Source organism: Zootoca vivipara, chromosome Z1 (assembly GCF_965207765.1).
Source record: "Zootoca vivipara chromosome Z1, rZooViv2.hap1.1, whole genome shotgun sequence".
NCBI lineage: Eukaryota > Metazoa > Chordata > Lepidosauria > Squamata > Lacertidae > Zootoca > Zootoca vivipara.
In genome coordinates, this window is record NC_142583.1 from 43684538 (window position 1) to 43756626 (window position 72089).

Genomic DNA, 72089 nt, shown 5'->3' on the forward strand with positions numbered 1-72089 from the left:
AAACACTAAGTTGTTACATAAAGTTGTTGCCTCTTTGGTCTTCCTTTATATCTCTCTGTGCATTTTATTTTATTTTCAAACACTTCTGCTAGATTATCAACCTTGGCTTCTTACCCATAAATAGGTAAGCTCTTGCATGGTCAATACCAATATCCTTTCTTTACTTCATGTTCTTCTCTGGGCCACACACACCTGCCTTTTCACATCTCTATCTACTGAAGACATTTTGATTTGAAACCATCACCTCAAGGCTTTCCTAAGCGGCAATGGGGATGGCTTGCCTCCGTGATCACAGGTGCCTGGGGTGCAGGCGCATGCCGTGGGGTGCATGCACTATGTCATCACACACACCGGTGTGCTGAGGTCATTTGTGCACATAGCAGGGCACATTGACATAGCATGCACACACTGGGGCTGTGGATGCCCATACCCCTCATTTAAATTGTTGTGGGAGCCAGGGCACCCAGGGCTCCTGAGACCTGGTGCCTGTGCTAAGCAGCCTGGTCCCTTCAGATTCATTGTCGCTTTTCCTTTGATGAACTCTTCTTATTATATTATAATCTTTCAAGTCTCAGTATTGTCTTTGCTTTGCTATAAAGCTTCTCTTCCGATCTTTACTGCTTAAAGTAAAGCAGTCATTATTGCTTTTTCACACCAAGGGCCACCTCACACCACCTCACTACTGCATTCCAGTAGTGATGGGGTACCAGATCACACAATCACAAACCTTTAACACAGACTCCCTCCTTCTCTTTTTCCCTTTTATGAAGGTGTGTGTGTGTGTGCACGCACGCACACACACACACACACACACACAACTAGTACTCATGGGAACAGAGAAATATATTTAACCCTTAGTAATTTTACTTCATCAGATCTCTCCTCTAGTAAGGATGCTTAGAAAACATCCCTATTTGAAAAGTTTGCCTTTGTGTGTCTCACCCTGAAAGTCTCAGTACCTGGAATATAACTTTTTACCCATTTGGAATGTATGTGTATATAGAGAGATAGAGAGAGATGTCCTTGAGCTAACTTGGTGTTAAGCTAATGTCACCAAATGTCATGCTGTGAGCTCTGATCACGGCAAAGAGAGCAGAATGCTGGACAGAGCTGCAGAAATAACTTCTGTCTTTTGTTGCCACATGTACCAGCATGCAGCATGCTTTGCAGAGATCATTTGTACCACAATGCTATTTCACAAGTTGAGATGGGTCACAGTAGGGAAGCGCTTCCTTATATTATTTTCCATCAAAGGGAGCTTATACTTTTTGCCCATCTGAATAGTGTCATTAGACTACTAATTTACACTTTGGTAAAAGGGTCAGGAGTACTCCATTTTTTGATGATCTGATATTAGATTGAAAAGGGAAATTTTAATAAGTGCTGTAATTTGCCACTGCCCTTCCATCATTCAGTCCTTTTTGAATTAGATAGCTTATAAGACAAAAAAAAAAGTCCAGTGCACGGAATATTTCAAGGTGTTAAGTCTTTCCAGTACTAAAGAATTCATTTTCTTTCATCCTAATGGAGTCCCTTTCCTGTCCAAAACATTTTTTTAAAGAAAGATTTATTCTTAATATTATCTATCAGTTTAGGAGAAAATGATTCATACAGAAGAGTCTATGTGACAACTAAATTGTTATTATTATTTTGAAATCCACTCTTTGTAAACCACAAAAAGTGTATTCATGGATTATATTAGTACGGTATCTTCAGAAGTTCTGTAGACTGAAGTAGGAACTTAGTATCTAACAAAAGCTATAGGAAACACATGAAGAAAGAAAAGTTAACACCTCCCACTGCATTTTGAAGCACATAGCTTCTCATAAATGTATATGAATGTGCTATTTTCTTTTTATAATTATATCCCACATTTATACCATCATGGAATCAAAGGCAGTGTACATGGGGTTCCCATCCAGGCACTGATCATACTCAGGCCCGCTTAGGTTCAGCACATTGGTGGTGTCACATGCTTTGGGCCTCACCACCATGATAGTTAATCTGTTCCATTGGAGCTTGATGGTCACAGGGAAGGTGGGCATAGTTAGGCCAGGTCCAGATAATTCAGAACCATGGACAGTGGACAGTGATCCATGCAGGACTCCAAGCCAATGCTGCGGGCTTTGGTCTCAGAAGTAAGCTGAAGATAGCTGAAGCCTTATGTAAGTTTTATAAGGTCTGTCCTGCACTTGGCCCTGCCTCCCTGGAAGAGCTGACTAGGTAATTTAAAGGAGTTTTGTCTGGTTTTTATCCATTGGCTTCTGAAGAGTTGCAAATGCAGAGTTGATATCATGGATAGTCTTCTGAGTGCAAGGGAAATGTTCAGACCATGTTCTTCATGGGGTAGGTGTGGAATAATGTATAGAATGCTTCTCCCTGGGTGGAAGAGTTGTACTTCATCCTCCTCTCAGTCTTGCTTGGGGTATTATGGGACTCTTGGGTTGGAGGGATCCTAACATTAGCAGTCCTTTTATTTTGACAGGTACCCCGGCTCCTCTCTCCCACCCCTCTGAACTATTAGAATTTTCTTTCTGCAAATGGGTGGAACCACCCCAAAAACAGGATGGAGGGAGAAGATGAGATGGCAACATGGACAAAAGATGAAGTAGGAACAGCAAGGGGGGAGGAGGGTCAATGTCAATCCATTAGCAACTGCTGTGACAACATGGCACACAACTACAAGTGGGTTTGGGCTATAATGAAGACCAAGGAACTAATGCCTAAACCATTTTTTTAAAATCTTAATTTTAGACATCAAGTTCGGAGGCACCCTCTTAGAATACTTTGGCTTATATAAAAAATAGCACTAAGTCACTCATTCCATTAGTGCAAGGATTTATGCTTGTGCAACAGAACATCAAATCCTTTCCTCCCCTTAAGTGCTCCCTGAACATGTTGTGGGGAATTTTTCAGAACAGATTTGGAGAACATGCTGGGTAAACAGGATGGATGAATGATGGGGAAGTTCCACTGTCCAAGCATAAATCCTCATGTTGCACCGGGCACCATCCAGTGTTTGCTTAGGTAAAACAATTAGGATATAGGAAGAAATGTGTTTGAAACTACAATTCAGTGATCTTTAAGTCACATTAAGTTGCTATTCTTTGCTTTGGTTGGCCTTCCTTGGTGTGAATTTCTTTGTGGATAATTCTGGCATTTTGTAAACAACCCTATTTACTGGCTATGCTCTATACAGTTCAGCTTTATCAATACATATTATTACGGGTCACCTCACACTCACCTTTGGTTCATTCTATTAAGTGGATCATATAAAATCACTATCTACAGTTTCCCTTTCCAGAGAGTGATTATACCAATCCAGCTGAACTACCCTTTTAAATGATTATCAAACTCTTGGAAGCTTTCCCAAGTGCAACTATAGTTATAAATACTGATTAAGTATTAAGTATGACCTTTTAAAGGGGGCAAAGTGGTGATGGTTTGTTATCAACACAGAGAATCTTGTACAGAAAAATATTTTCCTAGCCTTTTAAGTAACCTCTCTTGTTGATATTTGACCCATGCTTGCATCAATGTACTGCTGTGAGGATATGACTTATTTCTTAAGTTGTTGTATTATCCCAGAGAAAATGTCTTATTGATCTTCTTCTATTGGCTCACACGGGAAAGAAAACATGCTTTTAAATTATGAGCATGCTACTATGCTTCTCTGTCTTGTGGTGGTCTAATAGATTAATCTATATGGCTTGTATAATTTTCACCCCAAAGCTTCAGGCGACAATAAGAAAAACTTAAGGTAGGGGATAAGATTTTGTAATTTATTTTATTTTATTTATTTATTTTTTAAAAAAACATAAGTATGTAAATGTTGAATCAGATTGAAAGACAAAGAAGTACTGTTGATGTTGATGTTAGCTGGAGTTTAGGCATGAGCTATATGTGCACTAGATCATTAAAGCACATTCAAATCACATTTAACCCCTCAAAGAATTCTGGGCAACCCCTCACAGAGTTACAATTCCCACTAACCCTTAATAAATGATGGTGCCCAGAATTCTTTGAGGGGGGAAATGCTCTTTAAAGGTAAAGGGTGTACACAGCCTCGATGTTGCTAAGTATAATGTTGTAAAGTGTTGTAGTATAATGGATATATGAGTCTATTCTATTCTATTCTCTTCTATTCTATTCTATTCTATATTTGTTTCTATTCTATGATTGGGATGTAAGCCGCCCTGTGCTCTGAAATGGAGAACAAGCGGGGAGTGTTTAAAACGTACACTCCCTAAAATAACTAAATAATTCCAACCTCTAAAACTCAGTAAACAAATGTCACCCCATATTAAAAGGGTCATATGACACACAAGAACACCACCTCAGTACAGTATTGTCAACACTGAATGGCAATGGCTCTCAGCACTTTCAGGCAGTAGTCTTTTCTAGCTCTGCCTGGAAATTTCAGAGACTGAACCACTATCCCACTAACTGAATTTTCTCATTTTTCCTACTACAGATTTTTCTGCCTTGCCCAAACACTTCTACTGCAAACATGTTTGGGACTCTTATTTGCAAGAGCACATACGTAGTCCTCATGATCAAAATGGTTTCCTCATATCCCTGATTCCCATTCCTTTATTGTTCCATGGGCTGGCACTGCCCCATGTTCCCTTCTGAGCTGTGCTTGAGTTAACGTGAAAATCTCTTGTTATTTTTAAATGGGCAAGTACAGTTTTCCGCAATTTTAACTTCATGACTTTTGTGATCTCATGAGCACATTAGTATTCCTTTTTGAGCTGTGATTTAATCAATGTGCATATACACTAATGCACATTGGAAACCTGTAAATTGAAAACTGCAGCAAACTATACTTGCACTGTAGTTTGAATAATGTTTTGATGTAAATGGAAGCATGACAGGTCAATAATTCCATTGTGGTGCTTCACATGTAAGATCACACAATTCAGACCTCCAAATCTGGAGGGAAAGGAATATTATTTTACATGTTCCAGTTCCTGCCTGAATTGTTCCACACTTAAAGAGACAGCATAATTAAGTATTTCTCTCTGTGTGTCCTCAGTAAAGCAATCCTATGCACATTTACTTGAGAATAAATCACACTGAACTTATTGGGACTTATTTCTGAACTCACTTGTGCGGGATTTGGATGTAAAAATCATAGACTGTGCTTAACTATGCATCGTTCACACAACCACAGTCGGGCTGGCATGTATGAAATATTTATTAATATTCTCTATTATATATCTCTCTCATTGACAGTGTGGTTAACACTTTACACAGTACAAGAGGAGAGGCCCAAACTGAGAGGGTTTATGATACATAATTCATTAAACATGAAAAACAATATAGGAAGAGGAAGGAACTGGAGCAGGGATAAGGAGGGAATATGTATTATTTCAAGTACGCGTTCTTAAGCCTAGCAACAATAGAGCATGGAGATGGAGTGTGTGGCAAAGGTGTAATGAAAGGATCTGAAGGGAAAGAGAGAGCAGCATCACAGAAGTGTCCTGGGATGTAGTTCCAAATATAAATGGGCAAGGAGTGTGGTAGAGTCTCCTTCTTTGGAGGTCTTTAAGCAGAGGCTTGACAGGCATATGTCAAGAATGCTTTGATGGTGTTTCCTGCTTGACAGGGGGTTGGACTGGATGGCCCTTGTGGTCTCTTCCAACTCTATGATTCTATGATTTCAGAAAGCTGAATGGCTGAAGGCTGTTTGTGGAGCTGGGGGAGCATGGTCACAAGTAGGGGTACATGAAGATAGCAGAGCACCAATTTTTAAAAAGTGATCTAGCAGAAAGAGGGGTGTGTGGTGTTGTGTATTGATTCAAATGATTTTATATCTGTATTACTATTCTCTGTATTTGCCACGTGGATTCAGAAAATTGCAGGTCCATTAGTTTAACTTTCATTCTGAGTAAATTGGTGGGAAGTAATATTAAAGTAAGGTTACCAGATGTCCCCATTTCCCAGGGACAGTCCCCGGATTTACAAATCAGTCCCCTGACAAAATCCTATCATTCCTACTGAAGTTGAAAAGTGTCCCCGGTTTCATTGAAAAAAAATCTGGTAACCTTGTATTAAAGAGATATAATGTTGAAACATATAGAAGAACTAGTGTCACTGTAGAAGAAGCCATCAAGTTCAAGCAAAGCAAGTCCAGTTTCAAAATTGGGAATATTTTGAAATTGAAATGTTCTTTGAAGTGAATAGTCAAAATCTTATTTTATGATAAAAAGCTATCGTGGTGGAAAATACCTCTTTCTTTGTTCCAGTCATATATGGAAATTCAGCCTAAATCTGAAAGGACTATTCAGAATAGAAAGGGGAAACTGACAAATGCTTTCATTCCAGGAGAAAATGTGTAATAAATAAGAATATGAATTGGGGTGTTCAGGAAGGGTGAAGGATTTGTTTGCTTGTTGTTGTTGTTTTAAAAAAATAGTCACTAGCAGAGGTGAGAATATGGTTAATTTTAATGCAATGTCTATATCTTTGTCAGTTCTATAGACCTGCAGGTACAATAAGTAAATATGACTGCTTGTAAGTTACATTTATTTGTGAACCTTTGTTAAAATGAAAGGTTCATTTATTACAGGCTATTATCCACATATATAGAGACATCAACGAAAGCTAATTATGGCCTTAGTGTTTAAGAGGGGATGGATTTTCAAATTGCATTTGCCACAAATTGCATTTTGCTCTCAGATATTTGAGGAAAGGTTATAAACTTTATGAATTGCATTTCTTTGGGGGAACCCAAGCAGAAGACAAAAGAAATTGGCTGTAGATTAATATTTGCATTAAAACAACCAAAGTCTGCTTTCCGTGGAACAAATGAATGACTCACATTGCAGTCAATGGGCCAAATCTTGCATTTTTATATCAAGCACATTTTCTACTGTGGGCAATTTGACTCTACATCCCTACTTTGTGCCTCTCTGTTTGTTTTCATTATGTGAAATAAACTGGCATAAGTTAATTAAATTTCCCAATCTATTTGCTTGGTAGAAATATCTATATTGCTTAAGACAGAGGCATTCAGATAACTGGATTGGTGTTTGCTTGTGGCAAACTATATGTGTTTTACTGTGTGGAAATCGGTTATCCAAAAGTTTCTGTTGAAACTAGGAAGAATCTAGAGCAGAACTAATCCCGTAGAGAGAGAAAGTTGCCACATTACCCGAATATCTGGGATGTGAATCCAACTCACTTGTGGGCTAATGTGATTACGAAGTGCTCAAATAAGATTCAGTTCAGCTGTGGTACACTCCAACCTATCAGTACCTAATGAGGAGATGTGAAACCAGTGGCTCTCCCAATCTTGTTGAACTCCAGGATAGCAGGAGTTGTGATCCGCTGATGTCAGGAGGGCCACAGCTTCTCCATCCCTGGCATATCAAACAGAACTAATCAGGTGAAGATTTGGTTCAAAGTTTGCAGGTGGGTAGTGTATGAGGTCGATTGATGTATATGATGGTATATAAAATGGGCCCACTGAATATTGTTTTGAGTAAACTTCATAGACATTGTAGTTGCTGGAGACATGGTGTAAATGCATTGCTGTTGACTCAGTGGCGTAGTAATGGGGGGGTGGGGGTGCCACCTCAGGTGGCAGACTGGTTGGGGGGCAGCAGGCTGGATGGGGTTACCACCTCCGATGGCCGCTGCAAGCGCCCCTCACTGACCACACGGAGGTGAGGCTGGGGGTGTGCTGCAGAAAGAGCTCCGGTGGCTTCCAAACCCAGCTCCTCCACAGCATCTCCTCCCTGCCGGAGGAGCCACCCTCTGCTGGCAGCGCAGCCCTCGCCCGCTTCCATGATGGCCCTGAAGAAAGCCAAGCGGCGGGTGAGCAGGACCAGCCCCTGTGGAGCCAGCGCAAACTGGCTGTGAGGAGAACCACCTCGAGTGTGGTAAGGATGGGCGGCATAGCTGCCAAGTTATCCCTTTTTTAAAGGGATTTTCCCTTATGCTGAATAGGCTTCCTCGCGAGAAAAGGGAAAACTTGGCAGCTATGATGGGCGGAGAGAGGGCCAGAGGGAGAAGGGGAGGCCTGCCGGATGCCACCCGCCACTGCCTGCTGTGTTGCCGCGGCACCACGGCTTATCCCTCCTGTGCACGCATGCGCCGTGCATCGTGATGTATGACGCATGCGCATGACGAACACCCCGCCCCCCGTGGGGTGCCTTCGGGTTTGCTGCCTCGGGTGGCCAGGCGGCTAGCTACGCCGCTGTGTTGACTCACCTGTGGGAAATCAGCAGTTAAATGCAACAATGCATATTCTTGCTAGTCAGTAAGATTAGGAGCTAATGACCACAGAGCTGCATTACTGATAGGCAGAGACTCAGACCATAGAAATGTAATTGTTTGAGAAATGGCTCTGTGTGATGTCATTTCTATTCCCCTCTTGAGTGGGAAGGATCAAAGAAGTATTTCCTGTTCCTTCCCTTTCTTTTTCTTCCTTTGACCAGCAATGGGGGCAGATGTGCCCTCTGCTTATTCTAACCCAGGCATGTGCCTGAGTTTGCTTGTACTCGACACAAAATAAAAAAATCCTTCCAGTAGCACCTTAGAGACCAACTAAGTTTGTCAACATGAAAGCTCATACCAATGACAAACTTAGTTGGTCTCTAAGGTGCTACTGGAAGGAATTTTTTTTATTTTGTTTCGACTTACAGCAGACCAACAAGGCTACCTACCTGTTTGCTTGTACTGCAAGTGTAAGTATTTCACCTGCATGGTTTTTACTGCTGCTGTAGCTGAGAACCAATGCATGTGTATGAGTAAGTAAATAATATTTTAAACTTCCTTCCCTATCTGTTGTCTGAATCTTTGTTAAGTGAGATAAGAAAAGAGAGAGGCAGCTTACTTTGCAGCTGGACTTGTTCAAAAGAAGGCTTTACAGCCTAATTCCTACGCTCCAGTTTGCTGCCAAGGATGGGACTTTAAACTCCCTTCAACCCACCGCTGGGCTTCTGAAGGGATAAATTGCAGTTAATATACTCTCATAAAACCCATCCCACACCACCTACAGCAGATGCTAAGCCACCATATTCCTACAGCAGATGAAACTTTCCGGTTTCATAGAGGTGAATCATACACAGTATTAGTATGACCAAGTCTGAAAGGAAGGTCACAGCATTCACTGTGATGGAAATAATAGAGATGTTTCCAGCTGCTGTCTCACCCTGAGTTTCAAGCACAAGAATGCAGAGAGGTGCAGCTCAAGTTCTAAATCTGTGTAGCTGAACAATAAACTGCTTTCAAACCTTTCCTCCATGCTTATACGGAACGCACAGAAGGGGGAGGAATTGCATCGTGCTTATTGTCCATGTTCTCTGATATCCATGTAGCTGCTGGCCTTATCTGTGCATTCAGCAGAAAGCTTGCGGAGAAACTCTCTGTCCTTTCAGCTAAGCAAGTTAAGGGTCTTTCAAGCTATTGGGAAATGTGCCCCTTTCACACTGTCTCTCTCACCCACACCTCTCATATACAAATGCAAGGAACCACTCCCTTGTTAGGAACTTTACTCTATCACAAGGCCTGCTATGTATCTGGTTTCTTGTTCACTTGGCTTGTTTGCATCCAGCCGCTAGATATTACCAGACATAATGATCCCATCTTTTCCATTTGATCATATACGCAGGTATACAATCATAGCAAGAAATTTTAGTATAAAGCAAGGGTATGCACAGAGATAGGGACCCAGGTGGTGCTGTGGTTAAACCACTGAGCCTAGGGCTTGCTGATCAGAAGGTCGGCGGTTCAAATCCCTGTGACGGGGTGAGCTCCCGTTGCTTGGTCCCAGCTCCTGCCAACCTAGCAGTTCGAAAGCATGTCAAAATGCAAGTAGATAAATAGGAACCGCTACAGTGGGAAGGTAAACGGCGTTTCCATGTGCTGCTCTGGTTTGCCAGAAGCGGCTTTGTCATGCTGGCCACATGACCTGGAAGCTATACGCCGGCTCCCTCGGCCAATAATGCGAGATGAGCGCGCAACCCCAGAGTCGGTCACGACTGGACCTAATGGTCAGGGGTCCCTTTACCTTTTTATGCACAGAGATATAAGCATGGAAATAACAGGCGAGTATCACTTTCTTTACATCTAATGTCTTTTTCAGAAGTTACACTCACACATTCAATCAATGGAGAGTGAGGCTCTCCCCTCAGAATGCTTGGGCATAAAAGCTGAAGAGGGCTTCTATTTGGAGGCAATGTATGGCGTACTCTGACACCTATTCTATATTTTGGGGACTTAACTGCATCAATTTTTGAACTGAGATAGCCATATGCTATAATAAATAATAACCTATAAAGAGATGGTGATGATTTTTCTTAAGTAAGGACGGTTTCTTGAAGAGCCTCTGAACTGCTCTGATTCGGCACATTTTGAACTAATTTGACACAAACCTCTGCAGGATTCAGTATGTGAAAATGTGATTAATTTACAGGCACTGTGTAGGAAAGCAGTTATGATTATCGGTCGGGAAAGAAGGAGAGGCATATATAACACATCTCAAAATTTGGCATGTAGGGAAAGCAACCTAACCCTGGGAATAAGGAGCAGGATTGAGGCAAGTAACTGCTGTAGATCTTAGTGTCACTTCTGAGAGTGAAAGTAATTACTGGTTTGTGTTGACAGATGAAAATAAAAGGCTAATGTAAGTGGGCAAAGTACATTCCATCACTGTTATGCTACCAAATTGACTCATATGCCTGGGATTCATGTCACTCTGTTTATTTGTTTTGACTCAAAATTCACAAGGAGCACCACTGACCCTTTCTTTCTTAAAAAGAAAAAAGAGGGATCTGTACAGATTCTATATGTTCCATATTAAACCTATGTAATCTATAGGTTAATCTAGGACAATGCCTTGTTTTATTATAAGGAACATGTTTAGTATCTGAAGACAGTTCCCAATACAATATCTTTCCTTGTTTCTACTATTCTTGAACTGTGATTCATGCACTGAACACATGATAAGGAAGCAAGAATGCCCCAGCAGGACCACCAATACAAACATATTTGTTGGCCATACATTCATGTAAAAAAGGAAAAGAAAAAAGTTCTCTCTCTTTCAGAGAAATGCTGAATGTGACTTGTGGAGATATGGCCAGAAAATGTGTGTTCAGCAGGCATAAGTCCTGTCTCATCTCATGCTTTCAGAGTAGACCTTCATTGGTTTCCCCAACAGTGTGAGATTCTGAGCAGTCTTTTTTTTTAAAAAAAAAATACTAAGTCCAGCGCCGTCTTAAGCGCCCCTGTCGCCATGGTGCGCCGGATCTCTCCGTCGCCCTCCCGCCCCGTTTCCCAGCGCGGTGGGCAGGTGGACGCCGCACGCAGCTGCGCAGCGGACCGGTGGACCGGCCGGCCAGCGGGCGGGCGCAGCTCGCGGCGCCCTCCTGGCGGGCCGGCACCATGGTGCCCTGCGCCACCGGGGGTCTATGACGAGCCGGCCCTGACTAAGTCTCTTTCCTGGAAAGAAAGTTATGGGGGAAAATGTGTAGGTAGTCATTTAAGTGAAATGAGCAAGACCATCTGCTTCCTGTCAGTGTTTTTAACCAGTGATGAAGTCAGAAGCTGTTATAGATGAATGTGTTGCTTGGGTACCAGGCAAAAGGAATCTGCTGAGTCCCAAATAATTGCTGTTTCCCCCCTTCCCTTTAACACACTTTTCCTGCTTCTCTCTCATTTCCTTGGATTCTGCAATTTGCTCTTCCTTTCTGCCTAGCAACCAGAATGTATATTTCCTTTGGCAGGTTCACCTGAGGTTCACCTGAGATCAGGTAGTCTCCAGAAGTTATGTTCTGCAAATGCTACTACACATTAAGTATGAACATGTCCTAAAGAATCCCACATCCCTGAAAAAGGCAAATGAGAAAACTTTGCAAAGAGGCTTAGGCATGCATTAAGAATTATCTGTATAGTTAGTTAACCTGCAGTATCATTGTAAAACATGTCTACTTCCAGATAGGTGGGTACAGGATCACAGTTATACTTTGCTTTGGCTTGGCATTTGAGTGGGGGGGGGCGGTTTCCGTACCTTTTAGAGATGCATATCAGACAGAAATTCAATGTTGAGCCTTTTGTAGGATGGAAAAAGCTTCACTGTGACTTCATGATATGATAGCCATGTTCAAATATATTAAAGGATGTCATATAGAGGAGGGAGAAAGGTTGTTTTCTGCTGCTCCAGAGAAGCAGACATGGAACAATGGATTCCAACTACAAGAAAGTAGATTCCACCTAAACATTAGGAAGAACTTCCTGTCAGTAAGAGCTGTTCGACAGTGGAATTTTCTGCCAAGGAGTGTGGTGGAGTCTCCTACTTTGGAGGTCTTTAAGCAGAGGCTTGACAGCCATCTGTCAGGAATGCTTTGATGGTGTTTCCTGCTTGGCAGGGGGTTGGACTGAATGGCCCTTGTGGTCTCTTCCAACTCTATGATTCTATGACTTTTTGTTATGTCATGCTTCTTGTGGCTACCATTTTCTGACCAGCACCCAGCAGAGCAGCAGAATCTCTTGAAATTCAAAATGTGCCCACTGGTCCAAAAAGATTGGTGACCCATAGAATAGAACCACTGAAATTAATGGTCATGAATTAGTCTATTAATTTCATTGGGTCTACTTTGAGTTGTATTAACATTGGCAACAATCTATTAAGAGACACTATGCCACCGAATGCTAGTCCCTGCAGACTAACAGCAGGAAAGGGTTATGTATTTAGGCTTGCCATACGTCAGGAAAATTCCTGACATGCCTTGGTTCTTGGGTGTAAAAATGGCATCAGGGGGGAATTTTGTTGAATGGGCAAAATGGGGGCGGCACCCAGATTATGGCAACGCAATGGAAAAAGCAGCGGAAACAGCTCTAAAATCTTAAAATTGCTATTTTTGAAGGAGGTTCCCCCCCCCCAAAAAAAGCTCAACAATTTGGGTTTGTTCCTAAATTGTTCTTAAAAAAAAAAAGCTCAAGCCACAGGGGAAAACAAGATGAGCCATTGGTCTGATCCAGCTGTTTTCTGCTTATGCATATTTATGTAAAGGAGTTTCAGCAGCCATGTACACTAGCATTTCCATGTTTTACTAATCTCAGTCACTTGCTGCCATAAACGTTGTGATAACTTGCAGTGCCAGTGTTCTTTCAGCTTGAGTGCATTTTGATAACCCTGTCAAGAACTCTGATTTAACAAGCCTATCAAATCTCATTAAAATCCTTGTTGTGCCCAGTTTATATGCCAATAATGTGTCTATGGATCATATTTGCAATGGCCCATTAACTATGCTTCTGATTCAGTATGTCATATGTACTGTAGTTAATCTGTGCTTCTTTCTTTCTTCTTCTGCTGTTCTAATTAGGGGATAAAATACATTTGTAGCCATCTAAATTTGGTAACTTCAGGTTTTTAGAGTGGTGCCCCAAATTTCATGGGCTTCACCACTAAAGGCAAAGTAATACCACAACAAATATACGCTAATCACATATGCAAATTGATAGGATGTACATACAGTTCAAAATTGGTTAGACCTTGTGTGACCTTGACTGTTGCTAAATCTTAGCTAATGTTATAGCTAGTAGTCTGGTTTTAGGGTCCAAATACTCCTGGAAAATTTGTTGCTTTCCCAACCTTTTCAATATAAGGCATGCATGCAGTTATATTTTATTGAGAAAAACCTGGAGGGAGGAATCACAATCATGGAATAAGACCCAATACAGGAAAGAAATCAGAGACAGGATTATTGGGAGGGATTGCTACCCTTCAAACAGGTCCTGATCCTGTGCCTTTAAACAGAAACAGAAAAATGAGCAGGTTACAGATTTCCAGACCTGGAGATGTGGGTTAGTTTTTGCTCCTAAATTCATGAAAGCAAGGACAGTCAAAAGTAGAGCAGGCTCCATTTGAAAGACTGGAGGAAGGCTGGTTTAAATGTAAAGAATCATAAGAAGGGAGAGGAAAACACTTAAAATTGCTCATGACAGTGAACACTTGGTTATCAGGCTGGTTATCATGGTCTTCACCAGTAAAGTGAGTTGTATTTCTATTAAGTATGTTTGATAACAGTGATTTTTGTAAATGTGCAACTATGATAGGAACTGACACATGCCTTTTTCATGCAAATCTGTATTGCTTGTGTCCTTGTTTTTTTGATGATGTGTTAACTGGTGGTGCCAGTGTGGTGTAGTGGTTAAGAGTGGTAGACTCGTAATCTGGGGAACCGGGTTCACGTCTCCACTCCTCCACATGCAGCTGCTGGGTGACCTTGGGCTAGTCACACTTCTTTGAAGTCTCTCAGCCCCACCCATCTCACAGGGTGTCTGTTGTGGGGGAGGAAGGGAAAGGAGAATGTTAGCCGCTTTGAGACTCCTTCGGGTAGCGATAAAGCGGGATATCAAATCCAAACTCTTCTTCTTCTTCTTCTTCTTCTTCTTCTTCTTCTTCTTCTTCTTCTTCTTCTTCTTCTTCTTCTTCTTCTTCTTCTTCTTCTTCTTCCCTGGCCACCCTAATCAAAACAGTGGCAAAACATTAGGTTCTGCTGATAGCAGCAGTGAGATGCAAGCATTATGTTGAAGGATTTTCTCAACTCAAGACCTCTCTCATTTATAAAGTGAAAACAGGGTTCTGAGGACATAAAATTTCCTTTGGGTCAAGGTTTCAGACCAAGCTAGACTCATATTTGCTAGGATCCTACCTGTCGCTGTAAGAGAACGTCTTTGCTGTGTATGCCCACAGCCTGGAGGACAACAAAACGTGATTGCCAGCTCACTTAATTTAATTTTTGTCAGTTATGCTTAGCTACATTATTCATATTACTGCATTTCACATCATAGGAGACTATGGGTCAAACAAGCATGACATAAAATATTATCTGTTCTAGGATCTTTTCTGATATCGACATCCTGCTGGCTGGTTTGGTAATTTCCTGGGTCTTCTTTTTTACCCTTTCTGAAAAAGAGAGCATTATTATTATTATTATTATTATTATTATTAAAATTTGTATACCACCCTTCATCCATAGAATTTAGAGCAGTTCACAGCATAAAAATACAAGATAAAGACACAAAATACATAATTAAAAGGAAGAACAAAAGCAAAATAAAACAATAATCCCCATTGCCTCGCACAAACACATTTAAAATAGTCTAAGATGTTAATCACCCCAAGGCCTGGATGAAAAGGAACATTTCTGCCTAGTGTCTAAAGGTTTGTAATGAAGGTGCCAGCCGAACTTCCCTGAGCAGAGTATTCCACAAATGGGGAAGCAGCAGCTTGTGCCACTTCTTTACAATCAGGCCTGATCCCTGGGCATGTGCGTAGGTGGGCTGGCTGCCATCATGCTAAGGTTTCTGAATGTCAGAAAGACTGGAATCTTTTTTTCAGAAGACAAGGGGGAATCTCTCAGTTTTACATGCCAAGAATCTCTAAATCTCTGGCAAAAAAAAATCTAGGCAGAATACAGATGACTACCATCTCTGCTTGTTATGACAAGTGTTTTTCTGCTGCAGCTGTGAGGAGATTAATCATCCAAATGCTATAGAAAATGCACACTTAAAAGTATCTGTCCTGGCCCCAGAAATTAATAAATAACATTATTATTTTAAACTTCCACCAGATGGAGCTCTCTATATTAAGTACTGTATATACACTTATACGTACATATCTGTTTATGAAACAAAAACTAGCATCCTCCTCCAGGAAGGTTTGGTGAGGGAGAGAGATGGTTCAGAATACAATATCTAAATGCTAGATACTCTGTTTCATACAGACTCCCCACTGCTGCATTGCAAAGCACTGATTTGTGACATTGATGGGTTATAGCATGCTCATTTATTACTTATATTTTGCCTCTCTCTCTTTTTGTCCTACCTGTCTTTGAATGTATCTATTTTATTTCATTCTTCCCTCAGCATTGGAGTTACTGGCTGGAATTCATTATACCTGTGGAAAAATAATGATGGGGTTGTGAAATTATGGGTCAGAAGATTGTGGTGATGGGACCAAACTACTCATTCCTCTGGGATCAAACATCTACATGAGATCATTTTAATAGTCTGTAATACTTGATTTGACTTACCTCAGGCCAACGGTTATATCTATCTCCATCATCCCTGATGTGTATTGATCTAGTATGACTAAAGTCCAGGCTCAAAAGAGCCCATTCAGGACCAAGCCCTATGCAACAGGAGCAGTCTACTTCATGTAGAAGCAATAGTTATTTCTTGTTTCCCAAAGAAATTACACACACACACACACACAGTGATGTAATGAATAGCTCTAATTCTTCTTTTCCCGAGTGAAACCTGCATATATCAATTTGCAGATAATTGTCTCAAATATAACAACAAGTACATCATAGTTAGCTAGCGATTGCCCAGAAAACAGTTGTGAAATATAGCCAGGCTCTGTGTGCAATAACAAGCTACTCAATGACTTTAATAGGGGACTTGGAAGTGGAAGGACAGCTGACACATGTAGCTTGCAAATTTCAGATTGATGAACCCTAAAATTACTAGCACCCTGGCCAAGGAGTGCCTTTGGCACCCCGCATGATAATTTCTGCAGCATTATCAAGTTCTGTGCATGGTGCCAGACAGGGCCGTCTTAAGCATATCCAGCGCTGTGGTGCAAAGCTCCCTCCAGCGCCCCCGTTTCCTATATAAATCTCCATTTGTGTTGGGGCAACCCAGTCAGATGCAGCGGTGTAAACGCGTGGCTGCCTTGGGGGAAGGGTCCTTCTGCAACATTGGAGAGCGGCATGGCGTGGCGGGGGCTTCTGTGTCGTCTGTCTGTGTTTCTGGTTACCCCCATATCTTGTGTTGTCCACCAAAGATTTATTTCATTTTTTGAAAGGGGAAAGCGAGGGCTTTAAGCCCAGCATGGCTGTAAAGGGATCAGGAGACTGACAAGTCGGTTTCTTTGCGGTTTTATTAATGGGCTTGCAAAAAATGCCAGAGGAGCCTTGCCTGTGTGCCTTCGAAACCCGGGGAATCTCGCCTCGCCTTTTTTCCTCCTGGTGGTTTGTCTGCTCTTGAGCAACCGATGAGTCGCCGCTCCCCTCTCCAGCCCACCCCTTGAACTTCAAGGCAGCCACCCCACTGGCCCATCCACCAGAGTCCTTCTTGTCGGTTACACAGGGCAAGCTCTTGGGGGCGGGGAAGGTAATGTTCGGACTCCTGGGTTCTCTCCCGGGGTCTGGGGTTGGTGACTGTGTGCATGCAGAGCGCCGGCTAGGGAAGGCGGAGGGGAGTGGTTGTGGATTGTTAGTGTGACGCTCGGGAGTGGAGAGATTAAGCAGCTTTTTGGTCCATGGACGATTGGGGGGGGGGCGAGAGAAAGGGTGGGAAGGATTTTGGGTTCGGCAAACGTGCATTGCTCACAGTATGTGCGTGGGTGCATGTGCACATGCCCCACATCCCCAAAACCACACTAGAGAAGCGGTGGACACTCAAGGATGGAAAGAGGGACAATCACGGGCTGGGACATAATGAGAAACATGGACAAAAAAGCAACCCCTCTTTTTTGTGCTCAAAGGCAGTACTTCAAAAGCAACTCTTCCAAGCGCGACTGTTCTCCAGTCGGTGATGCTGGACTCGCGCTCTGTCGGGCAGGGCCAGGCGCGGCGGGCAGCCGGAGGGGGCGGTCTGACAGGCGGGGACGCTGCCAGCAATGGCGTCCACAGCCCGAGAAGAGCCGGGTGAGGGCGGGGCTGCCAGCGGGGCTGGGAGAACTTGCCGATGTGGCGCCTTGCACCAGTAGCCCCTATGGCTAAGACGTCCCTGGTGCCAGGCTGCCATAGCGAGCAATGGACTAGGCTTTATTATTCCCAGGCATTCCAGCAATGTCCATGAATAGGGCCCAGATCTACCTCTCAGTTTTGCCTTAGCTTACTGAGGACAATGCACGCAAGAAAGACTGAGCTCAGATTGATGCGTCTTCAAATCAGCACCCAGTTCACCCACTCCTAAGGTCACCACCACTGCAATAGTGCCAGCAGGATGACAGTTATATATGACACACATAATGCATATTAAACAGGCCTGGGTTTTACGCAAAGGTGAACCAGATCTATGCAACATTAAGTGAAAGGTAAAACATCGCTGGTCTGTGTAGACACATCCCCATCTCCAGCTGTTTCCTCTATGTAGCCTATAATAAACCAGTTCTGAAGTTCATGTGATGCTAAGCATCAGTAAACCTTTGCTCCACAGTTGCAATGAGGTCCCACATATCCCTTAGGGTACATTAGGAGCAGTGATTTCTCCCAGAAACACATCCTACCATATTTTGGCTTAGTTCTTATTAAATTGTGCTAAATGATTGAAGCAGCACTTAATTTTTCAATCACTTTTGTAATCAAGTTGCACAACATTCCTATTTTGTTCCACAGATTGTGCATAAGTCAATGGAAGAATCAGCTAATATTTTGCTGATCATGCTTCTAAAATATTTGAATATTTTAATAATCAGGGGGCCTAATCAACTTTTGTTTTACATGTTTTATTAATAATCTCTTTTCACCTTCTTAAAAATTCACTTCCTTTTCCTGATGAAAGCTACCAGGCACATGTTAGTGATAAAAAATTTCCAGGATTTAGTTTTTAAAAAGCTGTCAATGATAGAATTCACATTCAGGAGGAAAAGGTGATCCACTTACAGAGGGGATATATCTGGTGGTGGGATGGAAGAGTACCTCCATTTCTGTTTCCTGTTTTTCTACTCTTAAAATTCAGTTATCCACATTTCCACATGTCATGTAGGATAAGGGGGATGAGGCTATTGGAAGACAAAGCTATCAATAGCAATTCGTCATTATGTCTATGCTGTGCATCCACAGTCAGAGGCAGTAATGCTTCTGAATACCAGTTGCTTGAATCCTGCTTGTGGGTTTCCTACAGGCATCTGGGTGGACACTATGACAACAAGATGTTGGAACAAATGGGCCATTGGCCTGATCGAGATTACATTCTTAATGTCAGATTGAGAGTGCATTGGATGTTTTGCATCCCCATATACATCAAACCTGTACAGACGATTCCAAGTCTAGAAAAGGAATCTGCGGATGAAAACCCAGCATCCTTCTGCTATCCTTTTTTAACTGAAATAAACATTCAATAACTCCACAATTGTTTTTTTTAAAATAAATATTATAGAAGCTATTTAATTCTGCTAAGGAAAATCTCCGAATAAATTTGTTGTTTCCCAGATGCTCAGAGAATTCATCTATATAGTCAGGTTACACAGCCTGCCAGTTAACTTGGCTAAACAAAATATCAAGTACAGTACAAAATGAAAATGAAAAAAAGAAAAGAAAAGTGCACAGTTTAAGCCCTATTCAATTAGTAAGGCACATGGTAGACTAGCTGTGTATGGATAAAACAGCTAATATATTTATATTGCAAATTAGTGGGGGAATGATGTGAACTGATGTGTAAAATATTGCACAATTTATACTCTCTTCCATTAATATTATGATCATTAGAGAAGGTTTGGGAATACCCACCTGCCCATCGTTATTGTTTGACAGATCTTCTATTGCTATATTTTAATGAATACAACCTTTTTACCATTACTCTGTGTCTCATGTCTTTTAGAGTGTGTTAGATATCATTAGTATGATATTATAACTAATCACACATGACTATATACATGTTCTCAGGTAGTATATATAATCACGTTTGAAGTTGGGGTGTGCAGAAAGAGGTCAGGAATGGCAGGGGGGGTGTTCTTACCTCTTTTCTTTTAAACACTTTTTTTGTTCAAGCTGATGTCAGGCTTCCTTCCCAGTGGCATTCCCAGTGGAAACTCCACTCCATCAAATCGCAGTCAGGGCCACCAACCTGGATGTCTTTAAAATTGGTTAGACAGAGATAAAGGCTATCAATAGAATATTTGGGCTGGGTGTTCATCAGTATGTGGATGATACCCAGCTCTACCTCTCTTTCAAATCAGAACCAGTGAAGGCGGTGAAGGTCCTGTGTGAGTGCCTGGAGGTGGTTGGAGGATGGATGACGGTTAACGGATTGAGGTTGAATCCTGACAAGACAGAAGTACGTACTGTTTGTGGGGGATAGGAGGCGGGCAGGTGTGGAGGACTCCCTGGTCCTGAATGGGGTAACTGTCCCCTTAAGGACCAGGTGTGCAGCCTGGGAGTCATTTTGGACTCACAGCTGTCCATGGAGGCGCAGGTTAATTCTGTGTCCAGGGCAGCTCTCTATCAGCTCCATCTGGTATGCAGGCTGAGACCCTACCTGCCCGTGGACTGTCTTGCCAGAGTTGTACATGCTCTGGTTATCTCCTGCTTGGATTACTGCAATGTGCTCTATGTGGGGCTACCTTTGAAGGTGACCCGGAAACTGCAACTAATCCCAAATGCGGCAGCTAGACTGGTGACTGGGAGTGGCCACCGGGACCACATAACACCAGTCCTGAGAGATCTACACTGGCTCCCAGTATGTTTCCGAGCACAATTCAAAGTGTTGGTGTTGACCTTTAAAGCCCTAAACGGCCTTGGTCCTGTATACCTGAAGAAGTGTCTCCACCCCCACCGTTCAGCCCGGACACTGAGATCCAGTGCCGAGGGCCTTCTGGCGGTTCCCTCATTGCAAGAAGTGAGGTTACAGGGAACCAGACAGAGGGCCTTCTCGGCAGCAGCACCCACCCAGTGGAATGCCCTTCCATCAGATGTCAAGGAAATAAGCAGCTATCCTAATTTCAAAAGACATCTGAAGGCAGTCCTGTTCAGGGAAGCTTTTAATATTTAATGCTGTATTGTTTTAATATTCAATTGGGAGCCGACCAGAGTGGCTGGGGAGACTCAGCCAGATGGGCGGGGTATAAATAATAAATTATTATAAATTATTATTATTACTCACCACAATGCTTATGTCAGGGTTTCCCAAACTTGGGGCTCCAGCTGTTTTTGGACTACAACTCCCATCATCGCTAGCTATCAGGACCGATGGTCAGAGGTAATGCTCTACCTCCACTGTTGGAGACAGTGTGTCTCTGAATACCTGTTGCTTGGACTTGCAGGTGGGGAAAGTAGTATTGCACTCACATCCTGGTTGCAGGCTTCCCATAGGCACCTGATTGGCCACTGGGAGAACAGGATGCTGGACTAGATTGGACTCTGGTTTGATCTAGCAGCTCTCTTCTTAAGTTATCCTTTGAGTCACAGTTAACAGATGTAGCACAAATTCTCTCAAGTAAGCTCAGTATACATTCTCTCAAGTAAGCTCAGTATACATAAGTAGCACACATGGGCCATGGCTGTCAAGTTTTCCCTTTTCTCGCGAGGAAGCCTATTCAGCATAAGGGAATTTCCCTTAAAAAAAGGGAGAACTTGACACCTATGACATGGGCTTGTGTACACTTGGAGTTTCTCTCCACTCCCCATTTTCCCCACAGTCATCTCCAGAGTAGCCTAACACTTAGGAAGCTTGCACCTCTGCTTCAAGGGCTACAGCAGAAACAGCCAGCAAGATACCTGGAGTGTGTTGCAATATAATCTCTTTACCCTCCACTCAGCTTCAGCAACAGAAGGAACATTAGTTACACTGTCTTCATTCTATGCCTCTTCCTTTAAAATAGCTTCAGGCAAAGAAGCAGCTGAGGTGCCGAAGGAGTGGATGAACCCATCAGTGGCTCCAGCTGCTGAATTGATAAACAAACATTATTAACTGTTTGCAAGCTTGACAGTACCTCTTCCTACAGCAAGTCATGTTTGGGGAAAAGATGGGACAGGAATGGCCTATGCACATTTTGCCGTCTACAGTTTTGTTCACCTGTGAGATGTCTCTCTGCTTTTGCTAATCCAATTAGTAGGGTAGCAATTTTTTTAAAAATAAAAAAATAAAATCTGCAGTGCTTTTAATCTGGGCTAACTTCCTACTCTGGCAATGTATTTTTAAACTGACCCCAGTTGTTTGTGCTCTTTCTCATGCTGCTTTGTAAATAATTTAATCAACATAATGTGTTTGTTTTTCTTGTTTCAGTCAGGAAGGCTACCCTGGCTGCCCTTTTGGGACACTTTGGGAGTCAAAAGGTGGGTTAGAAGTATACTAAAATAAATATTCAAAATGTGTTGGAGTCAGTAAATATTTCTTTGCTCCTAGAGACTTCCTTCCTTCTTTTCCTTCGCTTTGTGCATTTTCACACAAACAACAACAACAAAATTCCCATTTGGAGTAGGACTATTATTAGTTAGATATATATCCTACCCTTCCTCATAAAAGGAGACCAGGGTGGCAAATACTTCTGCCATTGTTTTTTTTTTTAAAAAAAAATGCAGTTATAAAAACATAAATACATTCGAGACATCTGAAAACAATAAGACATCTAAAAAAAATAAGAACAGAAACAACCAATTCATGTGTCTAGATAGGCGCACTGAAGCATAAAGCTTTCAGCAGGCATCTAAAGTGTATAGTGATGGTGCTTGCCTTAAGTTGATAGGTGGAGATTTCTAAACTATAGGTGTGGCTATGCTAAAAAAATGTCATATTACAAATGCAGGCTGAATTACATGGCATTAGTAAAAGTGCAAGTTTAGCAGACCAAAGTGACAGAATTGGCATGTAAGGGCTAGTTCTAAGTTCTAAGGGCTAGATAAGCACTTTATAATATACTAGTGTATTTCAGCCCGTTCAATAACGGGCGCTAGAGCATCTATTATTATATAGGATTGTTGAAATCTGCAGGCCTGCCTCGTTCCATTGATGCCAGTGGGTCTATTTTGAGCCTGACTTTGTCAGATCTCAGCCCTCAATCTTAAAAGCACCAGAACGACTCGACAGGCTGAGATCTCCGAAATTGCCCCACTGCATCTAAACCACCTCAAGCAATCAGCAGCATGTAGGAGCAGTTAAAACTTCCCCATCAGAAATACTTCTGTCCGCGACTACAGTAGGGGGTGGAGAAGACACTGAATGCGGCTCCTGGGACCATTGGCTCTGCCGCATGCCCTCCTGGAGAGAGAGGGGAACGACGGCGGCTCCCCGCCTCTATGAGAGAGAGAGCGCGCGCGCGTTGAGAGCGGTGTGTGTGTGAGTGAGAGAGAGAGAGAGAGCGCTGAGAGAGAGAGAGCGCTGAGAGTGAGCACGCGCGTTGTGTGCGTGAGTTGAGAGAGAGAGAGCGCGCGCGTTGAGAGAACCCGGCCCCCTGAGGGTGAGGAGCTCAGGACGGGCAGAGGCCAGGGATGGTGAGAGACGCTCGGGCCGGGCTGCTCCCGCTGCTGCTGTTACCGCCTCCTCCTCCTCCTCCTTCCTTCACCAGAACAACGTAGGCTGGTGAGGAAGGTGGCTCCGGGCCACACATGGCTGTCACGGGGTCGAAGCCGGGGTGGCGGCGGGGGTGGGGATCCTCTAGGCGCCCGTGGAGGCCGGCGCTGGGAGCGGCCCGCTAGCACAGCCTCCGGCGCCGCATGAGAGTGTCCTGGGTTCTCAGCCTAACTCAGCAGCCGCAGCTGCCCCCTCCGTGCCGACTCCTCCGCATGGGGCTTGTCCGGGCTGGCGCCTCCTCAGCCACTGCTTCCTGCTCCTCCTCCCTCGCTTGCTCGCGGGTCTCTAAGGAAGGCGGGGGCGGCGCTGCTGCTGGAGGCTGCCGCCACATTGACCCATCTTCCACCTTCACCTCAGGTTGCCGCTACTGCCCAGGCAGGGAAACGGTAGGCAGAGGGGCTGGCGGTTGGCGGAGCGGCGGTTGGCGGTTGTCTCTGCTGTCCAATCCCTGTATCCCTGGGGCACATGCGCAGTGACCCAGGGACACACGGGACAGCTTGGACGCAGGGACAACTTGGACTTTATATATATAGATAAAGTTTATATACCAATAACACCTTGAACTCAGTCTAGTACTGAACTGGTCAAGGAGAGAGATCAGAAGAATCTTTATTTGCATCAGCCACTAGTCAAAGCAATAAAATAAAGTGTACTGAAGATAGAAGTAAAAACATTTTGGAGGTTTACATTAATAATCAAATAATAGATCTTATTCTAATTGCCCCCACTAAAAACCTTACAGATTTTGCTGTCACCTGATCATCTTCATCTGCTAGAAGAAAGGACACAGTAGCAATGGTTGAGCAACCCAGCATGGACAATAAAGGTAAAGGTAAAGGGACCCCTGAGCATTAGGTCCAGTCCCATCTCACTTTACTGGCCGAGGGAGCTGGCATTTGTCTGCAGACAGCTTCCGGGTCATGTGGCTAGCATGACTAAACCACTTCTGGCGAACCAGAGCAGCACACGGAAAGGCTGTTTACCTTCCCGCCGGAGCGGTACCTATTTATCTACTTGCACTTTGATGTGCTTTCCAACTGCTAGGTGGGCAGGAAAAGTCATAACCATTTTTCCAGTGAGATTTTTTGAAATCGACTCTCAAGTACAGCCAAAGGCAGTATATTCAATCTTGCGAAACTGAAAGTATTGGGGAATTGTCAAATTTTGCAAATAGGGTGCCAACGTATCAAAATTGCTAGGTGGAAAATAATCATACCATGGACAACAATTCCTTATTGTGGCCAAGGTCAAGGAGATAGATTCAGCCATTTCCTATGCCACTTTCCTGATCAAATTCTCATTCCTGCCTCTCTTGTTCCACACTACTGTATGCAGCTAACTGAAGGTGGGCAGGGAGGTCACAATTTAAATAGTGCAAATTACACGAGGAAGGTGTGAAATTACCCCTCTCCTAGCCACCTGTCCACCTCACACACGGGATGCTGCTTTTAAACAAAGTAGCTCTCTGTGTGTGAGGTAGAGGGGTAATTTAACCCTTTCCCCATGTAATTATCCATTATCATACCGAAGTCACGCCAAGTTTGGATCTGCTTACCACCAAATATAGGTTTTGTCCCCAAACTCCCAATCAGCTCCCATTAAGAAGCCCCCTTTGCCATCTAAGTATTTAGAGATAAATGACTCATCTGAAATGTTCGTTTAGAATGGCACATAACCTCAAATTGTAAATTATGCTTAATTGTTTGAATAACACTCAGACAGCAGACTGTGGATGAATTATTATCCCATAATTCAAATGCAGTTGGTGGTTATTTTCTTAATCAGATGGACTGTGTACAGTACTGATGATGTGTAACTCTGATGCTTAATGTTCAAGTGTCATCCTCTTGCTAATGCAGTGGCGTTAAGCAGGATCAGAGGAGATCAGTGATACAAACGCTCTGAAACAACATGCAGGGATGGTTTCAAGCGGCAGACTGACAAGAAGATGGTTACAGAGTGATCATGACCCAGAAGACCAGCATATGAATCATGAGTGTCTAGGGAATTTACTTTTGCTACTAACATTAGGGGAAATATAGTTTAATGGATATGGCGCCACACTGGAAATCGGGAAAACAGGATTATAACACTGACTTTCTGGATAACCTTCAGCATATTACTTGTCCTCACTCTCCTTCATTTTCCCCATCTCCAAAATCATGATAATGGTTTTGATTAGGCAGACCTGAATGATTGAAGCGTTTGAAGGGTTACTTTGTCCTGAGTATCGCCTAAAGGGCCATTTTTGAATATCACAAAAAATCAGACCAGGTCAGCCATTTTTTCATGAACCACAGGACACCTCAGTAGCAATTTCGTGGTATTTGAAAGCTTTTGGGCTTTTTTAAATGAAAGAAAGTTGCTACTCAACTAGCCCAGGAAAGTACAGCCAAACTTTTCATAAAATAAAATAAAATAAAATAAAAATCTGTCCAGGGCAAATTGTCAAGCTGCAGTATATTTAGCACACACAGAAAGGCTTTCAGCCATAATGGCTCTGTGCATTAGACTAACATGGTCTTATTTTGTAATTTTTAAAAGGATTGCTACTGTATGTTACAAAATTATGATGCTGGGGGCAAACAACAGGAGGAGCCCATTATGTCCATGGCCTGTTGGCCAAAGACATCTAACTATCTATTATTGAAAACAGGATGGTGGATTACAAGCCAAGCAATGGGATTCAGCCAAACAGCTACTGCTCTTTTAAAATTGGTCCTAGACTAACTTTCTATAGAGATTCAAGAGCAAGGGACCTTTCTATAAAATCAGTGATTATAGCTCAAGGAGGACACTGGACCAGTGCACACTTGGATGTACACTATTTAGACTTCATTAAATTCAATAGGACATACCTCTGTTAATACGAGTGTATGATTGCTTTGTAAACTGCTCTATCCTTGATTAACAACTGAATTTCACTGAATTTCATTTATTTATTCATTCATTCATTTAATTCGTATTGCATTGCATCGCATTGCATTGTATTGATTTGTTAAATAATGTTTATTACGCAAGTTTTTCTTACCTTTTTTTGTTTGCTAAGATTTTGTTGTGGTTAACTCACGGACATGTCCACAAACATATTAATGGGCAAACCAGGCAATTGCCCAGGGTAGTGAATTTGAGGGGGCAGTAAGTAACTTCACACATCCTAGGGGAAATGGCAAATGTTCCAAGAAGGTGAATACACCTGCCAGGTATCTGAACTATGACCCAAATTACAACCAGTGAGACATATACATTTAAGTGGTGGCATAAAGGTAAAGGTAAAGGGACCCCTGACCATTAGGTCCAGTCGTGACCGACTCTGGGGTTGCGCACTCATCTCGCATTATTGGCCGAGGGAGCCGGCATATAGCTTCCAGGTCATGTGGCCAGCATGACAAAGCCGCTTCTGGCAAACCAGAGCAGCACATGGAAATGCCGTTTACCTTCCCGCTGTAGCAGTTCCTATTTATCTACTTGCATTTTGACGTGCTTTCGAACTGCTAGGTTGGCAGGAGCTGGGACCAAGCAACGGGAGCTCACCCCGTCACAGGGATTCGAACCGCCGACCTTCTGATCAGCAAGCCCTAGGCTCAGTGGTTTAACCACAGCGCCACCTGGTGGCATATGTTATAGCAATTACATATGCTAATTCTACACAGCAACAAACATGGAAGGCACACCCAGAGATAAAGAGGACCTCTACTTCATCCACCTCACCACATTGTCCACTTCACAGATAGTGTCCATTTGAAGCAGCTAGCATGTGTAGCTCTTGCCACGCATGTTGCAAAAATGGCAGCAATTCCTCTTGGGAGCAGCAGAAATCGATGAAAAGCTGTCAGTCTCAGGGAGAATTGGAGATATGAGGGGGAGACATGCCCCCATCACTCCCAGGAGGAATTGAAGCTTGGCTTTCCTTACCAAACTCCACATATTAATTGCCTCAGGTGGCCGACCTTCTGATCAGCAAGCCCTAGGCTCAGTGGTTTAACCACAGCGCCACCTGGTGGCATATGTTATAGCAATTACATATGCTAATTCTACACAGCAACAAACATGGAAGGCACACCCAGAGATAAAGAGGACCTCTGCTTCATCCACCTCACCACATTGTCCACTTCACAGATAGTGTCCATTTGAAGCAGCTAGCATGTGTAGCTCTTGCCACGCATGTTGCAAAAATGGCAGCAATTCCTCTTGGGAGCAGCAGAAATCGATGAAAAGCTGTCAGTCTCAGGGAGAATTGGAGATATGAGGGGGAGACATGCCCCCCATCACTCCCAGGAGGAATTGAAGCTTGGCTTTCCTTACCAAACTCCACATATTAATTGCCTCAGGTGGCTATTAATCTGTAAAAGAGAGATGGGAGCCCTCAGACCATTTCATAAGTACTTTAAAGCATTTTAGGGTTAATTACAAAATTCATGCAAATTTTAAAGGATTTATTCCCTTAGAAATGGAATGAAGAAATGGACTTGGTTTAAAGACACATTCAGAAACAGAATGGACCCATCCATCTCTAATATAAAGTTTTTACGTACTTCAAAAAACAGATCAAGAGATAGAAAAATTAAGCAGTAATTAGAATTCATTTTAAGTGAAAGGTCTCATTAGAGTAGCAGAATCTTTTTGATATTTTTTCTGTCTTTCTGCCTGGAAAAAAACACACAACCCTATACTTGCCTTCAGGAGACTTTACTCACCTTTAAAAGTCAGGAGTTGAATTACATATTTAACAAAGTCTTTTTAATGAAGAATATCAAAGATCTGAGTGTTTAACTGAGGGGTTAATTACTTGACAATTTAATGATGGCTATAGTTTGAGGTATCATTTATTATGGTTGTGTCTGCAGCTGTGTTTTGGTGTGCATGTATGTCTGGCATGTCGATGTGTATTATGTATCTGTGCACAAAAGAACGACATTAACAGTTTTCTGGCAGTTACCTTCAGTCATTCAGTTTGAAAATGTGAAAGGGCAAACATGAGTGCATGGTGCAAGCCCCTCATAACCTCAATCACTTTTTGTGCCCTGGGCCAACTCCCCACCCAGTGGGGGACATATTAGTCAGACTGACCAGGGTTTGTGACTTACCAGTGTTCCTTTCCCCATGTTGGAAACACTATTTGCAGATAAGCTTGGGGGCACCAGAAAGGGGCGGGGGCAAGAACCCCACAAGGAGCTCACACCCCTTCCCCATTGTTTGAGTCCTGTCATTAACATAGAATCATAGAGTTGGAAGGGACCTCAAGAGTTATCTGCAATGCAGGAATCCCAGCTAAAGCATTCACAGAAAATGACCATTCAATTTTGCTTACATACACTGTTATTTTTGTTTTCAATATCTTAACACATGGCAGTGGCAGACTTTGGGTTCTCGATTTTTAAAATTTTTATTTACCGGGTATTTATTTATTTGGTTTTTCGGATTAAAATTTTACAGTCACATATCCAACATACAACATAAAAACAAGATTCCAAGGAATCTCTTGGACTTTCCCCCTCCCCTTTGTAGGTCCTATTGTTAATAATTTAACCCTGCATCTTTTATGATAATCCAAATCGTTTACCTCTCTATTGTATTCAAAATTCACCATTAAACTACAAGTGATGTTCCAATCCTAGTAACAATTTTAACTGTTTACAATGGTCTTTAAGATAAGTTATAAATTTCCCCCATTCCTTATTTTAAAAATTGGTCTTGCTGATTTCCAATTCTTCCGGTCATTTTAGCCATTTTGGCATAATCCACCAACTTGATCTGCCATTCTTCTCTAGTTGGGACTTCTTTCCATCTCTGACCCAATAACATCCAGACAGCTGTGGCCACATACATAAATAGTCTTTTCTGCTCCCTTGGGATTTAGGCACCTGGAATTCCTAAAAGGAAGGCTTCAGTTTTTAAAGAAAATTTCAGTGGTGCCCTGTGCAATGCTAAAATCTGGTGGACCCCCCCCCCTCCAACATGTATCACTCTGTTCTACAGTATTGTTGCAGTGCTCCCTGCAGCCCAGTGAGGCTGAGCCGGTTGCACTACAGTAAAACAGCTTCTGCATATGGCTACAACTTGCCCACCTAGAAATGTACTTCACCCCTTCTGGGGCCCCCACCTCAATTTTTCTGGTGCCACAAGTGCAAGTAAGACCAACTATGATTGTACAATGGCTGAGAAGTGTGTCTGTCATCAGTGACATCATTGATGAGGTGGGTCTCAATCTGCATGTTCCCACTTCCACATTCCAACTTCCCCTGAAGAAGAGTTAAGATGAGTGAAAACAGGCTGTTGAGGGATGAAGACAGCCTGGAATGAACAGTACCGTGCCCTGTTCCGGGGTATAACACACCACTTTTCAGGTTCACATAGAAGTGGAAATAAAACTTGGCTCCACTTTGGGTCACCCAGCTAATCAGATTTGGCTTTGCGATGGTGTAATTAAGCAAAATCAAGGCAATAAACATTGACTTCCCCTCATTACATCTCTCAAACAAATTTTGTTTTGCTAAACACACCTCTGGAATTAGTCCCACAACTCAGCATAACCACCAGATACCAAACAATAATTTAGAATAATTCATGGAAGAGTGTTTGTATATAATAATAAATTATGGAGCTACTATTTAAGGTAGTAGTAGTAGGTTAAAGGACAACCAGTATAGTATGCACTTTCTTAGTGCACATATTTGTTCCTGCTTGCTTATTTATTCGTGTTTTTTCCATTGCCATCTGCTCTAGTTTCAGAGTTAATATCATTTATTTTTCACTGTTCTTTTCAGGAGCAAGCATGAACATTTGACTTTTTTCGTTTATTTGTTTAATGAATACTAGTAGCTACTGAAGACACTCTATCAACTTGGCATTTAGAATCAGGTGTGAATTATTAGGAGCAAAAATATAGACATTTCCCCCCTAGTTTTGCATACCAAGTTTCAATCTCAGTCTCCTATTCTTCATTATAGGTTCTATAGCTGTTACCCTTTCCAAGCAATCTGATTCCTAGAATGAGGTTTACCCAATGTTTAGTTGAAGTTAATATTATAAAATTAAATCTAAGCTCTGTGATGTAGGTATGCATCCAACCCAACATGTAATTTATAAAAATCCATAAAATACTAAATTAATGTAAAGGTCACCAAGTTCTCAGAAGAATGGGTGACCTTTGATGCCAGAAACCATAGGAGGTTTCTTCCGTTTCTGGATAATGTATTATACAGGCTTTTCACCAGCCATTTCCATGCTAAAATTAGATTTATTTATTGTAAAGACCATCAAAGAAAGAAGCAGAGTATGTAAAATTCCTTTCTAACTTTACAAAAGTATTCATATTAACAATGGCTGATTGAAATAATACTAAGGGATGGGGAGGGACACTTGGTTTGGGGAATAAAGAGGCTCCAAAATTGGGTTGAATCAAAATGTGTATTGAATCTAAGCATCATGGGACAACTGCATATCCCTGCATTGCAGGGGGTTGGACTAGATGATCCTCAGGGTCCCTTCTAACTCTATGATACTATTCTATTCTATTCTATTCTATTCTATTCATGTACTCCTTTTTGCAGCCAGCATTGCTATTTCTCTGTAGAATCCTGAGTTCTTCAACTAGGTGACATGCTAACAGATAAGCAGGGAAAGGCACATATATTGTCTCCACTTTCAATTCATAGTCTTTGTAACAAGAAAAACCTTGATAAAAACTAATATAAAAAGGTGACATGCTGAGAGTTGAATTTAGGATATGAATGAAATCAAATTTCTCTGACATCCCTACTTGTATCCAATAGCTAGCCTAAATGTCTAAATAAAATCCATAGATGAATCAATTCTTTCACTTGTCCAAACCATACAGATGCAAGCCAAGATATGTCAAGGATTAGGTCACCCAAAAGTCATATTCTCTGATCAAAAAACACTGTTCCTTTGCCTTAGATGTGTTAGGTCTGTTTGTGCTGTGGTTTTACGGAGAGAAGGAGACAATGAGCATATATCAAAACTCACCGTCACATTATTCCAGTTCAGTGGATAGACTCTGGCACAGAAAATAGATGTAGGAGCTATGGCTGGTGATCCCCAGTTCATAGTAACTCCTGTGTTCACTGTTGCAGTAATAAATTGCTATAGGATCAGGAGATGAATCATTAATGCATTCTCAAAAACAGCAAAAGGGATCACTCTGCCATGTACTGCTGGTTGACTTACTCATACAATAATCAAGTTTATTAAAAACTGGGAATGCCATTTTATTTTTTGTTTAACAAATAAATAAAAAAACCCACACATAACAAGTCAGCCAATCACTAGCAGAAGAACTGCGGTACGGAACAATCACATGAGTGTCTTTTTAACCATCATTCCTTGTCTGAACTGATGCTTCAGGTTGAAAATCAAACTCATTCAACCACAACTGTGACAGCCGTGGCAAGCAGCCTCAGGGTCAGTGAAGCTATCTGGAGTTTACTAGATGACTCCACTAAGCACTTCTGCTGCCCTGTGTTGCCCCGTCTAATTTAGGACTGTACACATCAAACGTGCTGTTTTTGTTTTGCTTGGCTACCCTTACCATCTTCAGCTCTCTTCAGAACTCTATCATTTGCTTAGGGAGACATTTATCCTTTTCATGTCAGCACTCTGGGTATAGTTTCAGACTGGCTCCCTCATACAACATTGATTGTATTCAGTTCATCATTGGGGTACACGCCATGGGAAGCATGTTAGCTTGTTCAGCATTGATTGCATACATTATTTGTGTTTGGCTCTTGTTGGTTGGTTTTTGTTTTCTTCTGGGCTTTTTTTTAGCTTTTTACTTTTTTGTAAAATCAATGTTCTTTCTCTGACTTGCATCAACTCAGCTTTGGCATCTATCTGACACCTGGCAGTTTCGTTTGATTTGTCTAATCATGACAACATTCTCCAAAATGCGGAGTCTGGGTCACTCAACACATGTTCCACAGAGGCCTGTAGAATGCTGCTTTTTGCCAAGTACAGTGGTACCTCAGGTTACAAACACTTCAGGTTACAAACGCTTCAGGCTACAAACTCCGCTAACTCAGAAATAGTACCTACCTCAGGTTAAGAACTTTGCTTCAGGATGAGAACAGAAATCGTGCTCCGGCGGCATGGCGGCAGCAGGAGGCCCCATTACCTAAAGTGGTGCTTCAGGTTAAGAACAGTTTCAAGTTAAGAACGGACCTCTGGAATGAATTAAGTTCTTAAGCAGAGGTACCACTGTAATTAATACCTACAGATTTTCCCAACTTGAGCTGGTAGGAAGTTACAGTTTTATGACATTCCCTAGTAGGGACTGCTATCTTTTTTTTCCCCCTCCTCAACAACACATCTGGAATGATGCTATGTAATGATGTAGTACTTACTCATTTGACACATTGTGGGAGAATATGGTGCCTGGCCTAATTGCCAACTGCATTAGCTATGCACCACTTGATGTGGCGAGAATTTTTTGTTATAAGCAAAAAAAAGAGAAGGGGGGGGGAGGTGCTGTCAGTAAGCCTGCTACCCCCCAAACTTCATGACTTTCTGCTGTACCCAAGAAGGGGCTGAAAAAGTGGGAGGGCATAATTCATTCAGACCTATTATAACATCACCATTCTGTGCATGATTGGTTGGAGTCACACATGTTCTCATGGAAGGACACAGCCATTTTGTGGAGCTTAGGTGGACTTCCTATCTTATTGAGCAGTGTGAAGAGTGCTTTTAGACTGGCAAATTCAAAAGTCCTTGTCATGTCTATGAAGGCGATATACATGGAACATCTCTACTCTTGGCATTTCTCCGGCAGATGATGCTGTGAGAAAACTATGTTGACTGTTGACCTCTGACCTCTAAAGCCACATTGTGACACAGCATAGACCCTGCCAGCAAGTGACTGTAATCTGTTGATAACCTCACGGGTTAAGACTTTCCCCACAGTGTTCAACAGGGAGATTCCTTGGTAGTCGTTACAGTGATGGCACAAAGACACACAGAACACACAGCATCCTGGGGCTGACACCTATCGCAATTTAAATAGCTAAGGAACATATGAATTTGCTTGACCCCAAGTCACACCACAGCATTGTCCATACTGGCTGGGTAGCATCGTCTATACTTTTCCATGGTTTCATGCAGGCATTCTTTCCAGCTATACTCAGAGATGCTGGGGATTGGACCCAGGACCTTCTGTCTATAAAGCAGATGCTCTACTCTTGAGCTATGCCCCGTCCTAGAGGCATTTCTTTTCTGGCCAGTCTTACTCCATTCATAGCTCTTTGTCACAGTTTAAACCGCCTGCTCGCTCACCTCTTTTCAAAGCATGCGGGTTGCCTCACAGGCAGGCTGGCAGGCATGTGAACTGCTGAGAAGCTAAGAGTTATTTAGAGTCCACAATTTTCATGCTCCTGGTAATTGAGATTACAGTAGGCAGGCAGGTCTGTCTTAGCCATTCCTGACTATGTGTGCCAATTTGCCTGTCCACCCACCTGGGAAGGAATATAGCAGATGGACTGCTTGAAATACTGGCTATTTAAGCTGTGATGGAGATCAAGCTGACTTTAAACTCTTCAGGCCTTGAATAAACCTCTCTTCCCATGTTAGCGTAGTACACAAGCACCCCAAAAATCTTATTATTTTCAATGGATTCACCCACAGATGAGCCCCTGCTGATGTGTGGGTCTACTTGAATTTTCCTGGCTCCTGATAGTGGGGCTGATACCTAGTTCACTATATATGTCAAGAATGTCAAGAATGCTTTGATGGTGTTTCCTGCTTGGCAGGGGGTTGGACTGGATGGCCCTTGTGGTCTCTTCCAACTCTATGATTCTATATATTTATTTTAGCCAATAATATTTCTGAAGCTTCCTTGCTGGCTTCATGAAGAATATTTATAATTTTCTCCTAGGGAAAGTATTTCAGTCATCTGTCCATGTTTTGTTTTGTTTTATAAATGATTTCATATTAACCTGAATAGGTTCCGGTTTCCGCCTGCAGGAATGGCGGACCTGTTTTCCATCTCTCTGACCTTCGTAAGGAATTTGGCGGTTGCTAGGGGAGTAAATGGCAACCCCCTACCCTCTCCGGGGGTTACGGAGAGGGGCCGCTGGCCCGCGATGCCCCCAGACCCACTCCGACTGTTTTTGGAGTGGGGGGAGCTTGGGCTGAGCACTTACGAGGGCCAGGACTCCCGGACGCTAATCTGCATGGCGGGGATTTCCATGGTTAAAGAAGATAATTAGGCTTAAATCTATGGACATACTTCAGAAGGAGGGGAAGAAGCGCTGTTTACTGCTGAGAAATTTATGCTGCTGAGGGAGAGGAGTCAAAGATTGTACAGCATCTGGAAGAAGGATTGATGGGGACGGAGCGATAAGGGAAGTGAGTTTTTATTTTTTTTCTTCATATTGTTGCCTCGTACCTTCCCGGACGCGATGTCCTGGCTTGTTTGGAGTGAAAGAGAAGCAAAAGACTGTGTGAGTTGAACTTTATAACTGTTGTTACTGAGCATATTTTTTAAAGATGTGGAGTTGCCGATGAGAAAAGCCCCCCCCCCCTAGTCGGACGGAAGGAGTTCTGGACGCGTTCGGAGGATTTATGAGCTGTGACGCACTTTAAATTGGAGCAGCGACCTGAAGCTAAGTTCAGCTATAGGGCAAGGAGATCCATTAATTTACCAAGAGTTTATGGTTTGATGTTTGGGTCTCCTGCCTGGAAAAGCTGTAAATTCTATAATGATCGTAAATCTTCATGGCTATGAGAGGAAACGAAAGTGATTTGAGTTTTTTAAGATGGCGCTGCTTCGTGCTGCTTCGACGCAACAGGGAGCTCCATTAAGAAGATTTATGGGGAGGCTGGACTGATTAACTCACACAGGAGAAAGAACATCTGTGAAACTTTGTTTGATATTTATCTCAGCAGCTGGGAAACAATCGGATGAAAGTGGAAAACATCTATGTGACTGTAAGGGGAAGATCTGGATTATTATGAACTTGGAGGACGATTTGAACTTTAGAAAAAAGACGGCAGTGGACAGTTGCGAGGAATTCCCAATTTCTTGAAGCATGGGAACCCAAATAAAAAATTCTTTAGATGATTTGGCATAACATTCGGTTTGATTGATATATATATGTGTATAATTTGAAATATTGAATGTGATATAATTGGTTTTAATTGGAAAATTAATAAAAATATTTTTTTTCATATTAACCTGAATATATATTTTGTAGACAAATATACTGTTACCAGATGGAAATGAAGGCATTAAATTATTGTTGAAGCTAACTTTCATGTATCGGCAAAAAATAATTTATTTAAAGGCTCAATCTGTATACCATGATGATACACGTTTTGAAATGTATAAATGATAGCCTTTTTCTTATTATAATTGCTACATTAATTACAAATGACAGCTGAAGTTTTAAATAACAGTATACATTGTATATTTAGGGACACCGAGAGCATCCTTACGTGATGGCACTAATTTTCCAAATGCATAAAATGACTTTATTCTTCTCTAAACAGCAATCAAATATATTACATACACATAAAACCACAATACTTCTCCTTTTAGCTGTCAAAACACTGTCTTCCAATGTACAGAAATCTATTTTTTCTCTGTTTCCATACTAGAAGAATAAAAACGTGATCTTCCTTTCAAAAGAAAGAAAAAGAATAGTCATTAAAGTGAGCAATTGACAATGCTGAAGAATTGGCAGTGCCACAAATGGAACCACAGAAGTAAGTGGATGGATTTTATTTGGGAAACTACTACATGGAGCTCAGAAAAATGGAATAGGAATCCTAATTTACTTCTGCAGGTTTCACACACTCGTATTTCTAAATGCAAATCTAAATGCATGGCAAAAAATAAAATAAAAATCAAACCCCCTTCTGCATCTCCTTCATAGGAAGCAGTGTATTTACAGTACTGTGAAAGGGGAATACTAACCACCTTGTACCAAGACGCCAAGGCATGCTGTTCTTTTCTTTCTTCTTTCTTCTCTCATTCCTTTTATGCCCCCATCACACTTAAAAAGCAGTAAGATGCTATACCTGTTGCCATAAAAGTAAAGCAAGTATGATAAATTAAGGTGATAAGGGAACAAGTGATTGTTAGCCCAAGGGTAGTCAACATTGTGCCCATTATCCAATGCTGTGGACTACAAATCACATCAGTCCCAGCCAGCTTAGACAATAGCCAGGGGTGGTGAAGGTACCATGTTGGCTGCCCCTGAGATAGTTTATAGTGCTAGCACTGGATATGCAAACTTCTTCATAGTAACCTTGGGACAACAACTCACTGAATCAAATACAATGCATGTATTTCCTGAAGAGTTGTATATAACCCTTTGAAGACATTTTAAAAGAAATCCTTCTTTCCCTTTAACCATCTCAGTTTTTGCCAACACACCAAAGAAGACTTGAGACAGGAAAGATGGGTAACAGGTTATATTTGTTAAAATATAGCAACTATAGAATCTGAAACCAGAATAATTCAACCAAATTTGCCAAAATCAATGAGGTCTGGGTAGTGACTCTCCCAAACTCTGAGCTAGCTGCTTGCTGTTGTCAAGCAGCAGGGCCCAAGAAAACTCTTCCCCCTTCATGGCATGCTCCTTGGATATATGAACCTAACATGTGCACCATGGCCCCACTGGCCAATGTTCACCCTGATGTGCCTGAAAGCGCCAAACACCACTCTGGCTCCAATATTAGTCAGAGATTTTTCCAAAATCCATTCACCGACCTGGACCAAATGCTAATTAGCCAAATTCAAACAAAACACCACTCTTGTCAAACAGATAACACTGAACAGTTAGTAGATGAAAAAGACTTAACATGGGCCAATTAGTGCCACCCCCAAAACTCCTACCCAGTCCCCTCATTGAAGTCAACTAGCAAAGCCCACACTGGAAAAGAGGTCTCTGTGATAAGAATAGATAGTGGACAATAGGGATATCTTCAGCAGGAGTTGGAAACCTCCAGCCTGGATTCAATTGCAGTACTCCAGGCCATCAGATCATGTGTCCATCCAATTCAGTATTATCTATATTGGCAGGCAGAGGATCTCCTGGGTTACAGACAGGGGACTTTTGCAGCCCTGCTTGGACATGTCAGGCGTTGGACCTAGGACCATCTGCAAGCAAGGTGTTCTACCACTGAGCAAATGTTGCTCAAAACCAGGCAAGCAAACAATAGTGCTGACAAGAAGGAGCACAGGGAAGACTGAAAGCCTTTTGCCTGAGGGCATATCAAGACATGGAGTCAGCAACGGCTGTGAGCAAGGATTTACTGATCCCAATAATGCATTTAAGATTTATTAGGATTCCTGTGCAATTGAACTTATCAAGAACTTTATTCCTCCGTGTGACCTTTTTGGTGTTTTAGTCTGATTAGCATTTGTGATCTTTATTACAGTTTTAGCATCTCATATGAGCAGGTATATAATCAGATAACTGTGATGTAAAATGCTTGGATGATTTCATAGATCATTCATTATAGACTGTATTGGAATTAGATTCCTCCTGTCTTTATTTCATGAAGGCAGTTCTTAAAAGAAAATAAGATGGTAAACCAGAATCTATTAGTGCTGTGGTCTTCGTAAGGGTGATTATGATAATAATGATACATGGAAGGGAATGCAATTTCCACCTTTTCTTATTGCAATCTGAATATTGTACTCTGGGTACCATATCAACGAATCAGGTTGGGTGAGAAGCAGGAACAGTCTAAATATGAGAAGTGATACATAATATGCCAATTTGAAACTTATGTACCTAGGCACTCAAACTTTGATTTCCATTCCAACTAAAAGCTAACACTTTTATTCACAGAATGTGCCACATTAGGTTTTTCCAGTACACACTCATGGCAATCCATCATATTGGAAACTGTTGCACTGGAGCGGAAACGTTTTTTCATGCAATTTTCTGCTTTAATGAAGAAGCTCACATTACAAGCTGGCTCATAGGTTTTCAAGCTTCATGGTAATACCATGAGATTTATTAAAGATGATGTGGAGCTTCCTATGCTTTTTCTTCTCATTTTAAATAGAAACAATTTTTCTGACAAACCTGTAATTGGATATTCTGCACTTTGGCTAAATCTCACTCCAGCTGACTGACTTAATAGCCCTTATTGTAATGAAACAAACAAACAAACAAAACCCAACCATGTGAGGTCAAAAGGATGACTAACACGTGTGGCTACAGTGAAACAGGTCATGTAGCAAGAAGTCTTACTTCTGCTTAATAACCAGTGGATGGACATTTTTCATTGTGGATGCTTGGTTCGCTTGGTACTCTGCCTCTTTTTTATTCTAAGTCAATGAAACTTTATCCATTTCTGCAGTTTCTACCCAAAATGCAGCACTGTATCGTGTTTGGGTGACTTGATGAGCATTTTCCAAGTTCAGGTAATGGTTAACACAGGCATGGGAAAGCTTTGTAGTCGTAATAATGTTGAAGTTGTTCACAATCCATTGGGTAAATTGGAAGGTTTATCAAAGACACAGTGATTCAATTCAGACATATGTATCTGAATTAGTAACGGAAGGTACGCATGAGCCTTGTGCCTATGAGGTCTATCATTATATCACCACTACCTTCCTCCTTTCTTCACATGCCACAGAAGTCACGAAGTCTTCAGTTGACTCATGTATCTGATTTTGCCTCAACTCAAAATCTGTGGCCACCCAGAACAAGATGATACCTGAAACCAGAAACTCCTCATATGAGCTGTGCTAAACTAGTCCTGCAGATAAACTTATGTTATGACTTCACTCTATGGCACACTTCTGTTTGGTTATTAGTACTACTAATGGGCTTATGATGGATACATGCCTCACTGACCCTATAGGGTACTCTAAATAAGCTTGTGAACCTGCAGGCTGAACAAACCAGCAGGTGAGGCATGAGATGCTAGTTCCTGCCACAGATCTTGGGATTTACAGTTATAGTCACCATGTTTTGAAGGGGAAAATGTGGCACTACACATATCTATGTGTGCACCTGCTGCCACTGGTACTGCCACATTTCCCTCAACATATCCCTCATCTTAGCTGTTCTTCTATCGACAACCAAAGGCCTTTTTCTATGAATTAGGCCTGTCTGTGAATTAGGAAAACTCGGCAAGTCACTACCAGAAAATTCATCATCACACCTGCATCCACAAAATGGATGCATCAAAATAACAGGCCACTGCTATCAGAAAATATATTTGTGAGAGATGGTTTGCCTTATTTTTGAAACATGGTAGGATATCAAGTTGGTGGCCATGCCTGGATCACTCAGTCCACACTGAAGTTCTGTCCAGTTGCTTCCCTGTATCAAATCATAGCTCAACATTGTTTAATACAGTTCTAAATTTTGAATTAGCCTGGGAAATATTGTCTTGACCACACAGTGAGCCCATCTCATAACCATTCCATTACTTAACTATGCACTACATAACTCTTATCCCATAGTTTGGAAATAGTTGCATGAATGAGAATAACTTAAATGACAGGATTTTTCAAAGTGGTAGCTGAAAGAAAATACCACACACACACACACACACACCCCATTTCCCCCTTTTGTATAAGATAAATTTGTAGTGTCCAAAGGATCAAAATGGACCACAGATTTTTGCTGGCAGAGACTGGTAGACTTACCAGTTTATAGCTGTCTGTAAGTTATGAGCACCACAATTATACAGATTATCAAGTGGTATATAATAGACATTTGGTTTTCTAGCAAATGGAGATAAATAATTGAAATACTTTGGGGAGGAGCACAGATGTAGCAGTCCTAGTGTAAGTAGTGATTTGGAATGACGAGAAACTGAGACATCTTGTTCACATGAACTGGCAGCGTAATGGAGAGTACAGAATAAGATAATACACATATTATCATGAGAGCTTGTCTTGGGTACAAGAGCCACTAAAATGAAATGCATTATTTATGCTATTTTTGAGAAATATGGGTCATTGCTCTCTTATCACATTGCAAGCATCTGAGGCGTGATTTTGCATTAGCCTTAAACTCTTGGGCCAATTGTCTTTTAATGCTTTATGATCAAATAAAGAAGACAGGTTAGAGAGGACCCACAAATTGCTCTCCCTTTTTATTTGGCTGGATAACAAGGACCTGTGCAAAGCTTTGTTTCTGTGAATCTCAAGAGGATTCAAAAATGGCACACAAGGCATGCAAATCACTTCCCTTTTAGCTATGATTTATCTTTTTTTTAATCCCCTTGTGATAGCCCAGAATGAATTATGTTCCTTAATTCAGTCATTTTCTATTTTTGAAGAGAGAGAAAAATCCATCCAAAATTTAAATGTGTATCACATTTATAAATGCAGTTAACTGAAAGATGCAAAAATTTGTGAAATATTACTTAGACTACCATTAAATGTTATATACAGATGAGAGCCGTCATTTACTGTTCTTCAAAGATAAATAATCAGAGTCATCTTCAATGTTTTGGCTAATTTAGAGTGAATTACTCTCCATTTAGGTCAGGTTTCTCAAATCTAATGCAAAAATGAGACCTGGACATAAATCACCTCTAAATAATTCCCACTTTATCTGTGAGAAGAGAAATTGGGAGGAACATGTCCAGGGGGAAGAGAAATTGAACAGCCATTTCTTGGAGATGGAACAGACCAAACACTGTTTTATTAGGAGGAAAAATGTCTTCTGAGAATAGTTGGAAGAACATCTAGACATAGCATCTGCATAGACATAACACAGCATCTGCAGGCAACAAAACATTCAGATAAATATTCCCCATTTGCCCATGTGGCCCTGTGCTCCCATCCTCACTCTGTGCCCCCTTTACCAAGTTGTTCATTCATCCGACTGCTGCCACAGCCCTAGTTTGACCCATGCATCCATGACTGGGCTGTTCCTTCCAAAATCTGTTCCAGGTTTCTCCTTCATTTTCACTGCATTCTCTTCCATGGCTGGGCTTAACCTTCCCCTCCCTTTTCCTTCATGTTCCCCTCCCTATTCCCCTTGATGACAGAACTTTCTTTTCCCTCTGCCCCATGGGAGCCATTTTATGGCTTGCTCATTGCACCTGGGGACTTCTCCACTTACCTGGGAGGGAACTATTTTGAAAACAATGGGACTTGCTTCTTAGTAGGCCTGGATAGCATAGGATTGCACTGTCCTGTAATGACTAGGTAATGACTCTGGACCAGTGTTTCCCAACCTTTGGTCTCCTGCTGGTTTTGGACTACAGCTCCCATCATCCCTAGCTAGCAAGACCAGTGGTCAGGGATGATGGGAATTGTAGTCCAAAAACAGCTGGAGACCAGAGGTTGGGAAACACTGCTCTAGACAACCATCCCACTGCTGCCACAGCACCAGTGGTCTTGCCTGCTGCTCCTTAACTCCAGGAAAAATTTTTGTGATGCATCTTGCTTTCTTCATACCGTGTTTCTCATATTATAAGACATGTCTTATATTTATTTTTTCCTCAAAAAAAAACACTATGGCTTATTTTCAAGTGATGTCTTATTTTTTTCCTCCTCCGCCTGCCGCGGCCGGCATTGCTGCTGCGCCTATCACTATGTCTTATTTTCGGGGTATGGCTTATATTCCTTGAATGCTTAAAAATCCTGCTATGGCTTATTTTATGGGTATGTCTTAAAATATGAGAAACAGGGTATATACAACAATGAGCTCACTCTTGTCTAATTTATTAATTGTGGAAGATTATGCCTGATCTGCAACTCTCAGAGTAATAGGTGGAATACAACAATCTGCTCGATTTCACGCTACTCCAAATGTTCTTTGCAGTTCTTTGCAGTTGAAATGTATCCAAACATACTTTTAGAGGCACATTTTGAGTGAAAAATTTGAGAAAAAGTACACATTTAAATATGAATTAACAGACAATTTAAATGTATACTTGAGAAGGTATATTACCACAGAAATAGCCTGGAACAGAGTTATGTGTAAAACATATAAAAGTATCAGAGACTGAAAATCCAACCTTACACCAGACTGCTAGGCCTTTGAGTGTATATCCTTAGTGGCTTAGAGCAGAATTTATTTGCTCACTTCAGTGGTTCCCCCCCCTCCCATGCATGTAACACTTTCCTCATACTCAGCAGAACAGAAATGGAAAATCTGTGTCTGCTATTCCCAGTACTGTGTAATTCAACCCTATCGTCTTTGACCATTGTCATAGGCGGATGGGGCAGTGAAAGTCCAACAAAATCTGTAGAACCACAGGCTCTCCACCTGTCTGCCTCTTACTCATCACTGGACATACAGTACAGAGTTTGAAGCAGGGTGGCTCCTTATCCCTGGGCTACCCCTGCTCCCAACACATTGAGCACAGTGTAAACAGATATCCAAATCACATGCAGGCCCTACACACGAATATTTGCTGCTCATGTGTAAGAATTCCATCTCTCGTGCATTTATCTCATCTTGGAGTTCTCAAGGCTTAGCTGACACAAATACCTGATATTTGGCATTAGGCAGCACTAACAAGTAGTAAGGATCCCAGAATGGGTGGTTGGTTCCCCACCCCTGGGTTGTGTGTGATGGTGGTCTATTTTCTATAGGAAGCTGCATATACTGTAAATAGCAGTTAAAATCTGTAAGCATTGTGTCCCGCAGTTATTTTTGTTTCTAGCAGCATCTACCCTCTTTGTGAACAAAGCTTGATAGTTCAAACATGAATTCTCAGTCATTCTCTTCCTTCCTCTCTCCCTCCCTCCCTCTGGACAGATGAACAATGGCAATCATTCATGTAAGCAACCCCAGCAATTTATATACATCCAATACACTTACCACGTGAATTTGGAAACTTCACAGATGTATTCACATATGTTAATGATCTGTCAAGGTCTTCTGTACAATAAATATTTGTGGGGGGCGGGCACAAGCAACAATGAGAATCAGAAAGATCAGTGGAAAGAGTGGAATTTGGAGCCTTACTGGGATATGGGTAGGCTCAATTCAAATACATATTGGCTGAGAAATGAATCAAGCTATTTCCTGATTTGGGGGTGGAGGTGGGAAATAGTTTGGCTTATTTTTAAGTCAATCCAATTTGAGTCAAGGGAAAGCTTATCCATCACTACAAATATTTAACCCAACAGTCAGGCAATCAATTAACATACTGTAATTAGAGCCCAACGCACTGAGGGAAGTCTGAAAACACTATAGAGCAACAGAAAATCAGAAAAAAATGGAATACTTCTCAGCCTTTTAAAGGCTGATCAGTCAGTTCATAAAGTTCTCCTTCATGAAAATAACTATGTTCTGACTGATTTGGCAGGATCTGGGTCTATATAAGCTCAGTTTCCATCTCTGTCCTAATGTGTAATGAAATTCTCAAGTAAAAGTTTAAGTCTCAGAAGAGGTCAAGTGACACCAGTTCCATGATGCCAGGCCTATTTCAAGCCTAGCTCTTCCTTCCTTCTTTTCAGAAAACTCTCCACTGGCTTAGCTGTAGAAGATGCAAACCACAGAGAGAAAACATCTGGAAGCTGTATTATTCACCCCAAAACATATGTTGAAACATGAATGGTTGTAATCTTACAGATACGTATTTGCTACAGTTAGTTCCTCAAGTGTTCGACAAGTCGTGAAGGAGCTAGAAACTTCTGGAAAGGCTTTCTGTTCCTTGGATGACGCTAGTTTCAAAACTGAGTTTACCCTAAAGGTATTTTTAATGAGGCACTTGGAAAAAATGGAACAAAATGTATTCAATAGCAAAGGCAAATTGTCTTGGTAACTTACATCTGTGTTCTATGGACTCAACCTGGAACCACTAAAAAATTTATGCAGCCTTCATGTTTCCTTTTGGCAACAGATAAACTAGTTTAAACTGATCTCGGAAGAACTTTTCTCAAAAGCCATGTGCAAATTGCTTATCCTCCCACCCGACACCCTCCCACAAAATTACTGCTTCCTAACATCCAGTAAAATGCTTCAGGGGACACAATCCAAAAATAAATATATTCGTTGGTAGCAAAAGCAGCCCCAGTGCATCTTTCTGCATTCCAATGGTAGGACTGAGCTGACTTTCAAGGAGAATGTTTGAATTTTTAATACAAATGCAAATGCCCAAATTAGTCCAGCCGGAGTAAAATATGTTTATTAGTCTTTAGATACTACTACATTTTACCATATGCAGTAGGCAGCCAATTAAGCAAACCTCACAGTGTGGGCAGCACTGGGCTTCTATAATGTGCGTTTTGAAGAGGCAGGATCCAAGTCCAAGATATACTGCCTTCATCCTACAGCCGTTTTATGATCAAAGTTCCCATCAGAGCGATTTGCCTAAGTAGTATAGAAGCAGGATGTTTTGTCAAGGAATGGCCGCTATTAAGCAGCTGCAAAATGTCATTTTAACTTTTCAGATGTATTGCAGAGTCTAAAGTTTAGGTGGTGTTTTCTCAAAACAGATCCAATATTCATACCTGTTAATGAAAATTAGCATGCCAGGCATTATTCCATACAGATCTATTGAAGACAAGTGGAATGATTAAGACGCGACTATAATACACCCATCCTTTCCCCATCAGCAACAGGAAATGCAGTCAAGGCCCAGTAAAGTCACCACATAGCCCTAAACAGCTAGGCGTCATCGCTGAGGCTGCTACAACAGGCCAGATCATTTGCAACAAGTAATGATTAGATATTAGAAGTTTGGAGAACCTTGTCCTAAAAAAAAAAAGGTGCTCTGGTTTTTGGACTTGTATAATCTGAATGAGAGCTCTTGCAACTTCTCACACTAGACATAAAGATCAGGAGAAAATAAAAGGAGATATAATCCATTTAAAACTACAGTACTGCAATAACCAGGAAGAGTAAAAAAGAGACAGGCATCAAGCCAGAAAACAAAGTTATTGGGGGTGGGAGGAGGTTTTCATTTGTCCGCTTCCTGTATGCTAAAAGCAACTCACTTGAGAATGTACTTCAAATACTTGAGAATCTACTCAAGAATATACTTTTGAAAACAAATACTTGAGTGAATTGTTTATGGCATGTTCAAATTAGACATATGAAGACCTTTTGTGCACTTCACAAAATGAATGGCTGTTTTCAGACTGCAATCTTCTACTCATCTGCTAGGTAACAGGGTCACTGAGGGGTGGAAAGCTCAGGGGGTACTAGTTTGCAAGGCTCACTGCTGGCAGGGAGTCTTGACTCTGAACTTTCATTGAAAAACAAAAGTTAGTCTCTCGCTCTTGCAGAATGAAAGTGATGAAGCAAACTGTGCTGAGAGCATCCCAAGTGGTTGCTTTATGACTTATGAGCTTGCTCCCCACATTTCAGTGTGTTTAGCTAATGAATAAAGTCACTGCTATGATTGTGTATTTTATGATGTTTCAATTTTTTGACTGTACTTTTTAGTGTTATGAGCTGGAAATTTACAAGTACCCTTATAAATAAAATAAAATAAAATAATAAAATAAAAATACAGATATTTAGAGTCATACACAAAGGAAGACCCCGAACAGCTTCCATTGACTTTGAAACTCCCTTCTTCATTCCTTGGTATGTGTGTTCGCTGACTATGCTCTGGAGCTGTGATGAATTTGCACCAACTCAATTTGGAGGTAGTCTCAAGAGAGCCAGAGTTCATTGGCCCATGTGGTAGGCAGCTGGGTGTTTAAGCCAGCCACCTTTCATCTAGACTTTCTTTTCCTTTACAGCCCCCGCCCTCCCAGAATTGGCAGAGTTGGCCATGACAGTCACCCTTTCAGGGCAGGGTTGCTTGGTAGTCATTATGGGGCATATTTGATTAACATTTGGGCTCCCCCCACTCCCATTCAGCCTACATCACACTGTTGGGAATTAGCTTCCTTGGAGTGGCTGGCTGATTTTTTGTGAGTAGGTGAGTAGGTAGGTAAGTGGATTTCAATGTAAAGGATAATTAATGGGCTAAGAGCACTTTCTATAGCTGCCTGAGGTGGTTGTTCTTTGGTAGGTGATCTTTAGTCTGCCATGTACACCCTAGTAAACCCTAGTAAACAGTGAGAGCAGAGTAGGGGTGCCAACTTGAATAAAATATTCAGGAGGGCAGGTGAACCCTGCCACACATAATCGATCACATGATGCAGCACACACACACCATTTGAATGTCCATTATTTTGGGGGGCCCTAGCCCCCTCAATTATTTTATTTGGGGGGAAAGGGACCTTGGGCCCTAGGAGTTGGCTCCTATGGCATGCACCCAAGGCTCCCTCAACAGAAAATGGAGTATTTTGCTTATTACTTTTCTATGGAACATTATCTCTTGAGTCTTTTTTTCCTGGGTGCGTGGGCAATAGATTGTTCTTTCTAGATTCAGACAGTTTAGAAGGACTGCCTGTTCTAGTTTATTTTGAAACTGCTTTTTCATCTTCCCTGGTAGAGATGAGATTGTTGCTCACAGAAAATAATTGAGAAATCCAAGGTTTTACTGTAACAGCGAATGACTTGGCAGTAGCATGTCTACCCAAGATCAAAATATAGCAGCAAAGATGTGAGACCATCCTCTTTCTAACTCCAATTTCATTTCATTTTAAAATGTTATTATTATTATTTTAAAAATAGAGATATTTTAATGAGCATACATTTTTTAAAAGAACAATCATTGAAAGGTAAATAAAACCAATTCCTGGTATATGTATATTGCAAGAGGGATACTGTGGTTGAGAAAATGTGGACCAAGTCAACCCCAGATGGCTAGATAGTTTAGCTAAAGAGACAAAGATGTTTTTGCAGTTATTTTTCCTAAACAAATGTGTCAAAGAAGCTTTACTGTGTTCAGCTACTGTGCTTGGACAAAGTTTAATACACAGAGGGATATAAGTGACAGAAATCACACTGATTTCATGGACAATTTACTAACAGGTGTGCATTTATTTTATTACATTTGTCTTTTTTTTCAGGTACAGCTGCATGGAGAATTCCAAAAGTTTTACTGAACCAAGAAATGATGCCAAGTTGCTATGCTTGCTCCTTCTACACAAACTCGATCTTTCCTTGGATATAAGAATACAAGGAGAGCAAAAGGCTTCTATCCTCACAGTGACCATCTATATGACTATGGGAAGACCACAGGTAAGACATTGGCACTCCTCCAGTTGTGATCCCTAGCAGCAGGTATTCAAAGGGCACTGCTGCTGAAAGCCATCATGATGACCACTGCGTTGACCCAAATCTTTAATATTTGACCAGTGAAGACAATAAAGAAGTGCATTGATGATTATTAGGATGATGCTATGGAGTGATATGCAGTAGAAGAATCACAGAAGCAGCACAGTATTATTTATTGAGAAGATCCCTATTCTACCTTTCAATCAAATGATAGTTGTGACAGCTTCCAAGAAAAGCAGCAATAACGAATTTTGATGTACCACAATTCTGAAGAAACCATGGGTCATATCCAATGCAGCACTAGCTAACACTTTCCATTTGCACAAGGACATATGCTTGCGTAATGGAACTCCCCCACCTCCTTTTCCATGTACCTGCTAAATCTGTTCTAGGTTTCCTTCAACCCTGCAGAGAAGATATCCTTTGCACAGCCACAAGACCTTGCACTAATGGAGGAAGTGCATTGGATACAGACCTACTTTGGGGTTGCTAGCGTGAGCCCCTCATATGATAAAGGAACACAGGAGAGGGTGATAGGATCACACTGCATAACCACAACCTCCACTGCTGGTGTGCACACCAGCCACACCTATTCACTAGCTATGTGAAGGGACTTTATGCATGCACATAGGGCTAGGAAAGGTCTGACGCATGAAACCTTACAGCCAGGACTATGCACATACCCCTTTATGTGCTCCGTAAGTGAGTGGGTTTGAGTGAACTTCCCTCATGTGAAGGATTTGCATTTAGGCCCTGCATTTAGAGCCTCATAAAGATACTGCAATAATTAAGACAATATGGCTTCTTAAAGACTAGAGTAGGGCAGGGCTATGCACCTTGGCTCGGGATGCTGTTTTCGCTTCAGCAATGCCAACTTCAGCGTATAGCGCCAGAGCCTGATGCGGAGAATCCGGAACGAGGCATAAATCAGAATGGCTCAGTGTTTTGCTTGAAGCACATTCCAGTTCAGTGTTTAATACTCCCTGCAATAATATTCAATCAAAAAGATTACATTTGTACTCTAAATTTTCCTAGCACGCTAATTTAAAAACAACAACAATTAACATGCTTCGACTGTGCTAGATAGAAATGGTATCATTACTTCAGAATAATCAAGATATATTGCATAATAAAGTATCAGCAATATGTTTATTGCCGCATGCTTTTTCATCCGAGTGCTTGGGTTTCATGGTTTGTCTTTGTAAGTTTCCCAAAGAGGAACAAGATGGCAACTATGGAAATAACAAATAAAGGCAAGCCTTTACATACAGACATGACTCTTCACTTCAATTTACAGGCCAGTGCGTGGACTTTTGAAATGTATGTTTGCATAACAGATATTCCATCTTAAACTGTTTTTTAAATGAAAACAGTGTCTTAAAGGATCACTTGTTCCTCAAGATTTTAGACTACAACAGCTTTGGAAACTATCTCGAATACTCTATTGAACTAAAAGAGGAAAACATTAGACAGTTGGACACAATAGTTACACTGGGAGGAAAATCTCAAAGAAGATGGTGATTTGTAGGCAGATCACATATGTTGCTTCAGCATAATGAGGTATTAGAAAGGCAGGAAATATCATTTGCATCAAATAGAGGAAAGGCATGATATGCATACATAAACATCTTTGTTATCAGACATTTATTGAGTACACAGCCGCTAAAGCCAACAAACAAGATGTGAAAGTAGCTTTGGTCTTGATGTATAGTATCATAGATTTGCAGAGTTGGAAGGGACCCTGAGAGTTATCTGGTCCAACCCCCTGAACGGCTGGAATCTCAGCAGGATCATCCTTGACAGATGGTCACCCAACCTCTGCTTAAGACCCTCCAAAGGAAGGAGAGTCCACCACTTCTCAGGAGAGCCTGCTCCACTGTCACACAGCTCTTAATGTCAGAAAGTTCTTACTGGTGTTTATTTGGAATTGCTTTTCTTGTAACTTGACAGATGCCAAAATGATTTTTAGCAAGCAGATTCATATTTAAGCCTTTAGGAAAGCACAGTGTATATTGAATCAGAATGGAATATGGCATAATGATATTCCCAAAAATGATATCACAGAGCTATAAAAAGTGCAGAAAGGGGAAAGAACAATGATCAAAGGTTTGGAGCATCTTCCCTATATGTATTTGCTAAGTATTTGTGGGCTTTTAATTTAATTTTTTTTAAAAAAAGGGGGGGATATTAAAGGACATGAGATGTTAAAAAATGAGATGAGTGGAAAAAGTGGATTAATTTTTAGAAAAGGTCCCTTTATCAGTACTAGCACCAATGAATTTGCTTAGATCTGGACACAAGCATTGAAGAAGTGGATTGGGAAAGGATATGTTCTAAACCCCCATTAAAAGCTTTTTCTACTAGGATCCAAGAGGCAGCCTTAAAGGTACTCCTTTTATTGCATTGGACACAAACCAAGCTGTCTCAAATATATATATATATATATATTATATATATATATATATATATATATATATATATATATATATATCCCATGTTTTGGAGAGGTTGCCTAAACTTCTGAGATGTGGGTAAGTCTATTGAAGCTAAAAGAGGCAACACTGAGTAAATTATGACTGGGAGGTTGTGAGAACTGAGGACACCGAACATTAATGGCAGCCAATGCCTCCTAACACTGTTGTTAGCCTGGGTTGAAATTGGAATGACTGCTAAACTTGGCCTTCACTTTCCAGCAGCAAAGAGTGCTGTTATCACCAACCCCATCTGGTAGGAAGCCTCTAGCCCTTTCTTGACCTGGCGGCCATAATTCAGTTGAGCAGCTTGTGTGATTGCACTAATCAAATATTTCGCTTTGTGCCTCTCCGTAATTTATTTTTAAAAATCTCTTTTCTCCCACATTGTTCCTACTTTGTTCCTTGGCTTGGCTTTGCAGCAATTCATTGCTAAATTATATAGCCCCCTTAGCAATAATGTTTAATTATATTTCTTTTTCTTTCTAAAAGATCCTCGTGTTCTGCCAAATTGTCTTGAAACGCCAGCAATCCAGAGACATTGGCAGAGAAAAGGAGAATACTTTCTTCATTCTTATCTGCCTTCAGGTATCCTGATATGTAAACACAGCCTACAGGAGAAAAAGTATGAAACAAGTAAATATTAACAGAATCAAAGTGTCCCTAAGAGTTCAAGTACAATATTTTCCGTAGAAAGCTGGATGGCTAGTCGCTGCCTGCACTCTCTATTATTATTTTCGCCATTCAGTGGGTCCTTAATCACTGAATGTGCTGATTGTCTCCAACCTTTCTTGACCTCAGGTGCAATCTCTCAACTCTGAAGTAGCCCCATGTAAGGCTTTCCCATTTCATGCAAGTGATTAGGTTGCCTTGCAAATTCATCATAACTGGAAGTACAAATGGATCCTTTGTGAGAATGTGGCACCCTGTCGAACAAAATATACTTTTATTATAGTAGAGGGACTCTAATGTGCAACTTCTGTTAAGATAATAATACCATTCTTTCCCAAAATACCCCTGAACCCTCAGCAGAAATTTGGAAGGGAACAGAGGACTTAAGTGGGGAAGGAAATCTGTAAACGGTGGTTGTTCCCAACATGTCTGAGTGGAAACAGTTTTTGCAAAGGCAAAACTACCATTGGATGCAACTGAGGGGGTTGATATCCCAAACTGATTTTTTTTATACAATAAATATTCTTTCAGTGTACATTCATAGAAAGCAAAAACAGTATGATAAGGAAAGAGAGATGCTTGCCATCATACCCTGATTACAATTTACTTGGGCCTCTACTTCTTCATAACCCCTAATAACTGCCTATAATACCTTGGTATGACTGGTCTGGTAATAACAGTTTATTTATTTTGTCAGAAAATATAGCACCTGATAAACCACCTTGAAATAATAGTAGTTGTAGCTCTCTAGATTTTGACAGTAATGTTTCATTTGAAAATTTTAATATAAATGTTTAAAAAATGTATAATAAAGATAACTGATACCCTTGCATCAAAGAAAGCATTGTTCATCTAATACATGCTGACTATTTGGTTATCACGATAATAAGGGAATACAATGATTCTAGGAAAGTCTTTGATCACTTTTTGCCATCTCACCAATGGGCATTTTCAGTCCGTTTGGTCATTTAGGCAGCTCCCAAGATCTTAACAATTCACTCCTTTAAAGATGTGCAATTCTGCTTAAGCCACTTAGCTGCCATCAAATTTTTGGCAGGAGAGATAAATTGTAGGCGGAAGGATGTGATGAATGTTAAGTGTCGGGCTGCCTTGCCAATAGATGGCATGTGAAATCAGTGGCACAGAGTACCATATTATTTTCCTGTGCACACTCCATTGAAATGATGCACACTTCTGTAGTCCCCAAGAGTCAAGATGAATAATATTTGGAGGAAGTCAAGTGCTGCACAGCTCCTTTGGCTGGTTACACTGAAAAAGCACACAATAAAGTTTCAGTTCAAAATTAGGCCTAAAAGGCATCTCTACTCTGCAGTGATGATATGACTTCAGCTTTTATCTCAGAGGTCCAGGAGTTCTTTCTGCCTTGTGTTATGTTCTGCCAATCCCAGCACTCATCCCCATGTTCTCTGTACCATGCAATGCCAACTGATACCTGCCAGCTTCACACATTTTCTTTCTTGCCTTTGTGGAGTTGTCTGGCCCTTACCTTCTAACTGCCACTATCACAGTGTGTGTGTGTGTGTGTGTGTGTGTGTGTGTGTGCCATTGATTGTCACAAGGGAACAGAAATCCATATTTGAATGATTTCTTTAAAATTACATATATTCTTAAACAAATATGGCCATGTTCTTTGATCAATGCCTTAAGTGGCAGCTATAGCATGTGTGCTCATTTCAATCATGTTTGTAGCTACAACTGTTATTTCCTTAATCTAATTACATCTCACTCCAGCGGTGATGCTCCACACACCCCTTCCCCCATCTGCACTATATGTTTAAACAGTGCTTTTCTTTTCCTTAAAAAATGTTTAGGGGTACTCTCATTTTGACTCAAGAAAATCACCATTTTATAGTTAAAACTGGGGAAAATACATACAGCAAATAGACAAAAGTACAATGATTCACAAAATGTTTAGGGGTATGTGTTCCCCTGTGTACCCCAAGGAAAAAAGCACTGTGATTTAAAGAAGGATCTTTAAAGCATAATTGTAAAGCAGTGTTCCCTGAGAAGAGGGTTGGAAGCCACTCTGAGAATTGTAGATCTGTGAGGAATAGGAGTTTGCATGTTCAGACCCAGAGACCTCCCCCCTAAATAAATACACACTTGACTCAAATTTTAGTTTGGTTTTTGGCAGAATTTAGGCCACAACTTTATTGATTACAGAAGATGAGTGGTTGCATAGGCTCTGGTTCGACTAGCTCCCTGCACCCTTGCAGGTAGCGCTGACCCAGGGCACCAGCATAGGTCAGCCAAGGGTGAACACCTGATAGGCGGAAAGCCAGGAACTGGCTATGTCCTCCACCCAGATATCCCCCTGGACTCAGGGACGGGCACAACCCCCTCACATGGGTATATATAGGTCCCTCAATCTGTTTGGACTGCACCTCATTGGCCAGATTGAACCCAACATTGAGGGACCTACCAATCGGGTGTTGTGGCTGACCAATCTTACCCACCCACAACACAGGAGATCAGTCTCCAGGTCCCACCACAAAACGTGACCTCTTTGAGGGAGGACACGATCTCCCAACTCTCAGCAACCTTAACATACTACACTTCCCAAGAGCCTTGAGGAGAAGCCATGTGTGTCTAAATTGGTATGTTACTGCTTAAATGTATAGTGCAGATGGGTCTTAGTTTAAAAGGTGTAAATTGGTACTTTGACTAAGCATTGTAGCTGCACAGGTGCTCCAGTTTTTGGAAGGCATCATTGAAGACATAAATCTCCCCTTCCCACACACTGATCCTATTTAATTCTAAACCGCATGCAAAAACCTAGTCAAAAAATTTTATGTGATGGCATGGTTTGTTACAGTGGCATATCTATCTGTAACTGGCATGTTCTCTCTCTCTCTCTCTCTCTCTCTCTCTCTCTCTCTCTCTCTCTATATATATATATATATATATATATATATATATATATATATATTCAAATGAAGAGAGAGAGAGAGAAGAATTATTAGAAAGATAAAATAAAAGCTTTTGTGAATGAGGCAGACATAGATATGGTAGTGTTAGTAAAGCTTTTCAAATTAGTTCTGCTGGTAGATTTATGGGTCTGATATTTTTTCCTCATTTGTTTGTCCTTTGGTTGCACCCTTCTATTGCTTGATGCCTTACAGGCACAGTAATACGGTAAAAAAACTCAGACAGATGTCTTCTTGTAAACTTTAAAGGATCTAGAAGTTAGCCCTACAGGTACAAAACTATTGCACTGGAAAGACCATTTATCTGTCTGTTTTTAATATATTTCAGTTCTTTGATCTATATATATTTTCTTAGAATGCAGTATTATATTTAAAATTGCCAGTGCAACCTGTGTAGATAGATATATCAAAAAGAAAAATCCCTCAATTGACATTCAGGCTGTTTTGTAACTAATGGAAATGAGTAAGTTACCACCCCAAAAAACCATTACTCCTTATTCTGTCTTGTTGGTGATATGAACATGGGGCATGTAAGGGTGGAACACAAGAATTTAGGAAGTCCTCTCACCTTCTCAGGTGGGCGGTGTTGCAGCTGGGCATCCAGGACCCTCAGTAATCCAGCTGGGGGGTGGAGGGCTGCCGCCGGTCAAGCCATTGGTCCATCTAGCTCAGTAGTGTCTGCAGTGACTAGCAGAAGCTCTCCAGGGTTGCAGACAGAGTTCTTTCCCAGCCCTACCTGGAGATGCTGGGGATTGAAACTTGGGTGCTGCACCACTGGGCTATAAGAAGAAACCTGGACTACCCACAATACACTGTACTGTGAACCTTCCTTCTGTGGGCCATTAGATGCCTCACAATAGCCATATTCAACATTCTGTGGACATGTTGCGTGGATAATCTCAGGTACACATAGTCGTGGTACATCATATTCCACAATGTAATGAAAAATAATAGATTGATATATTTTATGTACAAATCTATACTATAGATTTCAGGAACATTTCATTAATACTATTCAAGCAATTTTATGTGTTCACCTTTAAAAGGGAAACTTTTAAACATGTTTAAAGTATGGTCTTCTAAAACTTAAGTTATATACTTGAAGTTATTAAAACTATTTCAAACAGGACAAAAATCTTATCCACACAGCCTTCTTCTGTCATCTTAAACCTGGGGAGGTGGATCAGATTAATCTGAGAAAAACAGAACTTTTAGAATATATATTGATTTTCTTCCATTATAATGCTCCCATAAATCATAATCATCATGTGCCAGGCCTATGTGTCCTTGATTTTGCTTCCTGGAATCTAATCTTATAACTCAAGCTCTCCAAAAAGGAACATTTTTCTTACTTTTTCTCCTTGCTTATGCATTTTCTCCTGCTTCCTCCATCTTTTTTTCTGTTTACCTACAATATTGCTAGAGGGACTTGGTGCGGTGGCATCTCAAGGTCATCAGGTGAGCTGATGAATAAAATGAATTCTTTGAACTTTGGGTCTTCAAAAACCTTGCTGCAATTTCCAGCCTTTAGGTTTTGTTTTGTTTTCCCAACAGGTTCATGCTACTGCCCCAAAGAACTTTGTCCTCAAATTTGTACCCAACAGAGCAGAACTGTAAAACAAACAAACAAAATCCAGGATTCCTGGCAGCCGTATTATAATTAATTTCAGATAAAAAAATATAAATGCCACTACCAATCAGCTATTTATTTATTCAAGGTTGAACAACTTTATACCTTAGTCATGCAAGTGGACTCACAGAACTTTGTTAGACCATTTTTTGGGTGGGGTGTGTGTCTATCTTTAATTGACCGAATTAGGCCAGCATGCGTATTATGCGTATTAGATATGTAATCAATCAATCATAAAGTTCCTAACCAAAAACAGATTCAGTTGGAACCATAGTACAGAAAGTGACACTGCCACGTATACTATGGAGCCAGTTCAGCCAAGAAAAAAGCACGGACATCAGAAGCCTATGTGGACTTAAAAAAATATTATTATTTTAATATTGACGAAGCAAAAAAGAAAGATCTGGTAAGTGAAATGTCACTTCCCATGGACCAGAAATAGGGCTGATTCAGTCTAGACTATGCCCCATTCCATCAGAATAACCTTTACACAAGTTCTCCAATGGCCAACAAGAAATCCAATATTGTCTCCCAGTGTTGAGTGGTGGGCAGGGGTGGGCAGCACTTAAGCTGGATGGGACAAGCGTAGGGATCCACACTTTGTTTGAACAGTGGCCTGCATGTGGTCAGACCAACAAGAGTTGATAAGCCCAGTGCTCACCTCTCAGTGGCTTGTTGATCATTTGCCTTGGCACCTACTCACCTACCATATCAGTATGAGCGGCCAGTGCACTCTGGGGCCTTCAAACTATGTACAGTGGTACCTCGGTTTATGAACACAATTGGTTTCGGAAGTCTGTTCATAAACTGAAGCATTCATAAACTGAAGCGAACTTTCCCATTGAAAGTAATGGAAAGTGGATTAATCTGTTCCAGACGGTCCGCGGAGTACTTAAACTGAAGCGTTCATAAACTGAAGCGAACTTTCCCATTGAAAGTAATGGAAAGTGGATTAATCCGTTCCAGACGAGTCCGCAGAGTACTCAACCTGAAGCGTACTTAACTCGAAGCATGGGTGTAATTGGTTCCGGAAGTCTGTTCATAAACTGAAGCGAACTTTCCCATTGAAAGTAATGGAAAGTGAATTAATGCGTTCCAGATGGGTCCACGGCGTTCGTAAACCGAAAATTAGTAAACCGAGGTGTTCATAAACCGAGGTTCCACTGTAATGGGAATGAGAATCTTGCATTAGTCACACATCTAATAGCTCTCATCTAAGAGAAGAATTTAGTGGCTTTCCATCTTTCCTTTCTTGTTTGAAAGCTATTTTAACACAAAGTGACATACCATTTCCTTATCTATCCCTACCTAGTTTATATTTTAGCTGGGAGACTTCTCTCTCCAGGACACTCCCATGCTCGTCTACATGATGATAATTAATTTGTTCTTGGGTAATATGTCCCAAGTCAGTCATTAACCTTATTGCAAAGCATCTGCACAAATAAAAAAAAAAACCTAAAACAGAACTATATCTGGACTGAAGAGCAGCCTGACACCTTTGTTACTCCACTGACATTATATCATGACATTATCCAGAAGTGCTCACTTGCTGAATTACATTCGCTGGCATCAGAAACACCAACTCTACAGGAATCCGAACACATTGTAACATATTCAAGGCAAATCCAGCAGCTGCTGGCAAGTGAGATGGACTAAAAACAATTAGAAATTCATTTTGTTTTGCATAAGCACAGCTACCTTTCTATCAGATCACAACGCTATTTAGCAGTATATTGTCTTGGTTGCTATGTGGCAACAGTTTCATTAGGAGCCTTTTAAATATTCATTCATATCTCAGAATAGGAGGCGGTCCCAGGATCCAAAATCAAATCTTTGGAGGCCCCTTTCATTTTTTATTGTGGTGTAATCAAAGATTTGTGGAGGTGGAGGAGAGAAAATGAATGTTCAACCAGTTGATTGCTAATGTAGGGCAGAGACAAATTCTGGAACTATATGACTCCACTGAGTGAAAACAATAGCTCCATTGATAAAGTAATTATCTCCTGTTTTATTCCCCTTGGAGCTAATATAAATGAAAGCTTCTAACAAAACAGAAGCTCTTAAATCTCCATTTCAGAATCTCAGACCCACTTTACCTTTGTTCTGTAAAATACAACAGGGTTGTGTGCATGTGTGTGTGTTTTGCTGTTTTTGTGGTAGTTTTTTATATCGAGCAAGTGCTAGAATGGCTGACTAGAGAATAAAACAGGTGAAAGGGGAAAGTGGTGGAAAATATCCTGGGATCACAAATGTAGACACTTCAGCAATTAGTTAAGTGGACCCTCAGTGAAGGGGAAATTTTTCACACTGCATCCATAGCTTTCCAAGGGTTGTCCCCCCCCCCCCGTCTTCCTTGATTTTAGTACTGCTGAAAGGGAGGTTTAAAAGAAAATCCCCAGGGAATCACAACGGCAAGTGTTACAGAAACAATTCCAGATGATGATGGCAGAATATGATTTCTTAGAAGATGAAGCTTTTGAAACTGAAGAAGACGAATGTGAGAATGACAATGATGAGGACTGTGATGACTTAACACAAAATGAAGCCCATCACGAAAAAAATGATGATTTTACTCTACAAAAAGTTGGATGGAGTGCCTCCCCTTCGAGGGGGGCACGATTGGACTTACTGGAACTCCAGAATGACCACAGGGAAGAAGGAAAAATTAAGCAGAGAAGAGAAGAAGCTCAGGGGTCTGATATGGAGGCCTGGATGGCAAAAGACTGTAAACAGGGGGTGGGGTGAAGGGAAAGTGAAGTTGTGATTGTAAGGATGGGTTAATAGGACTATAACTGGACTGCTGACTATGGAACTTGCTGGATTGGTGGGGTGGAGCCAGTACTCGGGGGGGTGTAAGGTTAGTTTGGGAATAATTATAGGTTTAAAAAGTGAATTGATTCTGGAAAAAGGTGAAAATATGGAGGCCTATAGAGGGGTAAAAATTAGGCACGGGAAGAAAAAATGGGAGTTTGATTTCTCAGTGAGTGGACAATAGGCGAAAATGATAATAGTTAGTTTAAAAGTGGTATAAGATATAAAGGTGTATGTTATAAAATATGAACTATGAAACTGTTGAAGATGATAAATAAGGGAGGAAAACCGGGGAAGGGGGGAGGGTGGGGAAGCCCACAAAATATGGTTTAACAATTATGAATTTAACAATTATGATGAATTTTTTTTTGTCTTTTTTCCTTTTTGTCTTTTTTTTTCTTCTCTTTTTTCTCTTTTTCTCTTTTTGTATTTTCTTTTTTTTTGGTATGACAATAGATGGTTGGATGGATGAACTCCTGCGTACTGCCCTGGTTCACTGGAGCTCCCTGGTGGCAGGGGGGGGCTTCGGGGGCAGGGGAGGAGGAGGAGGACAGAAACCCAATCATAAAATGGACCACTTCTGACTGTTCACCTGCGTGGGATACTTCTGTGGCAGGGGAGGACCCATGGAGGGGGGTGGGAAGAAGGTGGAAAAGGTGTATATGTATGTACCATCTTTTGTAATTTGTAAAATCAATAAAAATTATGTTTTTTTAAAAAAAAAAAGAAAATCCCCAGGGAATCCTGGCTATTACATAAAAGGGTTTAAAGATCTAGTTTCCCTGCTCAGTGTTCCTTATATGGCTATTTTGTAAGGCAGCCTTCATCAAAATGGTGCCCTCTATATATATTTTCACTATAAACATCTGGAGATGGCAAAGACTGTCATAAGGGTATTTGAGAAACGTTGACCTATTCCCATTAAATACACATTCATGCTCATACACACACATTTTCTTTACTGGATAAAAAGGAGCATTCTAGTTTATTCAGCATGAAGCAGTCGTCCCTGTACATTTCCCCCCATTTGGAGTTCTTCCATCCTTCTAAAAGGGAAACTGTTTGAAGGTCTGTTAGAAAAGTAGAGTGATAAAAAGAAAAAGGAGGAGCAGGGTCTCTGCAACAAAATGGCAGTGAACGGGATGCATTAGACACCAGAGGATAGAAGGACAAGATAGTTAATGGGCTTGATGAACGGAAGGCAACCTGTTGGCAATTCAGATCCCGGCTCTTCTCTTTGGAACCATTGCTCAGCTCATAGCTGCCAAGTTTTCCCTTTTCTCGCGAGGAAGCCTATTCAGCATAAGGGAAAATCCCTTAAAAAAAGGGATAACTTGGCAGCTATGGCTCAGCTGTGTGTCCCACTGCAAAATACTTTGCAGGCACACGTTGGAAAGATGTAGCAGCAGCTGCCTTAATTGTTTAGACAGCTGCTCCAATTAAGCTACAATTCTATGATAATTTTCTTTGTGGGGATCTGATCTGTATTGCATCTAACCAGGAGAAATGATCCGCAGGCATTTTGAGACACAAAGAAAGGCCTCTGTGCTTGATGTGCCTCTGTTCACTGTAGCAGAGGTTGGGCACAGCGACTCCATCTGCTATAACTGTACTTGCTACAGAGGACTATCTAAAATATTGTGAATGTTCACACATATATCATCAACCCATGTTATATTTAGGATTATAATAGTAACCATGCAGGTAGTTTGGTCACTATTGGTAAATATTTATGTGTTTACGATGCAAATGATTTATGGAACAAGTTACATATCTGTTAGCTTTAAGCATTTTTAGATTTCTGGCAAAATAACCCACTCTTCCCATATCTTTGGATGAGCATAATATTCACAGCATAGCCAAAGAAAATTCTGAAACCTATGTGTGTTGCATTCCAATTGATCCATCATCCAGGAAGTGAATTCATAGGATGATTTTTCTATAATATTCAAGTTAATGAAGCAGACTCTGGTAAAGAATCAATGAGACAAGCAAAGAAATCATTTTTCTAGTTCTTGGCTTTAAGGAAAAAGCAAGGGGTCTTCTTCTGAGCTCGCGCTAAACCATTCGAGCGGTTATCTATCCCTTACTTAGTCATTTATTGTGATTCTGTCATAAAGCATTTAAAGAGCACTTTGTAATCTTTATAAAGCAAATCTATCCAGGGAAATATAGCTTGGATTTTGGTGGCCTAGCATTTCCAGTTCAAGTACTCAGAGGTTCTTGTTTGAATAGCAATGACTATGTATGTTCATACATTTATAATTCTGGGATTCATTTATTTTTAAGGCAATCTAGCAATAGTTGCATATGTGCCCCATTGATCATGAAATGTAACATTGGTCACATGCAAGTACATTGAATAGGTCTGTTTGCTCAATTCACATCATCCAGCCATTTCTTTTTTTGAGATGGGTGTTTACAGTGAATATCAGGTGTATGTGCATATTCTGGTGGTTGCATCTGCTCCATATAAAAAAAATCATATAAAACATCACACATATGGTTTGGGGAAAGTGCTGCTACCTTGTCACACATTCCAGGACTGGGGAACCTTTGACCACCTACATTTTGTTATGCTCCAACTCTGATCAGCCCCATTTAGCATGACCAATGGTCACAGGTGATGAGAGCAGCAGTCCAACAACATCTGGAGAGCCACAGGTTAGCAATCCCTGACATATGCAGTGTTTCCATTACTGATGAACCAACCTCAAAACTGTAAGTGGATTCTTTGAGAAACACTAATAACATGTTTTCCTAAAGGTCTTACAAAACATGAAAAGCAAATTAAGGTCAGCCTCCGCCTGATGAAGTCTGACTGAAGTCATCAAGATATAAGAGGATGCTGAATTGAAGCTGTTGCCTTTCACAACAGTAGCAATAATGCATGATGATGTATGCTAAAAATGTTTTTTAAGCTTCCTGTTCCTTGGCACAGGCCTAGCCAATGGGTTGAATTCAAATCAGTAATATAATCTGCAATAAATGGAATAGTGTATTTTATTGCTATGACCTTTAAATATGATATGTATGGATTTATTTTCTTTCTTTTTTCCTGATTGGCTATATATTTTTATCCTTCCCTTCCAGGTTAGTGAAGTAGTAAACTGGGGAAACAAAGGAGTGCTGGAAATACAGTCAATCAAAGCAGAGCAAAAAAGGATAAAATAGAAACCACATGCTATAATTCAAAGAGTAGGTGACAGTAAATTCTGGAAAGCTTATTCTCATGACATAGGTTGTTACAAGTGGAAATGACACATCATCAATTTCCTTTCAGGAGTAAAGACATACCTAGAAGAAGAAACTATCTACCCCAAATCTGACAATTTCTTTCTCACATCAAAGAAATATAAATGTGACAGATGTAAAAGGTATCCTAAATATTTACATAGTTGTGAAAGAGAAGGAATCCCCCCCTCTTAGAATAGAATAGCTAGTGATGCCTCAGCACCTAATGCATTATTTTAGGCACTGCTAGTTCTCTGTAATCTATTAGTGTTCATCAGCCTTGGGTTCCCAGGTATGGTTGGACTGCAGGTCTCATCATTTCTGACCATTAGCTAAATTGGCTGGGGATTATGGGAGCTGGAATTCAACGTGGGGACCAAGGTTGAAGAACACTCTGTTACATTATGTGACAAATTTTAACCTTCACCATACTACTCATTAAGCATGACCAATAAAAGATACGAGTTGGAAGTCCTGGTTTTCTCTACCAAAAAGCAAGTTGCAAACAGGGAGGGGAATTAAGGCATGGGTCATACAGCAAAGGTACTGGAAAGTTAAGAAAGCTTGGGATAACCACGAGTGTGGACTCCGTTCCATTTCTGAGCACCAAGATAAATTCCTGGGCTCAGCATTCTATAATTCTATATCTTTTGCAAGAGTCTCCCACTGGTTGATCTTGGGGTTCCAAAAAAAAAAAAAAAAAACCCCAAAGTGAATCCCACATACATGCATCATTTTATTTGTATGCCACCTTTCCATTGTTCAGCCATGCTGAAGGAGGCTTACAACATGAAAATTACAACGTAAAAAAAAATAACATCAACAATAACTAAAACATCAAAAATACACAACCAATTAAACAATTTCCATATTAATAAAGGGCTAAAATAAAGGTACATAAAAATTAATATGAATAGCAGCAAGTATCCCCTCCACCCCAACACAGCCCCAACAATACCCTAGCCCAAGTGTCTGTTCAGCAGCCTCAGCTTTTGTAGCTGGAGTCAGTCCGGCCCTGGCCTCCCGGGCCAGATGGAAAAGGCCTTTATATGTGTGAAGTCTGCCCATCCCAATATAAACTACTAAATCATTTCTGTGCACATGTTGAGAGTAGAAAGTTAGGAAATGAAGCATTTGCAAGTGTTCAATCTCTCTCTGTGTGTGTGTGCGTGTGTGTGTGTGCGTGTGTGTGTGTGTGTGTGTGTTAGAGATAAAGCATTCGCTTTTTGAAACCACAACCCCATATAAACAACAAACTCTAATATTAATAGGATTAACTTTATTCTACATTATGGTAAAGCATAACTTGATTAATTCATATACAGACTTTAAAAGTAGCTACTGTATATGTACTTATAAGTACAATAATGTGAGGGAAAGTGTTTAGAAGACACCATGTTGGTTATTTTCGCTGTGACTTTCAAGGTTAGCAACAACAATGAAATATGCAAAACTCTGTATAGGTGAATGAGAACAAGGTTTTAGTAATAATCACAAACTTTTTGCAATATATGTGTGTAGCCTATGTAAGACTTCAGCTTTAAAAGTCATTTCCAGTTTGCCCACTATCCCCAAAATGTAATTTTCAGGAAGCCCAGCTGATAGATAATGTTGCATGTATCAATGCCTCTCCACCAAGCAAGGCAAATATTCTAATGCTTTCTCTGAGAACATGCCCCAAATGTACAGTGTGTTCTACATTACTCCCACTGTTGGCACTTGCCTGCACTTTTAGTCAGAGCTCTGACTGCGACAAACAGCTTCCCATTCCTTGATTGCTGTAGAGAGGGGAATAAAGTTCCTTAAGAGACAATCATCCAGCACATTGTGTCTGACAGACCCTTGCTGCTGCCACTCTCATTGTCCTCTCTGCTACAGCTGCATATTCATGTTCCGTTTTAGAGCTCTGGCTGTGCTGCCCTTTTGTGTGGCTCTTGGGAGCTCTTTGCTTCCTTCAAGCCGGGTGAAGGGGAAGCATGAGAGAGAAATGCTAAAACTCCAGACAAAAACACATTCTGTTTCTATTCACCTTTTGAAGCTATTTACTATATAATAATTATTTATTATTTATACCCCACCCATCTGGCTGAGCTTCCCCAGCCACTCTGGGCAGCTCCCAATCGAGTGTTAAAAACAATACAGCATTAAATATGAAAAACTTCCTAAACACACACACACACACACACACACACACACACACACACATATATATATATATATATATATATATATATATATATATATATATATACGATTCACTGGGAGACACAGAAGCAGATGAGGGGCTAAAGAGGAAATGCTTCTGAGGATTCAAGGGTATTGTAAAACCTAACTGTTCCTTTCTATGTCAAGAATTTTCTTTCCAGTGTCAGGGGATCTATAGACTTCACAGTTTTGGGGTGGGAAAGCAGAAATCACAGTAGTGTGGCTCACAAACCTCTTATTGTAACAGTGATTTCAACCATGAAGGATGATCCCAATAATTTGTGGTTTCAGTCAATAAAAACCAATAGAAGCTACAGCCCCCTCAGCACTTATATCTTTGAGTAATCCTACAACACCTTTCAGAAAACTTTGATTCCCCCACCATAGCTGCCAAGTTTTCCTTTTTCTCACGAGGAAGCCTATTCAGCATGAGGGAAAATCCCTTTAAAAAAGGGATAACTTGGCAGCTATGTCCCCCACTGAAATCATCCTGCCCAAATTTTACTAGGCAATCCCTGGATTTGAAACCAACACATTTGGCTTGGCTCTATTCAAAATCCCCCTGAACTGCTTTCCTAGAATCCTAGAATCATAAAGTTGGAAGAAACCACAAGGGTCATCCAGTCCAACCCCCTGCCAAGCAGGAAACACCATCAAAGCATTCCTGACAGATGGCTGTCAAGCCTCTGCTTAAAGACCTCCAAAGAAGGAGACTCCACCACACTCATTGAGGAAAAGGTTTGTGTCCCTGTACAGTTTCCATTATAGGCAGAATATAGCTGGGAAAGATATTCCATAGCCAATGGATAAATGAGCCCAAATTTCAGCCTTTGATTGTTGTTGTTAGAAATTGAGAGCTAGGGCACAAATTATCTTCGGCTTTTCTTTGACTTGGAAATTTTCCATCTATACAGGCAACTTTGTGATCCCATTGTATTTACCTAAGTGTTGAAATTCACAGCAATTGCTGTAACCAGGTTCTATGAGATACTTCTATGCTGGGCTACAGTCATACCTCGGTTTAAGTATGCTTCGGTTTGAGTACTTTCAGTTTAAGTACTCCACGGACCCATCTGGAACAGATTAATCCACTTTCCATTACTTTCAATGGGAAAGTTCGCTTCAGGTTAAGTATGCTTCAGAAAGTGAAAAGCTCCATGCTAGCATTCTGTGAACTGGTCCTGAAAGTAAAGAGGACAGGTTCCTTTTGTAACTGTTCTCTCTGGTGAAATAAAAATAGGGAAAAAATGCAACAGCGCCTTAAGAAATAGGAAGGAGAAATCTACACATCTATGCTACTTGTGTATTGGTTACAATTATCACATGACAGCCTGATTGAAGCATTCGTTATAGGTTGGTTCTCCCCAGGATATTCCATCCCCCACCATGTGCAAACAGTAACAATCAGCCTATAAAATGCTTGCCCATGATGAGCTTATCACCATGTGAATGGGTTGTTGATAGATATCTGAAGTCATCCTAATGCGTTAGACGGAAAGTTCGGATGGGGTCAAATATCAAACAGGCTATACTGAAAGTTTAAAACTAGATAGTCTCAAAGTATCATTGCTGTCATCTCCCACCCACCACTTTCTGGAGGTGGGTGGGTGCATAGATCATCTGTTTGAAATACAAAAGATAATGCAACCCCCCCCCCCACATTATAATCAATTGTGCTATGCTTCACAGACTTTTGACATAGTTCTGTTGATAGCTGCTTTTTTTTTCAAATAAATTTTAAGACCTACCAGGAAATGGAGATACCCATGTTTAAAATATGAATATATCAATTAACGGTAGTTGCTTTTTTTGTCCATGGATTGCCCATGAAATGGCATCATGCCTACAATGTATCTATGAAGTTCCCTGCATGAGCAAAACTGTTGCTCCCCCAACCGATGATGTGCTTCAGTCTCTCTCTGTTTTCAGTTACTTTACAACATCCAGGGGGGTTGCTATTGATGGGATTTTCTTTTCATTCCAGATTATCTGGTTCACAAATTTTTATGGGTGAATCAAAAGCTTTCACTTGAGAACATAACTGTAACTCTCTTAGCTCAATTAGCTTTGAGTGGAGAAAGATCAATAACCTCAAAGGGAAGTACAAGCCAACTTTGGCCTTACGAGGAACCCAGCACAACTCCAGAGGGTCACCAATCAGTTTTGACATCTCATTTTAAAACTGAGCTCTGTGTTTTTACAGTGACTCTCTGTTAACTTCCTAGACCATGACTTATGCTGTTCTTCTTACAAATGCAATATATCAGGAAATCTTCCTACTTTCTACAGAACAGCCTACTTTCCATCCATTACTACACTGAAGCATACTGCTTGCATCTTAATTAAATGAAGAAGCAAGCTGTACAAAAAAGTGTATATTAGAGGAAAGTGTAAATAAAAACTGCACAGTTGGTGAAAATAATGAACAAAAGGCATTCTATTAGGGGAAATTATTTATAGGGGGAAAATGTAAATTATGGAAAATTGCATACAAATGTATGATTAGGAGAAATTTGCAATAAAATGATGAAAAAAATTCATTCGGACTTAAAACTGATGTGAAAATGTGGGGAACTCAACTTAAAAATTAGGGGGGGAATAAATAAGTGGGGGGAATTGACAGGTCCATCTGGCTCTAGTGAAGGACACTAAATTTTGGGGCACCACTAGAAAAGAGCCCCTTTTACTTGTAGACTCCCCCGAGTTTGCCATCAGAGGGCAGGCTGCTTCCTCCTGCCCTGTCCCACCCTCCTGCCCTAGGAGCCTTCATAAAGGAACAGCTGCCAGGAGACGTGTGAGGGTTCTGCTGGCCCTTTGAGTCTGGATATTAAAGCTGTGGGGGTGTCAGTAGTTACTATTGGCATTAGCTTCACTGCTACTTTGGCCTTCTTAAACTCCCTTAATTTTATTTTCAGTGTTTAAAATGAATTATCACATGCTACACTGTTGTTGCTGTAGTGAAATTACTGTTTTAATTTTATGTTGTGGCTATTATATTGCTGTATTTAGGCAGTTTTTGTAAACCACTTTGAACACAAACCTGTGGAAAATAAGATATGTGAATAAACTAACTGTACATACTTTCAGATGGGGGTTTAATATGGCAAACAGGCCATTGGGGTACTGGAAATAGGTACCTGGGAACAGTTTAGACAGTTAGTTTCCAAATGATTAGGTTTTTCCTTGACAGAGTGCCAACCACTTCTCATTAACACTCCAAAAATCTTGTTTGCATTAGGATCTCTGGTGCCACAGTACACACCCATCTCAAAGCACCTTGTAAGACTATAGCCTCTGATGAAAGGGGTGCTATGAAAATGGTTGTTGTTTTTGATCATGGTGGTGATGATGATGATGATGATGATGCATGGGCAGGTTCATATGGGAAATGGTGGTCCTTCACACCAAGGAGCCAGAATTGGCACTGATCTCCTGTCGTGTGATTTATGATATGCTAGCATTGGCATTTACCTCCTATCCCATTAGAACCATACATCTTCATTACAATTAATATATAAAGTATATCTTTGAGGGATTCATCTCTTAGTAGACTTCTGTTTCCCATGTCTGAACACAGGGAAGTGCTTGAAAACACATTATCTTCTGTAAGAGTAAGACCATCCTTGTGCCTTTATGCGTAGGCCACAGTTAATCCTCCGGGAATATATTTTACATGGCTGTGCTTCTATATTGGTTTTTCTTTTTGGTTTCTTCCCTGCTTCTTTTCCTAGGAGAAGAGGAGGGATTGAATTGTTAGTTCTCATTTCCCATTTCAAATGACAAAATAAACTTTTTGGGCCAAGACCGCCAGGGAGCTCTCCTGCCCAAGCCACATCAAAGTGAGCAGCCAATCAGTTCACATTCCTTTGAATGGAACTAGCATAGAAGAGGAACCTTCCAAGTGGATTGTGTCTTCAGTTTTTGCCATCTCTTCAGTCCACTGACACACATCATTCAGCACTGAAACTGTCATCAGCCTTGACACTTCTTTGGATTTGTCTCTCAAATAGGAAAACTACACCTAAAATGTAGTTATGCACACTTCAAGTATAAAGTTGACTGTTTCAAATAACTGCTTCAAAGAAAAGAGAGAACAGGGTACATGACGTTAACTTTCTTTTAAGTGGTCCAACAGAAAGTTATACAATACCTGTATTCAATAGTGAGTTGAGCTTCTTTTTGTTCTCCTCGATCAGGACAAGTAAAAAGTAAGCCTTTAAAAAACTTTTGCCATCGTTAGTTGATGTATGTATGATATGTATTGTCATTTCATTTTCACTTTTCCCATTATTCACTCCCACACACCAGCAGTCATCTTGGCAGTATTTTTTCTCCTCATTTTTCTGTTGACTGGCACTTGGAAACACCCACTTAATTCCTTCACGGTTTCACTTATGAATCGTTTTCAATTGTGCTGAGGCAAAGCCTGGTCCACAAATGAAAAAAGAAAGATTGAGTCTAGTGTGTGTCTGTTTCCCTCCTTTTCCTAATCACAACCTTATGTCAAACTTAAACTGAACTTTTTCAAAGATGCAAAATAAGTGCTTGCATTTCAAACACAGGCAGTGGTTCAAAACTCTTTGGTATAAATTATTCCAAAATACCTTCTACCCAAGAAACAATATTTGCTGCCTAGGCCACTTCCCACCCTTTACCCTACAATTTTGTAATTTATCATGATGACTTTGAGCTCTAGTTCTTCTTTAATAAAATACCTCCTTAAATTTGATAAAAAGTAAAAACAAATATAATTGCACTCCTTTAAAATGAAGTACTGTATAGTAGGTTTTCCCTGTTCTGTTTCTTTTATTTCTCATGAGCTGGCTGTATGCAAAATTCCACCATTTCTAGGTAGAGACTGAAAGGTGAAAGCAAGAGTTGACAACAGCCTTAGTTGTTCCCACAACCACTTCCCCCAAACCCAGAGATACAGCAGTGGTCTCAGACTCTGAGGAGGCCCATCTCTCTCCCATGTCCCAATGCTACGTATAAAACACAAAGGCAGCTAAGATTTTGGACCTCATAGTACAGTGCAAACAAGTGACAGCAGGTGCTCAGGAGATTGTTGGGGGGAGGGGGAGAAAACCCTGGAACCAGTGAATCCAATTGTGAATGTAAGCAAAAGTCCTTCCAACCCCAACCAACTTGTAGCTTACCCTAGGTCTACGACAATATGCAGGAAAGTAAGGCAGTGGGAATAAATGAGAAGACGAGTGACCAGGCAAGGATATAATAGGTCTGTAGAGCTTATCGCTGACTTTATATAGGCAGCAAATACACTATGTGCGCTACAATGCTACGCCACAGGTTGCCTTGTATTATCACTTTCATATAGGAGCGCTCCTGTTGACTCTCAGCCAGTTATAATGCCCTCCCACAGGATGCTCCATTGCAAATCTCACCTGGATGCACCGCTCCCTCGCATGCATACATATTTTTACTTTTTCAACTGATACTCAGTATTCTGTGGCTAGTGAGCATGCTTGGTTCACTTAGGATTCCGCATATCATTTGTGTTTCTAAAGGGTTTTTTTTTTTTGAGGGGGGAGTTACTTCTGCAAAACTTGGGGTTCAATGAAGCATGATGAAACCTCCCTCATGTTTCTCAGGGGCTCTGTTTTGGCCACAAATCTATCCTCACTTATTACCTAAGTTCACGATTTAGAAGGACTTATTGTGTGTAGTGAGAGAGGCAGTGAGAGATTTTACTTTCTTGGGCTCCTTGATCACTGCAGATGGTGACAGCAGTCACGAAATTAAAAGACGCCTGCTTCTTGGGAGAAAAGCAATGACAAACCTAGACAGCATCTTAAAAAGCAGAGACATCACCTTGCCGACAAAGGTCCATATAGTTAAAGCTATGGTTTTCCCAGTAGTGATGTATGGAAGTGAGAGCTGGACCATAAAGAAGGCTGATCGCCGAAGAATTGATGCTTTTGAATTATGGTGCTGGAGGAGACTCTTGAGAGTCCCATGGACTGCAAGAAGATCAAACCTATCCATTCTTAAGGAAATCAGCCCTGAGTGCTCCCTGGAAGGACAGATCGTGAAGCTGAGGCTCCAATACTTTGGCCACCTCATGAGAAGAGAAGAATCCTTGGAAAAGACCCTGATGTTGGGAAAGATGGAGGGCACTAGGAGAAGGGGACGACAGAGGACAAGATGGTTGGACAGTGTTCTCGAAGCTACGAACATGAGTTTGACCAAACTGAGGGAGGCAGTGCAAGACAGGAGTGCCTGGCGTGCTATGGTCCATGGGGTCACGAAGAGTCAGACACGACTAAACGACTAAACAACAACAACATTGTGTGTAGATCGTACACCAATTCCCTGAAGAGAAGATGCAAAGCCCTCCTGCGTGTGTTATGGCTGAGTCAGGCCATGCATCTCTCTCAGCTACTTTCATCTGTTCCATGTAACAAATTTAATAAGTTCCTAAAATATGCTCCTTGCTTTGAAAAACAAAGTGCAGTCCATAAAACAGTATTGCAACAGAAAAGAGATTACGAACTGAAATATTTTTAACTGGTATCTTGTTTGATACGGCAGTTTAAATTAAATGAGCACTGGGCAAGCTTTCAGAATTTTGGGGGATACTATATTTTTGTGATGTATATGTATTTGTGATTTAGCTGATGCAGGAATGGAATGGCTGTTTACATTTCCGTGGAGATTTAAGGTTCAGTCTTGATCACTAAACAGAAATTGGTCCCATAAAGGCTACTTTCCGCCTATCATTCCCTGGGGCATGCAACACAACAGTTCTATAGATTAAAGTGGCTGCCATACAATTCTGCCCTTATAGCACTGTGGCTGTTGATATTCTATACAAGCATCATCAATGCACAAATTATGTGTCAAGTAGTTCTTTACCAGCACAGCAGATCTTATCATCAGGATAGAAAATATTATAACAATTATATCCTTCACTAGATTTTGCCTTACTGACAACATTTGGTACACTTAGAAGATTTAAATGGATCCATCCATCTATAAAGGCACACTCATATATTTCCAGGTGCACATGCATAAATGCAGGCACAGGTGCAACTTTTGTTGTCAAATATATTAAAAAAATCTAGGTCAAAACTTCCCTGGGTCTATTCTGAGTAGGAGTAGTGTTGAAGACCAGCTGTGTTTCTAAGTATGTTAAGCTGGAACGCCTTAACTACATTTTTCATCTGTCTAAATGACAAGTATTTCCCTAATCCTTTTAAACAAATGCACAAAGTAAAGGGACCGTTAGGTCCAGTCGTGACCGACTCTGGGGTTGCGGCGCTCATCTCGCATTATTGGCCAAGGGAGCCGGCGTACAGCTTCCAGGTCATGTGGCCACCATGACAAAGCCGCTTCTAGCGAACCAGAGCAGCACACGGAAATGCCGTTTACCTTCCCGCTTGGAGCGGTACCTATTTATCTACTTGCACTTTGACGTGCTTTTGAACTGCTAGGTTGGCAGGAGCTGGGACCGAGAAATGGGAGCTCACCCCGTCACAGGGATTCAAACCGCCAACCTTCTGATCAGCAAGCCCTAGGCTCAATGGTTTAACCCACAGCGCCACCTGCGTCCCTTAAACAAATGCACACAAGCACATAAATTTGAGAGATGGGAAACCAGGTCATAACTTGGGCCATGACAAGTTGACTCAGGTGTCAATATATTTACACAGATGCAGCACCATGATACAAGGCTACTGCATCAGCATTAACATTTTCATCAGATAAATGACACAAGACTGCATGGCAAACCTTTGGCAAACCTTTGGTTAACGGAACTAGTGGAAATTCAGGTGCCATAATTAGGGGTGGGGGTGAAATGGTTTGCTTGGATTCTGGGATACTCTCCAGTGACAGCATCTCATTCAATCCTTCTCAGGCGTTCACTGAGAATAGCAGAACAGCTCTGAGGCAACTGTCATGTACCAGTCAATGTCAGAGGCAGGAGGAGGAGTAAGATAAATAGGGAAGTAATGAAGAAGGGGGTGGAGCTTCACTCAGGGCAATGTTAGGCATTACAGTACATATTTAATTTGTCTCTGTAAATTGTATTTTTTAAAATAAAAAATAATAACTTTTATTAATTTTTCAAATTATACATTTCAAATAAAGCATCTTTTATTATACCATGCGTTCATTGACTTCCCTTCCTCCCCTTGCAAGGTTCATTTAACTTATCCACCATTCCTGCGTATTTAAATATATCCCTCTAATTTAATTTTCCTATCTTACATCAGTTCAAAATATGTTATACTGTTGAATTATTTTAATACTGCCAACGGTGCACAAGTATTTTCAATATTCTCAACAAAAAATCTCCACTCCTCTTTAAATACCCATTCTTCTTGTTCTCTTATTCTACTTGTTAGACCTGCTAATTCTGCATATTTCTACCATCTTAAGTTGCCAATCTTCCTTACTAGGGATCTCTCTTACTTTCCATTTATGGGCTAACAAAATCCGAGCCGCTGCTGTTGCGTGCATGGATAAGTTCTTCTGACTCCTGGAAACCTCTGTCTGAATAATCCCTAACAGAGATGCCTCTGGTTGTTGTTGTTGTTGTTGTTGTTGTTGTTGTTGTTGTTCTTGTTCTTGTTCTTGTTCTTGTTCTTGTTCTTGTTCTTGTTTTGGGGGGGAGTTGTTTTAAACATTTTTTTTCCATCTCATTATATATCATTTCCCAACATACTTTAACTTTTTTGCATGTCCACCATATAAAAAAGTTTCCAACATAAGTCTGATTCCACTTTATACATCTTAGCCAATCTACTCAGAGTTAAATACTATCTATGGA

At 41.0% G+C, this 72089-nt stretch overlaps 1 long non-coding RNA gene across 2 annotated transcripts; it reads left to right on the forward strand.

The window, feature by feature from the left end:
* The first annotated feature begins 8630 nt into the window (after positions 1 to 8630).
* Positions 8631 to 47956, forward strand: LOC148687357 (uncharacterized). Of its 2 annotated transcripts, none has more exons than XR_015947907.1 (4): positions 8631 to 8696; positions 21970 to 22019; positions 23996 to 24079; positions 47120 to 47956. It is a non-coding gene; the product is annotated as an uncharacterized LOC148687357 (long non-coding RNA). The 2 variants fall into 2 exon arrangements; XR_015947908.1 differs by lacking the exon at positions 47120 to 47956 and adding an exon at positions 35863 to 35964.
* The last annotated feature ends 24133 nt before the right edge of the window (positions 47957 to 72089 follow it).